Source organism: Trachemys scripta, chromosome 5 (genome assembly GCF_013100865.1).
Source record: "Trachemys scripta elegans isolate TJP31775 chromosome 5, CAS_Tse_1.0, whole genome shotgun sequence".
Classification (NCBI taxonomy): Eukaryota; Metazoa; Chordata; order Testudines; family Emydidae; genus Trachemys; species Trachemys scripta.
This window is the reverse complement of record NC_048302.1, coordinates 26,367,933-26,440,021: the sequence shown is the minus strand read 5'-3', so window position 1 is coordinate 26,440,021 and position 72,089 is coordinate 26,367,933. Positions and strand designations below refer to the sequence as shown.

The window sequence follows — 72,089 nt, the reverse complement described above, 5'->3', positions numbered from 1 at the left end:
TTTATAGTTCCTTGACCCACCTGGTGCCCCAGGTAAGTCACTCTGTTTTGGTCTATTTGACACTTTTTAGCCTTAACAGTTAGTACTGCCTGCCGGATGCTCTCGAAGACTTTTTCCAGGTGCTCCAGGTGTTCTGCCCATGAATCAGAAAAAATGGCCACATCATCGAGGTAGGCAACTGCAGATTCTCCCAATCCCACTAGGAGACCATCTACAAGTCTTTGGAAGGTGGCGAGTGCATTTCGCAGCCCGAAAGGGAGCACATTAAATTCATACACCCCTGCCTGGGTGACGAAGGCTGACCTTTCCTTGGCAGGTTCATCTAGTGGTACTTGCCAGTATCCCTTGGTTAAGTCTAAAGTAGAGATGAATTGGGCATGTCCCAATTTCTCCAATAGCTCATCTGTGCGTGGCATTGGATAGTTGTCGGGATGAGTTACAGCATTTAGCTTACGGTAGTCCACGCAAAAGCGTATGTCTCCATCTGGTTTAGGAACTAGAACCACTGGAGATGCCCATGCACTCTTAGAGGGGCGGATTATACCCATCTGTAGCATGTCCTGGATCTCCCGTTTTATAGCTGTTTGGGCATGAGGTGGGGTTCCAATTGGGTGAGCATTACCTGTGTCAATGGAGTGGTATGCCCGTTTGGTCCATCCTGGGGTGGCTGAGAACATTGGCACAAAGCTAGTGCACAGCTCCTTGATCTGCTGTCACTGCAGACGTCTGAGGGTCACGGAGAGGTTCACCTCTTCCATGCCACCATCACTTTTTCCTTCATAGTAGACACCTTCAGGCCACTCAGCGTCATCTGTTCCCTGGGCTGTAAACTGGGAAACCTTTAATTCTCTGGAATAAAAGGCTTAAGAGAATTAACATGGTATACCTTAGGCTTTATGTTGGAGGTGGGGGATGCTATGAGATAGTTAACAGCTCCTAGGCGCTCCTGGACCGTGAATGGTCCTTCCCACGATGCTTCCATTTTATGGGCCTGGAGCGCCTTTAAGACCATGACTTGGTCTCCTACTTTGAAGGACCGTTCTCTGGAATGTTTATCATACCATGCCTTTTGCTCTTCCTGAGCATCCTTTAGGTTTTCTTTAGCAAGGGCTAAAGAGTGTCGGAGGGTGCTTTGTAGGTTGCTTACAAAGTCTAGAGTGTTAGTTCCTGGAGAAGGCGTAAACCTCTCGCATTGCTGCTTCACCAACTGTAATGGCCCCTTAACCTTGCAGCCATACACAAGTTCAAATGGTGAAAACCCTAAACTGGGATGTGGTACAGCCCTGTAGGCAAAAAGCAACTGCTGCAACACTAGGTCCCAATCATTGGAGTGTTCGTTTATGAATTTACATATCATGGCCCCCAAAGTTCCATTAAACCTCTCCATTAGGCCATTGGTTTGATGGTGGTAAGGGGTGGCAACCAAGTGATTCACCCCATGAGCTTCCCACAGGCTTTTCATGGTCCCTGCCAGGAAATTAGTTCCCGAATCTGTAAGGATGTCGGAGGGCCAACTTACCCTGGCAAAAATGTCTGCTAATGCCTGGCACACACTTTTAGCCCTGGTGTTGCTTAGAGCTACTGCTTCTGGCCATCGGGTAGCAAAATCCATGGAAGTCCGTATGTACTGCTTTTCTCTGGGTGTTTTCTTTGGGAAAGGACCCAGAATATCCACAGCTACTTGCTGAAATGGGACCTCAATTATAGGGAGTGGCTGGAGAGGGGCTTTGACCTGGTCTTGGGGCTTTCCCACTCGTTGGCACACCTCACAAGACCGGACATAATTAGCAACATCCTTGCCCATTTCCTCCCAGTGGAAAGACTTCCCCAACCAGTTTTTGGTTCCGTTCACCCCGGAATGGCCACTGGGATGATCATGGGCTAAGCTCAAGAGCTTTACCCGGTACTTAGTTGGAACTACCAACTGTCTTTGAGGATGCCAGTCTTCCTGGTGTCCACCAGAAAGAGTCTCCTTGTATAAAAGTCCTTGTTCTACAACAAACCGGGATCGGTTAGAAGAGCTGAGAGGCGGTGGGGTGCTCCGTGCCGCTGCCCAAGCTTTCTGAAGGCTGTCATCTGCTCCTGCTCGGCCTGGAACTGTTCCCTTGATGCTGGAGACATCAGTTCCTCCTTAGACTGTGGACTGGGGCTTGGTCTCTCTGGAAGCAATGCAGGTGCTGGGGTTGTTTCCGTTGACTGTGAACCACTCTCCGCTGGTGCACTATGTTGTATTTCAGGCCCTGGCTGAGCTCTTGGGTAGGGTTATCTGCTGCTTCTGCCAGTTCAGGCTCGAGTTGTAGACGGGTTTGCAAGCGCTGGACTCAGTGCTGGCAATGGTTCTGGTGCTGGTTGCGTTGCCAGTTCCGGTTCTGAGACTGGCTTTGGCTGGGTCTCTGGGATTGGATCCACTACGGCTGTTGCAGTCATTGGCAGGGGATCCGGTTCCATCACCTTTGTCTGGGTCTCTGGTAACACAGACAGGGCCCTGGTGGATGGCTCAGGAACAGGGATGGGGGTGAAAGCTTGCTTAGCCTGGCTGCGGGTGACCGTTCCCACCCTCTTGGCTTCACATGGTTGGCCAAGTCTTCCCCCAGTAGCATGGGGATGGGATAATTGTCATAGACTGCAAAAGTCCACATTCCTGACCAGTCCTTGTATAGGACAGGCAACTTGACTGTAGGCAGGGCTAAAGAGTGTGACATGAAGGGTTGAATTGTCACCGGAGCCTCTGGGTTGATGAGTTTGGGGTCCACTAGGGATTGGTGGATGGTCGACACTTGTGCCCCAGTGTCCCTCCATGCGATAACCTTCTTTCTGCCCACTCTCAAGGTTTCCCTTCGCTCCGAGGGTATGAGAGAGGCATCTGGGCCCGGGGATCTTTGATGTGATTGTGGTGTAATCGATTGGGGTTCTTGGGGCAGTTGGCCTTTATATGTCCCAGTTCATTACATTTAAAACATCGCCCTGCTAAGGTATCACCGGGTCGAGGTTGGTTGGTGGAGACTGGTGTGGTGGGGTGAGAAGGCGTCTGGGGTTTCCTTTGGGATATAGCGGGGGCCTTGGGTTGTCCCCGGTGGTAGGGTTTTGTTTTGGGTTGCCCCTTCTGATATTCGCTCCAACTGCTATTAGTTTTTTTTTTTTTTTTGTCACCTCCACCCATTTGGCTCCAATCTCCCCCACCTCGGTTACAGTTTTGGGTTTCCCATCTAGGATGTACCTTTCTATTTCTTCAGGAACACCCTCTAAGATCTGCTCCATTTTCACTAGGAAAAACAGATCTTCCAGAGATTTAACATTTACTCCTGATACCCAGGCATCACAATTTTTGTCAATGTGGCAGGCATGTTGGGTAAATGACACGTCTGGTTTCCACCTTAGGGCTCTGAACCGCCAATGGGTATGCTCGGGTGTTAACCCCATTCTGATTCTGGCCTTGTTTTTAAAAAGTTCATAACTGTTCATGTGTTCCTTAGGCATTTCAGCCGCCACCTCTGCTAAGGGTCCACTGAGCTGCGGCCTCAGCTCTACCATGTACTGGTCTGTAGTGATGCTATACTCAAGGCAGGCCCTTTCAAAATTTTCTAAGAAGGTCTCAGTATCATTGCCTGCCTTGTAGGTGGGGAATTTTCTGGGATGGGAAGCGGTACTTGGAGAGGGGTTGTTAGGGTTGGCTGGTATATCCTGCCTAGCCCTTACCAATTCCAGTTTATGCTTCCTCTCTTTCTCTCTCCTCCATCTCTTTTTCTTTCTACTCCATCTCTTTTTGTTTTTCCTCCATAGCTCTTTTGTGGGCATTCTCTTTGGCTTTCTCTTCTCTTTCAGTAGCTGCTTTCTTGAGTTCTTTTATTTTGAGCAGTTTCTTATGATTTTTTTCACTTTCTTCTGCTGCCAGTCTGGCCAGCTCTAGTTTAGTAGCGGTGTCACTGGTACTCATTTTCCTGCTTTGTTGGGCTGGGTCACATCCCCTCTGCAGTTCACTGAAACTGGGATGCACTCAGCTCAGGGCTGCTTAGTTAACAGAGACTTTCTAACTAGCTATCCCTGAGAGTTAGAAAGAAAAAAAACAATTCAGCTTGTAAATTCCTTTTGCCAGCTGTTTGCTCACTGCTTGAACCCTTCTCTTAACAAAGACCCTTGTTAAAAAAAACTTAACACCTCTGCATTCAGGCAAGGAGAGATAAGATATGCATCTACCTTCAGCTCTGCTTTCTAAGCAGCTAGAAAGGAGAAAAAATATCTTACTGGCTTTTGGTTTAAAATGATCCCACTTCTGCCACCATGTCAAGGTTCCTTCCCCACTCTGAACTTTAGGGTACAGATGTAGGGACCTGCATGAAAACCTCTAAACTTCTCTACCAGCTTAGATCTGCATTTGCTGCCACCACTCCCAATGCACTAACTCCCTTCCCTGGGTAGCCTTGAGAGACTATTCCACCAATTCCCTGGTGAACACTGATCTAAAACCCCTTGGATCTTAAAACAAGGAGGAATTAATCATTTCCCCCCCCTTCCCCCCCCCCCCAATTCCTAGTGAGTCCAGATCAATCCCCTTGGATCTTAGAACAAGGAGAAATCAATCAGCTTCTTAAAAAGAAGGCTTTTAATTAAAGAAAGAATGGTAAAAATCATCTCTGTAAAATCACTTTACAGGGAAATAACTTTACAAGGTAATCAAACTTAAAGAGCCCAGAGGAACCCCCTCTAGCCTTAGGTTCAAAGTTACAGCAAACAGAGATAAACACTCTAGCAAAAGTTACATTTACAAGTTGAGAAAACAAAGATAAAACTAACACGCCTTGCCTGGCTGTTTACTTACAAGTTTGAAATATGAGAGACTTGTTCAGAAAGATTTGGAGAGCATGGATTGATGTCTGGTCCCTCTCAGTCCCAAGAGTGAACACTCACCAAAACAAAGAGCACAAACAAAAGCCTTCCCACACCCCCAAAATTTTAAAGTATCTTGTCCGCTTATTGGTCCTTTGGGTCAGGTGTCAGCCAAATTACCTGAGCTTCTTTCCTTTACCTTTACAGGTAAAAGGATTTTGGTGTCTCTGGCCAGGAGGGATTATAATATGGTACACAGGAGGGCTGTTACCCTTCCCTTTATAGTTATGACAACTGGCATTTATGTTACAGGGTTAATCATATAACAGGGGACAATCAATAAGCCATACGCCCGTTGTGGGTATTCTGCATGTCACATCATGTCTGTATTTCAGTATCTAGATGAGTACATATGGTGTGCTGGTGGTTGTAACTTTCCACCTCCTCAATTCTGATTTAAGAGAGAACTCTAGTTCAGAGGACTCTAATCATTAGTAAATCAAATTCAATCTCTTTCCAGGGAATGAAATCAAGGCATCATCAGAAAATCCTTGTTTGTAAACACTACATGCTGCCAGTTGTGGGTATAGCAGGGAGCCTAGAGCAAACCTGGCCTGTTCTGAGGCAGAGCCCCTTTAAGAATAGGCATTTGGGCTTGGTAGAGGGGGTTTTCAGACCCAGCTGGGGTAGGTTGTATGATTGCCTGATGAGCACCTGATTCCTACCAAGGCTGACAGAGCACAGTTGAAGAGGGGAGCTGGAGGAAGCAGGCTGACTGCTTATGGAGGATTGGATAAGAGCTGCCAGGGGCAGGGAGGGTTTAGCAAGGAAGCTCCTGGGTCAGAGTTGTTGTTCAGTTGTTGGCTGTATGTTGAATGGTTTTGTTTGTGGGGATGGGTGTTACTGGAGATTCTTGGTGCCACCAATAAGTGATGCCCTGAAGAAAGTGCCTGCAGATCCCAGGGGTGTCACTGGTTCTTTCCTAGGCTGTGGAGGCCAGGCAGCAGTTTACAGTGGGCTTTGCCAGTCAAACCTGTTCTCTGGTAAGTTGAACAAAAATACTTTCCTAATTAGAATTTGGCATGATCTGGCAGCCCTGCCAATTCGTCAGCAGCTGAGTAAGTAAAACAAAAAATACTGCTGCCATCTATGGATTATGAAGTGTTGGCTAGTGTATAGCTAATCCAGATTAGTACAGTAGAAAGGTGGTTTTTGATGGGTTCCCTGAAAGATACTTACAATAATTACATTTTAATTAAACTGCCTCAAGGAAGGATTAACATTTTTACTTAAACATACTAATGGATGGGTTATTTACCTTTTGGGTCTCCTCTGAGCACAGGAATCCCATTGCTTTCAACAATGTGGGAGAGGGATAGCTCAGTGGTTTGAGCATTGGCCTGCTAAACCCAGGGTTGTGAGTTCAATCCTTGAGGGGGCCACCTAAGAATCTGGGGAAAAACAGTACTTAGTCCTGCTAGTGAAGGCAGGGGGCTGGACTCAATGACCTTTCAAGATCCATTCCAGGAGATAGGATATCTCTATTTATTTATTTATTTATTTATTTATTTTATTAATTGTTTCTAGTAGCACCCACAGTGTGATAAGTATTTTCCAGATGTATGAGAAGGAACAGTCCCCACCGCAAAATGCTCACAAACTAAGCACAGGGAAGGGGAGGTAGGCAAAGGAAAAACAAATTGGCCAGGGATTTACCTACACCCCCCTCCTGAATTTCCCCATTACCCCCCGACCCCAATAGTCAACTAAACTAGTTTTTAAACATTGTTGCCAATTTAGTCAGTTGAAAATTTGAATTGAAATTGAAACATTAATACACACTGTAAAAGCATATACAATGTATGATCAAATACTTGTACCTGAAAAAGCATAATAGGTTTAAAAAATATGAGCAAAGACTAGCTTCCTCACACAGCTGTTATTTTTTTTATGACCATGTCTGCGCATTCATTTTCGTGATTTTGGCCAACCTAATAATTTCAAATTCCGTTTTGTAAGCAAGATCTGAATGAGCTCTCCCCCGACAGCTGGGAGGATTGGAGGGCAGGGGAAGGCTTTAGGACCAGATTGTATTTTCATAAACACACCTACTCTGCCTCGGTATCCAGCAAACAGAACTGTGTTGCTAGGGTTGCCAATTTTGATTGGCTGCATTCCTGGAGGTTTCCTCACATAATGTAGTCTTTAATTAAAGATTAATCTTTAATTCCTGGAGACACCAGGACACTCCTGGAGGGTTAGCAACCCTATGTGTTGCCCAAATGATCAATTTTGACTGGTGTTGGGTTACAAAGCACTTTAGTATGGGTCTATGCCGGTTATGTGATATGTATGTATCTCTTCACCCTTGCAACCGATACCTGTAATTCCTCATAACTCAAGCCTGACCCCAGATGTACAGTACCTTCCCTCTTAACTTGTCTATTTAATTTTAAACATTAACTGTAATAACATTTATTTTGGAGGTAATGAAATGTTGTTATCCTCATTGTATGAGTAAAGGGCATCAGAACTGTACTTAGCCTGTCCTGATTGAGGGGGTCACCCTCACTGCTTTTTTTGTGCCAGGGCTTGTCAGGGCTGAACCCCGGCACACCTAGGCTTAGCAGTTCATAGCCCCGGGACCTCTGGGCTTGCCACATCAGTTCTGAAAGTAAAAACTTGCTCGAACCCCAGCACCTCTTTCATTACAAATTAAGCACTGGTCACCCTCAGCCGAACCGCAGTCGCTAAGCAGGGGGTTTGGATGCCAGATCCCAGTGGAGAGAAACAGGGTGGGGGGAAAACATAGTGGGTGCTCAGCACCCAGCAGCAGCCCCGCCAATCAGCTCTTCCTCTTTCCCCCCCAGCACCTCCTGCCTGCCACGATCAGCTGTTCAGCGCACAGGAGGCAGGGATAGGAGTGAGGGTGGGTACACTTGGGGGAGGGAGAGGAAGAGGCAGGGGGGCCTTGTGGGAAGGGGTGGAGTAGGGGCAGAGCGGAGGTCGAGCACCCCCGGCAAATGACAAAGTCAGTGCCTATGTACCCCCACCATCCATTTTCTGGAGAAATCATTACAGAAGATGAAATTGAATAAATTTCTCCTCAGTTCACTTGCACAGTGACCTGATCGGTGTCCTATGGGTATAAATAGCACTTTCTGTGAACCAGGAGTCAGATTCCAGTTTCATACGCTTCCTGTACGATGTTGGCAATGCTGGCCTCTTGCATGCATTCACAAGAGCAAGGGTTTTTCAGTATTTAATTGATTAAAACTGTGCTTTAAATGTCTAAACTCTATGCCTCTTTCATCTAGCCAAAAGATTGCACAGGGCAGATGCATGCCTCACTTACATAATGGCCTAGGATGCATTGTCCGTCTTGACAATCCATTGATTAAAATGGAACTTCCATAGGGAGACAGTTGCATGGCAAATAGCAACATTAAATCTAAAAAGAACGAGGAGCACTTGTGGCACCTTAGAGACTAACAAAGCTTTAGCCCACGAAAGCTTATGCGCAAATAAATTTTAGTCTCTAAGGTGCCACAAGTGCTCCTCGTTCTTTTCATTAAATCTAAAAGAATGTAATGTGTTTAAAAAAAAAAAAAAAACTATACAGGGAATGCTATGGGCAGAAGGTTACTTATTGCTTAATACTTATGTCTTAATGGGTGCCTGAGCCAACTCTCATTGACTTAAATGGGAGTTAGAAGGGGCCCTAAGTTGCCTGTTAGCCAGTTTCATTTCAACAGGTCTCCCTGTTAAACTTCACCATAGTTAATTTGATTACTGTGATTTGATTGCAAGAAAAAGCCTCCAAACCCACGATGTGTTGTACTGCATCAAAGCAAAAGCTTCTATCTTTTTTGCGATCTACCTTAACCAAATATTCTGCAGGCACAGCTACAAGATGACTGACAACGTATTGTATATAACATTAAAATAGTGTTACAAATCCACTGTTAAGTAGTTACACAGTGCTAAGTTTAGATTTTATGAAGCTTCTGATTTGCTCTGTAGACTCTTGTTCTCCTTTGCTTGCCTGTACAAGGAAATGATCCGACTATAATTTATACCAGTATACCTCCCTGTGTGGATACACTCTTATTCTGGAATGAGTATGATGGGTCAAGAGCTACTGCCTGGATGGTGGATTGTTTGGGAACAGGGAGAGTATGGAACTAATGGGACATTTTTATGTGGGGAGGGGAAAATACATGTACTTGATTGATTTTTGGTGTGGGTGGGTGGAGAGAATACTTTCCCAGGAGATTTCACATGTATTATCAACTAAAGCAAAACACTTTTGAGGAAGACCCCAGTTGAAATGTTGCTCTCCTACTCTACCTATTCCCTTGGGGAAAGCATGAGTGAATAAATAGATTTTGCAACATGCCGAGAGGGTCAACAAACTCAGGGTTCTGTCTGATAACAACGGAAAGTGAATTGCAAAGTTGAAGGCCTTCTATGGTGATCATCCTATCCCCAGACAGACAAATCTAGGGATTGTTAGCTTGAGTGTCCCAGCTGATCTGAACTACCAGGTTGGTGCACTAGGGAAGATGCAATCTTTAAAATTATGCAGGGCAGAAACCATCTTGTGTAATGGTTCTTTAGCATTTTTCTTCAAGTAAAATGTCTAAAATTATCTAAAATACCTCACTAGAGACCACAGCTAATAAGTGAAGGAGAGAGATAACAGAAAAGCAGAAAGGGGAGGGGAAAGGGAAAGTGATAATGGAATAAAATCTAGTATTGTCTTTATCAGTGAATTAACATTCAATCGCATATCCAGATTATCACATATCCACAAGGCTAAAATCAACTTCATTATTGCATTACTAAAAATGTGCTCTTTTTGATTTGATTGTACAGGCATCTGATTCATGGTGATCTTCTCCAACAGTTGAGATTAACACTGAAATCTTTTAACGTAGCTTTTGTGGGCCTGATTTTCATCTCCCTTTACAGCAGTTTCACACAGGTGTAATTCCACCAATTTAATCCTGATCTAAATGAAGTAAGTAGACCCTATGATTTTTATTCTTGCAAAAATTATAAATTTGCACACTAGTTTTAAAGAAATGCTTTTCCTCAAATTTACTATTTAAAATATGAAGCTGCAGCCTTCTGTGTTGCACTGTGATGCATAGTGCAATCTCTGATGAATAGCTTACTATATTTGCCTAAGTGTATGACTTTATGCTAATATCAGTGTGAAGACTTAAAAAAAAAAACACACAATCCAGTTGCAGAAAAATTGTGTGATGGCACATCTAGCCCCAATTCAAAGCAGCCTAGTGGTTTACTAATTTATATATTCCAAGAAAGATTTTTCTTTTACTCTGAATCCTATAATGCACATACAAGATTACACATGTTCTTATTCTATGTATTTTTTCCAGAGCTAGAAATGGTTAGCAAGTCCAGTTTTCCCTTCTCCCATAATAGGATGAGGGCTTAGTGACTGAATTCTTTGCTCAAGTAAATCACGAAAAGAACAAAGAAATACAAACATGCATGCCCTATGGAGCATTTTTCTATCTTAAGTTCATACTAATCCACACAAGACATTTTCAACTGGAATGTAATCTGTCCAAGCCTATTGTTATCCAATAACTTTTGTCAAGAAGGGAACAAGGCTACTGTAAATACCAATAAGCTTTTTCACATGGCTACATCATAATGGCATGTCATCCTAGCTTTCAACTCCTTTGACTTTAAATGCAATCAAGTAACACAATAGGGCAGCAGAAAAGTCAATTGTTCTACATATTTAAAAATGAGACCATTAGATACCATGACCAGATTGGAAAGTAGTCATTAGAACTTCAGAAGTGCCTAGTTATACCAGTATAGCTAAAGAATGCTGTCCAGTGGCTCTGGTACAGGGTTTACAACAGTCATCCTCCTCTGCTCCTTGAGTGTAAAAGACTTTTCTCTCTTATTATAAAGTAATCTATTCAAAATCCTGAAGATTTGATTTGTAGAGTGGATTGATCATTTTGGATCATGAATTCTTAGTAGTCTAGGGGAAGAATAGCTTAAATCAGTGATTCTCAGGCAGGGGTCTGGAGTCCCACAAGGGGCCGCGAGCAGTTTTCGAGGGGACACCAAGCAGGGCCAACGTTACACTCGCTGGGGCCCAGGGTAGAAAGCCAAAGCCTCACCGCATGGGGCTGAAACCTGAGGTACTGAGCCCCGCCACCCGGAAGGTGCTGAAGCCTGATCAATGTAGTTTTGCGGGGACACCTGCAGCCTGGGGTCCCAGACAACTGCCCTGCTTGCTACCCCCTAATACTGGCCCTGTCATTTCTATGCAGAAAACTAGTTGTTGTGGCACATGTAGGCTGTGGAGTTTTTATAGCATGTTTGCGGGAGGACCTCAGAAAGAAGAAGGTTGAGAACCCTGGGTTTAAATCATGCAAATGTCTTATTTCTGTAACGCGTTGAGTACTTTTGTTTTAGTCAATGAATTGTTGTTTTATTAATTAGTAACTTCTGGTTAGACTTTTTTTTTTTTTTTTTTCTTTTTAACCCGAAAGCTTTATAAGATCATTGCTTTCCAAGGGGCATAATGTATGTCATTATACAATCTGTCATATCTTTAGCTTCAAATCCTTTTTACAAAACTTATCTATAAAATCATTGTATGAAACATACCCGCTTTTTCCAAGTCTATTTTAATAGTCTCTCTTGCATGGTTTTTTGGTAATGTTTTGTCTATTTCTTACCAGGGAAATAGATCAAACGATGTTGTCTAACTATATAATAAGGTAATGTCAAGGGCGGCCCGTCCATATAGGCGAACTAGGCGGTCACTTAGGGTGCCAAGTTAAATGGGGAGCCAAATTTGAGGAAAAAGATGGAAAAAAATACAAATAAAATAATGTCATTATTTCAATTTCCGTGCGTGTACGGAGGTAATAGGAATTATAATTCATTTCTCTACATTTCTGAGCATTTATTAATATGTCAAATCTTTTATTTACTGCAAAAATAAATATTTTAGTGAATTTTTTTCCAATTTGTGACATAGGGTCAAGATGACCCACTCCGCAATTTTGATCAGCAATAACTCAGCCACAATGAAACACATCCACGAGCAGCAAGCGCTGCAATGCTAGTGACACACAAGGTCGCATAGCTGGAAATTCATGCAGAGTGGAGATATCACGAGTTGATACATATCAAACGGTCATTTTAACACATGTCACAGGTACATGGTTAAGAATCAAGCGAATACTGTGGAAAATTGTGTTTCTTGTGCCAAAGAATAAAGAATAACATCTTTCAGCATTATAAATCCAAAATGTGAGTATCTTTAAGCATTATTAAACCTTAGCGTTATTATCAGGCTGTATAATTATGGACTTTTCTTTGTTATAACTGGTTTACATGTAGTAAATAAGGTCCATAAAAGAAAAGTAACAGTGTTAATGCTTAATAGACTTGAAAGTGATGATGTCACACTCCAAGCCGGTAACCATGAGGAAGGGGATTACTTTCCAAACAACCGGTGTTAGGTTATATCACTGAAAAAGGACATTTTGTTTCTGTGTAAACGCTGTAACTAACTGTTTTAATAGGTAAGTGAATGTAGGTTACTAATTATTGAACCTTTAAGCAATGAAAAGACATGTTGGGATGGCTGCAATGTGGTTTAAATCTCCAACCATGTGGTGTGTCAGCCATCCTTAACGCTATAATGCTTGCAGTCGGGAGCACAGTTAGTACATAACAATATTCAAATGCCGCATGGCAGAAAAAGGAAAAAGAAAACTCTTAGGAGCTGAGTATCATAAATGAAAGTCTGAGAAGGAAAAGGATAAAGCAAAACAGCAGGGATCCTTCCTGAAATATCTTCTCTTCAATCCAAATAAAGATGGAAGCAGTTCACAGCATCCAGATGAAGGAATTTTACTTGGAGAGGAGGTTAGCTCACATCTGCATGGAAGCAGTTTAGAACATCAAGATGAAGGTACATTACTTCAAGATGAGGGTAGCTCACATCTACAAAAAAGCAGTTTGGAAACTCAAGATGATGGAAACTTACTTCTAGATAAAGGCAGCTCACAGCATCAGACTGATATGGAAGCGGAGAAAATTTATTCACCTTCAGAGAGACATGCAGTAAATGAAGTAGAAGGAAGAAAGGATGAGGAAGTTACAAACCAGTTACCATATGGGGACTCAACTTCGTGGCCCAGATGTGATGACAGTGTGCAGCAAATTCTCATGGAACATGGACCCGACAAGTTCATGAATTTCCCTTCCCTAAGGATGGAAATAAAAGAAAATTCTCTGCTCAGCATTACAAGAGAAAACTCATTAATGGGGAAGAAATTCATCGAAACTGGTTACAATATTCAGTGTCGAAGGACTCTATTTTGCTTTTGCTGCAAGTTGTTTAGAAATCAAACAATTGATACATCACTTACTTAAAATGGTTCGAAGGACTGGAAAAACATATCTTCAATTCTCTCTTCACATGAAAGAAGTACAGAACATTTGGAATATTTTAAAAATTGAAAAGAACTTGAATTATGATTGGAAAAAAAGGAAAAATGATCGATGAAGGAAAATGTACGTGTGATCAAGGAAAAAGAAGAATATTGGCAACAAATATTAGAGTGTCTGATTGCTTTAGTGAGAGTTCTCGGTGGGCAAAATTTAGCATTCCGCGGCTGCAGTAGAAATGGAAAAACTATACTCTCCAGGTAATGGAAACTTTTTAAAAAATTTGTTGAATACCTAGCTTTTTGATCTAGTCATGAAAGAGTATCTACATAAAATAACTGATCATGAAACACAGGTTCATTACTTAGGGGAAAATATGCAGAATGAACTTATTCAAATCCTAGCAAATGCCATTTAAAAAGAAAATTGTAGAAGCTGCCCATTGTGCAAAATACTTTTCAATAATACTGGACTGTACACCAGATGTGAGTCATGTTGAACAAATGACTATCATTTGTTTTGTGGATATCGAAAAGTCTGCAGATGAAGATAATGTTGAAGTGCTCATAAAGGAATATTTTTTGGGTTTCGTACCACTGAAGGAGACGACTGGAGCATTTATGACTGAAACTATTCTACAAGAGCTTGAAACAATATCATTATCTGTTGAAAACTTACGTGGCCAAGGCTATGATAATGGGAGTAATATGAAGGGTAAAGACAATGGTGTGCAAAGGAGAATGATGGAAATCAATCCTAGGGCCTTTTTCGTTCCTTGCAGTGCACATTCTCTGAATTAGGTTGTCAATGATGTTGCTAGATGCTGTTTGGAGGCAAGCAGTTTCTTTGACCTGGTGCAACGTGTTTGTGTTTTTTCTCAGTCTCAACACATGGTTCAGAGATTCTGACTCGCCATGTGAATTCTCTAACTGTGAAACCACTTAGTCAGACAAGATGGGAGAGTCGCTTTGAAGCCTCTTTGCTATGAACTTGGAAACGTTTATGATGCCCTTATTGAAATTTCTGTTGATACTACCTTTACTTGATCATCTGGCAATACGGCGCATTCAGATGCAGAAGCTCTTGCAAATGGCCTTTCCAAGTTCAAATTTGTGACTTCACTAATTCTGTGGTATAATATCCTTTTTCGAGATTAACCTCACTAGTAAGCAGCTTCAGAAAAAGAACTTGAACATTCTGCTATTCAAAAACTGCAGCAAACTAAAAATATTTTGGAGGAATTCAGAAGGGATGAAGGGTTTGAAAGAACACTGGTAGAGTCTCTCGAGCTTGCTGAAGAAATAGACTTTCCGACAGAATTTGGCAAAGGAAAGAGCAGTTTTCATATGAAGGATGAGACACACCCATTCAGAACCCAAAACAAAGGTTCAAAGTGAATTTCTACTTTGCAGTCCTTGATACTGCTAGTCACTTGGTTGACGAAAGATTTCAACAGATGCAGCAGCTAGAGTCAGTATTTGGCTTTCTATAGGATATCAACAGCTTGCAAAAGAAAACAGCAAAACAGATAAGAGAATTTTGTATAAAGCTGGAGTTGGCATTGACTCATGAAAATTCAAAAGACATTGATGCTACAGATTTGTGTAGTGAGCTTCAGGCTTTTTCAAGACGACTTAAGAATCATAGAATATCAGGGTTGGAAGGGACCTCAGGAGGTCATCTAGTCCAAACCCCTATTAAATCATCCCAGCCAGGGCTTTGTCAAGCTTGACCTTAAAAACCTCTAAGGAAGTATATTCCACCACTTCCCTAGGTAACCCATTCCAGTGCTTCACCACCCTCCCTAGTGAAAAAGTTTTTCCTAATATCCAACCTAAACCTCCCCCACTGCAACTTGAGACCATTACTCCTTGTTCTGTCATCTGCTACTACTGAGAACAGTCTAAATCCATCCTCTTTGGAACTCCCTTTCAGGTACACCTCTACCTTGATATAACGCTACCCAATATAACACGAATTCGGATATAACGCGGTAAAGCAGTGGTCCGGGGGGCTGGGGCTGCGCACTCCAGTGGATCAAAACAAGTTCAATATAACGCAGTTTCACCTATAATGAGGTAAGATTTTTTTGGCTCCCGAGGACAGCGTTATATCGAGGTAGAGGTGTCAAGCAGCTATCATATCCCCCCTCATTCGTCTCTTCTGTAGACTAAATAATCCCAGTTCCCTCAGCCTCTCCTCACAAGTCATGTGCTCCAGCCCCCTAATCATTTGTGTTGCCCTCCGCTGGACTCTTGCCAATTTTTCCACATCCTTCTTGTAGTGTGGGGCCCAAAGCTGGACACAGTACTCCAGATGAGGCCTCACCAATGCTGAATAGAGGGAAATGATCACGTCCCTCGATCTGCTAGCAATGCTCCTACTTATACAGTCCAAAATACCATTAGCCTTCTTGGCAACAAGGGAACACTGTTGACTCATATCCAGCTTCTTGTCCACTGTAACTCCTAGGTCCTTTTCTGCAGAACTGCTGCCTAGCCATTCGGTCCCTAGTCTGTAGCAGTGCATGAGATTCTTCCGTCCTAAGTGCAGGACTCTGCACTTGTCCTTGTTGAACATCAGATTTCTTTTGGCCCAATCCTCTAATTTATCTAGGTCCCTCTAGGTATCCTGTCCCTACCCTCCAGAGTATCTACCACTACTCCCAGTTTAGTGTCATCTGAAAACTTGCTGAGGGTGCAATCCACACCATCCTCCAGATCATTAATGAAGATATTGAACAAAGTCGGCCCCAGGACCAACCCTGCAGCACTCCGCTTGATACAGGCTGCCAACTAGAAGTGGAGCCTGTTGAGCCCGATGATCTAGCCAGCTTTCTATCCACCTTATAGTCCATTCATCCAGTCTGTATTTCTTTAACTTGCTGGTAAGAATGACTGTGCGAGACCATATCAAAAGCTTTGCTAAAGTAAAGGAGTAACACGTCCACTGCTTTCCCCTCATCCACAGAGCCAGTTATCTCATCATAGAAGGCAATTAGGTTAGTCAGGCATGACTTGCCCTTGGTGAATCCATGCTGATAGTTCCTGATCACTTTCCTCTCCTCTAAATGCTTCAGAATTGATTCCTTGAGGACCTGTTCCATGATTTTTCCAGGGACTGAGGTGAGGCTGACTGGCCTGTAGTTCCCCGAGTGGTCCTCCTTCCTTTCTTAAAGATGGGCACTACATTAGCCTTTTTCCAGTCATCCGGGACCTTCCCCGATCGCCATGAGTTTTCAAAGATAATGGCCAATGGGTCTGCAATCACATCCGCCAACTCCTTTAGCACCCTCTGATGCAGTGCATCTGGCCCCATGGACTTGTGCTCGTCCAGCTTTTCTAAATAGTCCTGAACCACTTTTCTCCACAGAGGGCTGGTCACCTCCTCCCCATCCTGTGCTGCCCAGTGCAGTAGTCTGGGAGCTGACCTTGTTTGTGAAGGCAGAGGCAAAAAAGCATTGAGTACATGAGCTTTTTCCACATCCTCTGTAGATGCTTCTCCCCATCTGTAATTTAAGCAAGCATGTGACAGGTACAGTCCTACAGAGGAGTGCATGGGCATATTCTTGCCTTGCTTTGGCTGTTGCCATTATCCACTCCATTTAGTGGAGAAGCAACAAGACAGCAGCAGTTCTGTGCCAGAGCATAAGCTAGTGTGGTGAGCCACAATACCAAGTCGTTCTCTGACTGACTTCAGTAAGTGTTAAAGCAAGACTAGTTGTAATCTTGCAGGATGTCAGGAATATGACTAATTGCCAGGGATCAAGTAAGTATTATTTATTTGTGATTACATATTCTAGTTACATTCCCTGGCACTGAAGTAGACAAAGGGCCCTAAGATTTTGAAGCATACTTGGCCAGTCCTAGAGATTTAGAGCAGCAGACCAGTCATCTTGGGTCTGCATTTAGAGTGCTTAAGTAATGTTTGATGATGAGGGTTTGTACTATGCTATGCACATGGGACTCTTTCCAGCAATTGAGTATGTATAGTTGAGTTATCCTAATAAATATCCTTGTGACAGTTCTGCCAACATAAAGGATGTGCTCCTGGAAGATTTTACAAGCTTCTGTACAGAAATATTTCAGGAGATACCAGGCAGGTGCCCAATAGTTCTTTGCTCTCATAGCAAACTGCACCATTCTTAGATATGCTAAATATAAAAGAGAACCTATTCTATAGTAAGGATATTTAACTTGTTAGAAAAGTGGCTTGATGCCTCAGCTAGTGGACTTTTGGATCTTGCTTTTTGTTTACTGACATAGGGCTAGAGAGATTAAGAAACATTCCACTCCTGAAGAAATATTGAAGTTTGTTTTGTGAAAATAAACTCAGACAGTTTTCCAAACATTTTTATAGCTCTACGCATTCTTTTAACTTTGCCAGTTTCCGTAGCTAGTGGAGAACGTAGCGTCTCAAAGTTAAAATTGATAAAAACATATCTGCGTTCAACAATGGTGCAAGAGAGACTTGTTGGACTTGCCACAATGTCAGTAGAGCATGAAATAGCTGGAAAACTGGATCTAAAAGAACTAGTGACTGAATTTTCAAAACTTAAAACAAGAAAAATCATGTTTTAAGAGCACAGTGTTTTTTATTTGGAGTGTTTTGTAAATACAGGTTAAAGTTCATTGAAGAGTTTTCTTATTTCGTTCTATTGGATGTGGTGGTAATGGCAGTTAAAGCAGGATAGCGTAATGGATGATTTTGGATTTGTAATAATAAAAATTATAATTAACATTTTTAATGCATTTTTATTTGAAATCGGACTGAAATATCCTCTAGCTGTCATGTACAAATCTATCCTGAAATTTTTGTGTCTCTATTTTATCTGATCCCAGAAACTTTGGTTGGACGGATGGACTGACAAACCGAATAATTAAGCCTCTGTTTTAAAAAAAAAAAAAACACTTAAAAACATTAAAAGAAAAAAAGGGGCAGAATGTTTCCCAGTTTACCAAAAACCTCAGCCTAGATCTGCCCTTGGGGTTTGAGGTGTGGGGGCACCGATTACATGGTTCGCCTAGGGTGCCAGTTGCTGGCAGCTAGTCTAGGGCCGCCCCTGGGTAATGTAGAGGCTTTTTGATACCATTTAATATATATTTTCTTTTGATGAGGCAAACAAAATTCAAAATACCTGACAAGCAAAATCTTGCAAGAGGATTGCTTTTTCAGCAGAATGCCAGGTCAGTAGAGCCTTTCTTTATTCTACAGCAGGTGAAGCTTTCCTCTGTTGTATTACATATTTTTCCCTTTCTAGGTTAAATATTTTAATTGAATGGACAGTACAATCGTTTTTAAATAGTTCCGTCTATCTGAGTTGACTCTCTCAAACTTCACTTATTCCTTTTGCTCTTTTATCCTTCCTGGCTCCTTGGTGGTTATGGTACACTGAACATCTTAGTAACAGGCAGAAAAGTGTCCTGTGACTTGCTGAAAGTCTGAGTTCTAGAATCTTTTCTCTCTAGTGTTCTGTACATCTTTTATGACATCTTCTAGTTGCACACAGCTGTAATGTCCCCTAAGTAAGGAATACACCAGGTGGTTATTCTGTACCTTCCATTAGCAGAGATAAAGGCTACTGTGCCTCAGAAGTCCTTTTTCTATTATATAGCATTATGCTATATCTTTTCCATTGGGGGAAAAATGACATACCCTACTACTGAATCAGAAATAGCTGATTTCTTTAGAGACTGGAAACCTAGCGTGTTATGATGCATAGCAATATCTTTGGGCTAGATTTTCAAAGCCCTGTGATTTCATGATGTGCATGCAAAGTGAATTTTATGTGAAACAAAATCAAAGAGATGCCCTCGTGACAGTTGTGTCAGCACAAGTGACAGAGCTACACAGTTAATTTCAACAAGTTTATGTTTGTAGAATCTAAATTGCTAGACATAAAAATGTCACAGAAACACCAGGGGAAATTAATGGAGGTGGTTAGGAATAAAATGTTTCTGGGCATTGACCAGTTAGGCATTTAAATATAGTAATGGAATTGGCATCTGAAATATAGTAATTACAACCAAACAGAAGTGTCTAGAAAATGCATTGATATAATTAGGAGGGGTGATTGATTGATTGTTACCTGGGCTGTCTCCAGAGATACTTTGCTGATAAAAAATAAATAAGTCTTCTGTTTCCTTGACTACTATACCTAATGTATGACTCCAAATCTCCTTAAACTTCAGTGAGAAGGTGATGTCACAGAGGCCTTTGGTTCCAGAGGTTTTCATAGTCCTCTCAACCTCCAAGTTTGACTCCTTGTTGCTGCTAGACTCCTAGATAGCAATGGCTGCCAGAAATACCTTTATTAGTCTACGGTGAGCCAAGAGATGTCTCTTCTGTTGGATATAGAACTGACCACAATGACATACATTTGAGATCTCCAGGCTCAACTGTTGTGATGCATTGTACCTATGAATGATCAAAGCAGCCTTTAAAGGAGCTCCAACTGGTTGTTCATTGCACATCCTAGGGAACTCAGTTTGATAGGAACACACCAGCCCAATGCATTGGCCCCCCTAGCCAATACTAGATTGGATTCAGTGGTCTTATACTGATTTTCAAGGCCTTCAGCAGAAAGGATCCAGTCTCTCTCAAGGACCCTTTTCTCTCTCTGTATCTCCTTGTCTTTTCTTATGATCGTGACAATTATGCTCATCAGGAACATAGATTGGTGGAATTGCCTGCAAACAGAGTGAGGTTCCTGAGGGCAGATTGTCAGCAGTTGGCTTACAGCTGCAGAACTCCCTCCCAGGGGAGATTAAACAAGATGGGTTCTTTCATTCTTGAATGCAGTGACATTCATCTTTCTGCAATACCTTCTCCACAATAATAAGTACTCTCACCACCCTGGAAAATAGACTACTAGGGTGACCAGATATCCCTATTTTATAGGGACAGTCCTGATATTTGGGTCATTTTCTTCTATAGGTGCCTATTGCTTCCCCCCTCCCCCCATCCTCATTTTTCACACTTGCTGTCTGGTTACCCTACATACGACACACATAGTAAAGGATGCCAGAACCGAGAAGGAAATAAGGCAAGTAGAAGGAAAGAAGATGTAATGATTTTTTTTTTGTTTTAAAGACTTGCTCCTGGAGAAACCAAGAGCCATGCTGGTTTTTGACTGTGTGATTTTGTCAGTCAGTGAGATATGAGCTCTAAGAAAAGGGGCTGGGTAGAACTTACTAGAGCTGGTGCTATTGATGTCCAAGAGAGCTCAAGGGTATCCTGCTGCCACCCGAAAGTGCCTGTTGTTACTATTTCCCTATAAGGCCGTTATAAGCCACAGTACTTGTCTAGGTTGATTCTGGCAGTTTGAGTGCAGAAGGTGGGGGCCTGCAAGGATTCTAAAAACTAATACTGGCCACTCCAGGCTTGTATTAAACTCTCAAGGTTACAGCTTCTCTCTGACCTTGGACGGGTAAATGCTGCCACTACCCAAGTGGAAAAAAAACCCTTTGGGAACACAGGAAGGCACACTTGGGTATTCCTTCCCGTGAGGTACCCTCAAGCCCTTTCACCCCCTCTCTGAGCTGAGAAAGAAAACAAAGGAACTCAGCTGTTGCCACCAGCTAATTAAACATGTGCACAAACCTCTTCGGATACAAAAATCCAATCCTGTTCTTAAGGTAAATTTTATTAAAAACAAAAAAAGAAAATACATCTGAAAACTTAGGCTGTTGCTAGATTTTTTTTTTTTAAAGAAGAGCAAATACAATAATTAAGTATCAAGAATGGTTTTCTTGAGGTCCAGCTTAAAGGTTACAAGCAAAACAAAAGCATTTGGGGTTAGCACAGAGGAATCCACAAGCCATAAAGAAATAAACCTAATTGTGTCTTCCTAGACATTTCCTGGTCTACTTACATCTCTAGGGTTTTAAATGAGTAGTTTCTACGTCTGATCTGATGATTTTTCATACCTGGCCCAAAGCTTTTTACAGCATAGTTCCAACCCCGTCTCTGTTGTCTGGGAGAACAACACAGACAGACAAAGGGGAAGATTTTCCCCAATTTTAAAAAGTTCTAGCCTTCCCATTGGCTCTTTTAGTCAAGTGCCCACTCCCTTCCTTTTTCCGATTGGACTTTTTAACCCTTTACAGGTAAAGCAAGTAGAGAACAGTTACTAACAAGGATTTTATAGCAAACTGGCTGGCTGGGTGTCCACAAAAGGGAGCTCTCCTCTCCCCCTTCCCCCCGCTTCATTTATCACAGCACTTCTTTCAGGAAGAACCCATCATATATAGTTGCAGGTTGGCTAAAGGGAACAGGCTGTCTGGTGTGAAGCAACAGTGCTGAGTAACTCCCCTCAGAAATGTGAAGGAAGAGAGCTGAACTAATATGTGACCAGTGCCACAGAACAAGAGCTACGTGAAAGTGAACCATCATGAGTGAGAGCTGATGTGATTGTGATGGGTTGGATCACAGAAACCCCCTTGGGAGCTGCCACCTAATGTGCAAAGACTACCCCTGTTCCTGTTTTCCCTGCCAGCTCAGGACTCCAGCACCCTGTCTTGCTGAGCCAGACACTCCTGTCTCGCTCTAACACAGACCCAGGGTCTGAATCACTTGTCCCAAAGCTGCAAGTTTACCTGAAAACAGCTCACAGTAGTGTGCTTGTCTTTAGCACTCAGATGCCCAACTCCCAATGGGGTCTAAACCTAGATAAATCTGTTTTACCCTGCATAAACTCATAAATTGTTCGCCCTCTATAACACTGATAGAGAGATATGCACAGTTGTTTGCTCCCCCAGGTATTAATACATACTCTGAGTAAATTACTAAATAAAAAGTGATTTTATTAAATACAGACAGTAGGATTTAAGTGGTTCCAAGTAGTAACAGACAGAACAAAGTAAGTCACCAAGCAAAATAAAATAAAATGCGCAAATTTATGCCTAATCAAACTAAATACAGAGAATCTCACCCTCAGAGATGCTTCAGTAAGTTTTTTCTCAGACTGGACACCTTCCAGGCCTGGGCACAATTCTTTCCCCTGGTACAGCTCTTGTTGCAGCTCAGGTGAGAGCTAGGGGGTTCTTCATGATGGCTCCTCCCCCCCCTTGTTCTCTTCCACCCCTTTATATATCTTTTGCATAAGGCGGGAACCCTTTGTCCCTCTGGGTTTCCACCCCCCCCTCACTGGAAAAGCACCAGGTTAAAGACGGATTCCAGTTCAGGTGACATGATCACATGTCACTGCAAGACTTCATTACTCACTTGCCAGCACACACACGTACAGGAAGACTCAGATAAATACAGCCATCTGCAGACAATGGGAGTCATCAAGATTCCAAACCATCCTTAATGGCCCACTCTTTACATAATTACAATAGGCTCTCAGAGTTATGTTTAATATTTCTAGTTTTAGATACAAGAGTGGTACATTTCTACAAATAGGATGATCACACTCAGTAGATTATGAGCTTTGTAATGATACCTTACAAGAGACCTTTTGCATGAAGCATATCCCAGTTACATTATATTCACTTATATTTTTATAAAACCATATAGACTGCACAAAGTCACAGTGATCACAGAGAAATCAGTGGGAATTGGAAGCATCTCCACTGGGTTCCTCTACACAGAAAAAGCCATCTGAGGCAAGAGACTGCTGGGAGGAGGGAAGGAGGAATGTGAAGTATGGGCTGATGCTGAATTGTGGTTTAAGTTGATGCCAACTTATGTTGCTCAGGGGTGTGAAAAAGACATCCCCACCCCCCCAGATGATGCATGTTACATTAACTTAAGTGCTGTCCACACCAGCGCTATGTCAGCGGGAGACGCTCTCCCACTGACTTAGTAGTTTCTGCCTCTCGCAGAAGTGGAGTAATGATGCCAATGGGAGAGCGCTCTCTGTCCTGTAGCACAATGCAGCTGCGCCAATGTAGCGCTGTAGTGTAGACTTGCCCTTAGAGACTTAAGATCGTCACTACACCAGGAGATTCAAAGGCAGATCTTTTGTACTGCATGTTATGGATGTATACTTTATTGATCTTTTTTTGATAAAGGCTTCAGCATTGGCATGAGAATGTAGGTTTACACCTAAATAAAGTGTAAGTGTGTCTGTGTGTGTGTGTGTGTGTATGTGTGAGAGAGAGAACATAAATGAGCAGGCTCAAGGAATGTACATCTTCATTACAAGTAAAAGGTAACATGCAGCTGAAAATTCTAGGAATTAAAGTATAGTTCAATGGGCTGGGCAAATAGGTGGCATGATTCCTTATTACTATTCAGTTTAAATTTCTTCAACATACTATATAATCTTCAAGGAAACAATTGCAACAAAATACCTTACTGCAGTCTTGCTCCAGCTCTTGGCTATCTGAATCAGAATAATGCTCAAAGGCTTCAAACTGTTCTTGTTTGGTGGTGGGTTTTGGGGGGGGGGTTTACCATTAATGTGGTTGCGACAAAAATAGAGTTCATTTTTTTTCACTTGATAACCTATGATTTACTATAGCAGCTATACAGCAAACTAAGCATAGCCAAGTTGAATCTACAAAAGGGTTATAGTGGCCACCACTAAAAGCTTATATAGTATGCACAATATTTGAGTTTATTGCACAGTTTTGTTTCTGCTCTGAGTTCTGCAATAAAACAATTTGTATTATTGTGTCATATGTTGAATTTTTAATAGTTGCCAGGGTATGTAAACAGAGAAAGGAAGAATAGATGGAGATGGTTCAAGGATAGAAGTACTGACTTCCAAGGTTTTAATTTCTATGGGGCCACTTTTTGATAACTTAACTCATGCTGGGTAACATCTTACGCTGCATTTTAAAAACCCACGGCTTGCACACATCAGCTGACTCAGGCTCATGGGCTAAGGGAATGTTTAATTGCAGTGTAGACATTCCAGGTTCAGCCAGAGCCCAAGCATCTACACCACAATTAAATAGCCTCTTACCCCGAGCCCCAGGAGTCTGAGTTGGCTGCCCCAGGCTAGTCGTAGGTTTTTAATTGCAGTGTTGACATAATCTCTGAGTACCTGTCCTGGACCTGAAGAAGAGCTCAGTGTTAGCTTGAAAGCTTGTCTCTTTCATCACCAGAAATTGGTCCAATAAAATATATATTGCTTATCCACCTGTTGGGACCAAAGGTTTCTTGCCTGATATGATAGGTGGAGGCAAACTGTTTCAGTTCCAAGTTAGCATGGTAAAAAGGGACAAAAATGGAATTATCATAGGGCTAAATAGAACCCTCGCATGAATGCAGTGCAGGGGCTATTGGCCTTTGGATCTACAAATGGATGAGTCCATAAGATCCCCATAACCCCTGACCTATGTCGATAGATCTTGCCCAGGGGGGAGGGATAGCTCAGTGGTTTGAGCATTGGCCTGCTAAACCCAGGGTTGTGAGTTCAATCCTTGAGGGGGCCTCTTAGGGATCTGGGGCAAAATCAGTACTTGGTCCTGCTAGTGAAGGCAGGGGGTTGGACTTGATGACCTTTCAAGGTCCCTTCCAGTTCTAAGAGAGAGGATATCTCCATTAATTAATAATTAAAAAAATAGTGCTGTAGAGAGAGGCACAGTGAGCAGAGCTCCATGCCATGCCGACAGTACAGAGTGCCCTGCACAGCCTGCTCCCTACCCCTCAGGCAGAGAGAGAGGCTGTTCATGAACAAAGATGCACAAGGAGAGTTGGAGAGAACATCTGGCTCTAGTCCAAGGAGCAAAAGTCGTACTACTTTTACACATTCAAGCAAATATCTGGTTTTTGGATCATTGTCATGGTTTGCTGACTTAAAGCATGTTATGTGTACGTAAATGGTTATGTAAACTGAATTGACAAATATGTACACTGTACGCACAATGACAAATCAAATAGAGATGATGGATAAAAGCCATTTGAGGGAAAATCTATAACCCTTCCTTGTTTGAATGTGTTGAACTTTTTGGGACTTAGCTTAAAAGGTGGAGGGTTTAAGTAGGGTTGACCAGATGTCCCAATTTTACAGGGACAGTCCTCTTTTTCTTATATAGGATCCTATTACCTCCCACTCCCTGTCCTGATTTTTCACATTTGCTGTCTGGTCACCCTAGCTTTAAGCCACCTTTTAAGCCAACTTTGAGCCCTTCTGATCCTGGGCTGCTCCAGGAGCTGGAGAGATTCCTGGCATAATTTAGACATCTCGGAGGACTGGAAATATGTTTTTAGGGCTCCTGTACAACACTCCAGCCTTTTTACTCTGTGTAAAGAGCTGGAGTGGGGATGAAGATCTTGCCCACTTAGTTTTTAGCAAGGTTATATAAATCAGCTTGTACAATACTGTAACCTGTTCCAAAAGCTATCTAGGGCAAGTGCTATAAGTTTTCTCACTCTTCTGACATTTTTTACTGTATTATTTTTTTTTTGTGAGATATTACATATTTGGGTTTTGTCTGGTAGTCTCTGGATGCTCACAGTAATATTTACCAGGAATTTATGTTTATACTGATAGCAGAATAGAGCCTCAAATTCTCCCCTCCCATCCCACCCCCCTTGCAAGCATCAGGGTTGGTTTGGCCAAAACAGGAGAATCTCTCCTGAGTTACAAGTTTAAAAAGTTAATCAACACCATGAGCTGACCGCGGTTCTCAGCGCAGTTTCTAGAAGGTTCTTTAAATTTTATTTTTATATATTCAAGAAACTGCATAAAATATATAGCATAACAGGATAGACTCTTTATATATGGATGTATGTATTTGCTGAGTGCTGACAGTGTGCTCTGTGCTGTACAGGCAAAAGAAGACATATAAACTTTTCCCTGAAGTTTATAATCTGAGAAATAAGAAAAAACTTGAGCATGATCCTGAGAGGTGCTGAGTATCTGTCATTCCAATTGACTAGAAGACCAACAGATGTTTTGGGTGATTTAGTGGTGGAAGTATTGGCACAGGGAGGCTGAATCTATTTCTCTGCTATAAGTCTGTTTTTCAACCTCTTGCTTTTTAACTTCTCTAAACACTAACTAACCTCAAATTTCCCTAGCCATCTAGCATCTCTTTCCAGGGTAGGGTTTTTTCCTGGAAAATGTGTGTAGAATTTTACAAAAACTCAAACATTGGGTTTAGAAACGTCCCTGTTCACTTTTTCAAAGACTTTCCTAATACTTATTGGCATTGTCACCTCTTTGAAAGCGCTTTAGCCTATGACTGTCACCTCTCCTGTAGTGCTTAACAAATAGAAATGTCTTTCACTGGTTTTGAGGAAGATCAGGTAGCAATTACTTAAAGGTGTTATTAGACAAATATCATTAGATGGGTGATTATGCACGTATTGTAAAATTTATTAAGTATATCATACACATTATTAGTTGAGTGCATGACCGGATGCACAAAGAGTTCAGTTTCTGGTAGCTATCACATACATTTATCATGATTAAAAATGTAATATTCTCATTTTTTTCTAATCAAGAGAGAGAGAAACCTGAATGATGGTACATAAGGTTGTCTCCGAGGTTCTGGTGCTCAGGTTTGTGCTGCATAGGCGACTGAGTTACATGATATGGGTGACCTTAAAAGGTGCTTTTACATATTTGGGAATTTTTGTTACGTGCAACCTTACCTTGGAATTTCCAAATTTTTTAATATTTGTGGGGGTGTTCAGAAAATTATAACATCCTCTTAATTTTATTTTTTGGCTGAAGTGATAAGTTCTTGTTGAATTCCTGATGACTAAAGATTTTCGCTTGGGGATTTGCTGTAGCTCCAATCTGCAACTCATTAGGTAACCTTACTAAAATCATGTGATTCTATTGTTCAGTTTGCTGATGTTGGCTTGTACTACTAGAAACTCTCAGCTTATGTCCACAGGGGAATCTTTAGATAAATCTGAGTTAAGTACATGTGTTTTTGTGGAGGACTATACAGCAATTGGAATGTAGAGATAAGCTTTAAGCAAATCTATCCTCCCTCCTTCCCCCCGAAACAATCCTGCTAGGGTCAAGCCATAAACTTCATATCTCTGCTAAGAAGCTGGATAGTAGCAAAATGAAACTTCTGAAAGTACAGCACCTAGCATATTGTGGGCACTACTGGAAACAAATAATAAAAATACCAGCTCATACTTCTATCCCTTTCCATCATCATCTCATCTCAAAGAATGTAAGTTAGACTTTTCTTCTTCCTTGTGGATGTTGTGGCTGACACTGAAAGTTGCTAGGAGCCCTTAAAGTAAAATAAATATAATTGATGCTCCCAATGGTGATGCTGGAGCACAAGTACCAACCTCAAGGCACGCTGTTGTAGCTGTGGCTGGCCTGACATGAAAAATTAACGTGGCAGGAGGCCTCATTTCTTGGAAGATAGAATTAGGGAGGTAAACAGAAAGTTTGTGCTAAGGTCAATAGGCTAAAGGGACAGAATGTCAACAAACTAACATAATAGGGAGAAGACCTAAGGAACTATTTACTATGAACTAGACCAGTGGTTTTCAACCTCTTTTTCATTTGCAAATCCCTAAAAAATTTCAAATGGAGGTGCGGGACCTCTTGAAAATCTTAGACATAGTCTGCGGACAGCTAGTTGAAAACTACTGAACTAGCTACAAAATAAGTTAGGAATGTAGAGAGGAGGTAGAGAGGAAGTCAAACTATGGACAGTGCATGCTGCACAGGGATTGGTTCCTGCAAAGTCACCAAGCCAAGCCAAAAATGTGTGGTGCAATGCATAGTAAATGCAATGAGATGTATACAAAGGGAGAGGGATTTTGTGTAACTTTGGAGCTGTGATGTCCCCTGCATTCTTTCCCCGTTTGTTTAATTATTTTGTTGTAGCATGCCAAATAAAAATACCAAAGTCAGGGAAGGCTGGAGTCAAACTGAGTTCTTGGGAAGCCGAGTGGAAAGAGCTCTTGGAAGAAATCCCAGCAATCATTAAAAACAAGGGCACAAATCCCAAATGGGTTGTGAAGTTGAAACTTAGATTTTTATCAACAAAGGGCAAACTCTTCAGGTATTTTAACAACCTTAACACAGAGTCACAATACTCCAATCTCTCTTCTCCCCTAGGTGAGCATATCTCTGTGATAGATGGCCCCTGGCATCAAGAATCACAGCAATATTCAGGTTATTTCTAATTCCAAAGGATCAGTCATTTACCCCAGGTCAATTGTAATTTAGGTTTCACACTATAGTAAGCTCTATGAAGATTTATTAAATAGGAAAAGGAAATTAGAGCGTTGTTTAAGCAAGCAAACATAGACACGTGAATAAGTTATTCTTAGGTTTCAACAGGTAAAATAGGCTTCTACAATTAGCAAGCTCTATTGTCCTATAGGGCTAACCCAGGCTAAGCTGCTGGGGATCTCTTGCTTATGTCTTGAAACATCTTGCTGCTTTTCTCTCCCGAATCCAATCAGCAAAATGATCCTTAGTTCCTTTGGTTTGGGATTTTTATCCCCTCCTGCCATGTGCTGTGAGCTATAAACTCAGCTGATGGGAGGAGTCCACTTGCATGACTCATCTTCACAAAGAGGAGAGCAGACTAATGAGTCTTTAGTTCTTTTGTTGACAGTTTCTCAATGCAGATATAGGGAGTTTCCAGTTGTAAAATCCAACCATAGCCGTATGGAATAGATGGATCTTGTCACGGCTCCTTCCCCACTCTGAACTTTAGAGTACAGCTGTGGGGGCCTGCATGAAAACTTCTAAGCTTAATTACCAGCTTAGATCTGGTCCACTGCCACTATTCCCAATGTGCTAATTCCCTTCCCTAGGTAGCCTTGAGAGACTCTTCACCAATTCCCTGGTGAATACAGATCCAAACCCCTTGGATCTTAAAACAAGGAGAAATTAACCATCACCCCTCCTCTCTCCCCACCAACTCCTGCCGGATCAAGATCTAACCCCCTTGGATCTAAAAAACAGGGAAAATCAATCAGGTTCTTAAAAAGAAGGCTTTTAATTAAAGAAAAAGGTAAAAATCATCTCTGTAAAATCAGGATGAAAAATAACTTTACAGGGTAATCAAACTTAAAGAGACCAGAGGGCCCCCCCTCTAGCCTTAGGTTCAAAGTTACAGGAAACAGAGGTAAACACCCTAGTAAAAGGTACATTTACAAGTTGAGAAAACAAAGATAAAGCTACCACGCCTTGCTGGCTGTACTTACAAGTTTGAAATATGAGAGACTTGTTCAGAAAGATTTGGAGAGCATGGACTGATGTCTGGTCCCTCTTAGTCCCAAGAGAGAACCTTCCCAAAACAAAGAGCACAAACAAAAGCCTTCCCCCCACCAAGATTTGAAAGTATCTTGTCCCCTTATTGGTCCTTTGGGTCAGGTGTCAGCCAGGTTACCTGAGCTTCTTAACCCTTTACAGGGAAAAGGATTTTGGAGTCTCTGGCCAGGAGGGATTATAGTATGGTACACAGGAGGGCTGTTACCCTTCCCTTTATAGTTATGACAGATCTCTTCTTTTGGGAGGGAGGGGCATAACAATTTCTGCAGAAGAGCAGCTCTTCACACTAATGTCCCTCACCTGTACGGTGTGGGGAAAAAATTTGCTAGGGCCTAAACTTTAGTTGGCTCAGGCCTGAACTTTGGTTCAGACCTGAACATTAGTTAAGTTTATTGGAGAAGAGGGGTTCTTAGAGACAGGATGAAGGAAAAGTACAAAAGCAGAACTATCTATAATCACAAGGCCTATGATTCATAATGGCTCACTAACAGTTTTGGGGGAAGCTTGGGAACTGTAAAGGGGCAGACTGTGAAAAACAGGAAAGCTTGCTAAGCTATATTCCCTTTTTTGGGGAATGTATTCCAAATATGGCAATAATGTTGATAAGAAAGTATGCATTACCTAATTGTGGTTTTAAGCTATATAAGCTATTTGAAAATCTGTAGTCGGGGGGGATTGTCAGTTCACTGGTACCCCCCGTGCATGCATGAAAATAAAGAGGCCTCAGGCGATTCTGATCCAAACACAACGCGTGGTCGTTTTTCCACAACAACGGCAATTCATACCGTCTCAGAGGCTCATACTACAGCTATTCAAATATAACATTGCAATATGGAACACAGATATTACAAGTAAAATTAATGCATATAGCAACTCACCAGCCTTCACTAGACTCTAAACAATTTCTTAGAATTCTAATACCCATTTTATTAATATTAACCACCAAGTGACCCAAACAGAGTCCAGCTACGTATCTGTTAGTGTCCAGTTGAGACAAGGGACCTTGCATGAGCTGACACCTGGCCTGCCAGCATCACAACAATATTTTTTTTTTTAAACTATTTTACAATTAAAGGCTTTCATGCTTCATTCAACACTGCTTTCCCTCTTTAGAGTCTTTGTTTTCCTTTTGTGGTTTGTCTGTTCAATGCAGTCCAGATAATTTAAAAAATTTTATATATATATAAAAATGTGGATATTTCTGTACAATCTGCTTTGATCCTGCCTCTGATTAGCTGACCTCTTAATATAAAATGATTCACTTTGAAAATACACAATGGATTCTTTTGAGTTCACAAGCAGCAAAATGCTTCCCTCATAAACTTCCCACCTGCTAATAAAGTATATAGTACATAGAGGAACAGTTGGGCTTTTTTTAGACATTGTTACTATTTTGTTTACGTGTTCGCAAAATAAATGCTCACCATTCCGTGCTTATTCAATTCAGCTCTACTGTCTTGTCAAAACTTGCATAATCTGTCATACTCAGCCTGTCATATTTTAAACATCATCTTAACTTTGGCATGGCTTCAACTTAAGCCCTGAAGCCTACCTTCTGCTTAATTTCTTTCCTGAACTTCGTTCTAATAAGCAAGCATGTTGCCATGTGCACTTTGGTGCAATTAGAGATGATAGGTAGGAAGGAACCAGCGTATGTATCACCTCAAACTAAGCGTGGGTCAACCTCAGAGTTATTGGAGGTTTATCTATCCATCACCGTCTTTGGGAACCCAAACCTGAACTTTTTGGGCCTAAGTAGGTTTTAGGAGAAGATAATTGAAAGTTAGGACCCGATTTTAAGAACAGAGGCCACACTTTCAATTTATGGCTAATCACTTGTCTGAGGATTCCTGTTCTTGCTTTGTAGAGTATGGTCCTTTTTCCTCAGATTAAAAAAAAAAAAAAATCCCTAAAGCCATTACTGAAGAGCAACCCTTTATTGAGCCACAAGAATTTGTGTCTTGGAAGAAATATGCATAAACCCAGGAAGTGGGTAAACCAGTAAACAGTCTGAGATACAATAAAACCTACTCAAATTGGAGGATGAGTCCAGTGTATATTTTATTATTTGCATAGCTGAATAATCTGTCATTTAAAAAAAATGTGGTGCATAATTGTGCTTCTGAACATAACCCTCTCACTACCAAAGAATTAAGTCCTTTTAGCTCTGGTTACAATATTATGCTAAAGATAGCTCCGGCAGGCAGGGTGCAAAACAAATGTTGCAGGAAATGAATGCAGATAAGGGACTTCGATGGTAAACTTTCACCCCCCAAATTATACATTTAATATGTAGAAAAAGGCTGTGTCAGGAACCGTCACTCACCAGCTGAACTCCCAAGAGAAGGAACTCCACAATAACCAAGGGATCACAGGGCCCTACAGCATGCACTGATGAGATGCAGCTGGGGCAGGGAAGATGTGCTGCTGCCCCTCAGATGGGTGAGGGCAGAGAACATTCACCTTTGATTACCTGCACACACGGTCAGATGCCATTGTAAGTATCTTTAGCATGTGCACTCTTCCTTTTACAGACATTGCTAAATTTACCTTGGATTTGCTGAAATTAACATGCTGTCAAAGAAAATTAGAAGTTGTAAATCTGGTAGTGTGTGTTCCCTTGGACAAAAGTGGTGGGAGTGATAGGGTGGTTATGTGGAGGGCGTGTCTATATTTTGTGTCTTGTTTTTAATCACAAGCATCCAAACACAAAATATGCTCTTGTAACTAACTGCCCTAAAAGGAGTGTTTCGGGAGAGTGTAATATAATCAAACCAGTGAAATTCACACAAATGAGAGTAGCACAGTTGAGAGAAGAGGCCATAAGAGAAACATAGCGCAGGTTTCTTCTGCTCTTAGATGGTGCCTGACTGCAGTGGAGTATGGTATGTCTACACTGCAATTAAAAATCTGCGAGCTGATTTGGGCTCAGGCTAAGGGCTGTTTAACTGCAATGTAGATGTTCAGGCTCAGGCTGCAGCCTGGGGTCTAGGACTCTGCAAGGTGGGAGGGTCCCAGAGCTTGGGCTATAGCCCAGGCCCCAACATCTACCCTGCAGTTAAACAGCCCCGAGCCCAAGCCAGCTGGGACCAACAGCAGGTTTTTAATTGCAGTGCAGACATATACAAAGGAAGCTCCATATGGGGATCCCACCTCTTTTTACCAGTGTGTCCCTGTTAGGAAAAGCTAATGTCAACGAAAGGGATGAGGCTGTGGCGTGACACTCCATATTCTTCCTAGAAATAGTGTTATGATATGGATATGGTATAACTAAGATATATTTTATGCAAGATGGGTCTTGTAAGGTATCATCAGAAAGGTTATAACGTACTGAATGTGATTATCCAATTTGTATGCATGTATCATTTCTGTATCTAAAGTTAGGAATATTAACTATGTAACAATTACAACTGTGTGTATTTGGGAGACATCCAGACAACAGGCCATTAGCTTTGATGGGCCATTCGGAAGAAACAATAAGACTTTGAAGATACTAATCGCTCTCCTTCCTGAGCGGCGTCCTGGGACTCAGCTGTGACACTACTAAGTCAGGTGGTCCTGTCACCTGGTACTAAACATCGTCTTGCACTTCTAGTAATTTTCCACCAGAAGGAGGGGGAGGTCAAAACTGGGAAACAAAAGATTCCCGCCTTAGGTAAATTCTGCAGCTGGTGCGTCTCTACCTGTGAGTGTGCTGCCAGAGGCCAGAGAGCCTAATTCAGCAAAACATGGAGAGGGAGCCCAGGTTAGTGGAGCAGGTGGGCTCAGTGAAATCCCAATACATCAGGTGGCATCCTAGAAGGGGGGTTCAACACGTCACAGAGGCCACCTGCTGGCATCTACCTTCAGACTAGAGGACATGGGGAGACACTGCGCTTAGGGGGATCTGAGCTGGGTTGTGCATGACTGGCCCTCCCTGACCCAGGCCTAGCCCTGCTGCCTCCACATGGCATTATTTAGAGGAGCTGGGCAGAAGGCTCCCTGAGTAGCTGTTGTAATTTGTTTGCATTAGTCATTGATTTGCTTCATCGGTTGTGTAGACTAATTCTTTATGCTTCCCACCCTCTTACTAATTAATCTGCCTCTTGTTTAAGAACCAATCTGCTGGAGGCACCATCCCTAGCTAAATTAGTAACCAGGGATAAGTTACTGCAAGGAAACACTTTTCATCCCTGCAAAATCATACTATGAGCAGGGCCGGTGCAACCCATTAGGCGACCTAGGCAGTCGCCTAAGGCGCTAGCATTTTGGGGGCGGCATTTTGGGTCCTGTGGTGGCGACCGCGGTGGCTGGATCTTCGGCCACCCCAGTCGTCGTCAGCATTTAGGCGGAGGGAGCTGGGGCAGGGGGGCGCGGGGAGGGCCGCCTGCAGCAAGTAAGGGGGTGGGGCGGCACACAGGGGAACTCCCCGCCCCAGCTCACCTCTGCTCCACCTCCTCCCCTGAGTATGCCACTCCGCTCTGCTTCCCTCCCTCCCAGGCTTGCGGCGCCAAACAGCTGATTAGCGCCGCAAGCCTGGGAGGCGGGAGAAGTGGAGCAGTGATGGCATGCTCGGGGAGGAGGTGGAGCAGAGGTGAGCTGGTGCGGGGAGCTGTCACACAGTTCTCCAGGCCGGGGGAAGCTGCCGTGGGGGTGCGCCTCAGGGCGGAGGAGGGGTGGGGAGCTGCCGCAGGGGGCGGGGAGCTGCCACAGGCTTTGGGGGGGGGGGCGCAAGGTGGAAGTTTCACTTAGGGCACGAAACATCCTTGCACCCTCTCTGACTATGAGTGTAAGTGTCTTTGAACTAAGAAAGATATAGGGGCTTGGAGAAGAGTTGACTGGAAAAACAGAGAATCTGAGGAAGAGGGAATGGGGGGAAGAGATGTAAAGGCCAGGGGAAAGGAAATGATACAGTATCCTTAAAGAGGCTGTTGTAGAGCAAGAAGCTCTCCATCTCATTGCAGGGTTTGCCAGAAACCACAAGCCCCTAGATATGGTGCCTGGTCAGGTTTCTAAAGTTTTACAAGGACTCAAAGCAACTTCTCACAATCGTCAGTGAAGATTTTTTCCCAGGCTTTCAGAGGGATGTAAATTGTGTCATTGTTTGGATTGGAGATGATAGATAATTTGTGTGTGGGTGTTCTGGCAGAAAGGGGAGTTCTTAGTCATTAAGGCTTTTGTTTCATTTAAAGATGTGTGCAATAGCATCCTGTGATATGCTGCTAATATTTTAACAAGGAGCACCCTCTAAGTGTTCTCTCTCTCTCTCTCTCTCATTTGACCTTGCCTTCACTTCCTCAAAACACGCCAGTTCCCTTCCCTGCTCCCTTCCAAATCTGTCAATCCTTAAGAATATAAGAATGGCTGTATTGGGTCAGACCAAAGGTCTGTCTAGTCCAGTATCCTGTCTTCTGACAGTAGCCAATGCCAGGTGCTTCAGAGGGAATGAACAGAACAGGTGATCATCAAGTGATCCATCCCCGGTCACCCATTCCCAGCTTCTGGCAAACGGAGGCTAGGGACATCACCGCTGACCATCCTGGCCAATAGCCATTGATGGACCTGTTCTCCATTAATTTAACTCGTTCTTTTTTAAACCCTGTTATAGTCTTGGCATTCACAACATTCTCTGGCAAAGAGTTCCACAGGTTGACAGTGCGTTATGTGAAGAAATGCTTCTTTTTTTGTTTTAAACCTGCTGCCTATTAATTTCTTTTGAAGACCCCTAGTTCTTCCACTCCAGCCCTTTATCTCTGCATCCCTCATTCTACTGGCAGGCAGGATGTCCTTCGATTGCTGGCTGTAGGAAGGTTGGTCACATGAGGAGCAGTTTCCCATCTGGTGATGGGCTGGGTCATCTGTTGCAGAATGATGTTCTCCTTTGGTTCTTGAGGTAGACAACTCTTACCTGTGTAGCAAAAAATGTGTTAGGTTAAGAACTAAGGGTATGTCTACACTTATCGGGGATCGATGATACGGCAATTGAAGGACCTGGGGTCAATTTTAGCAGGTCTAGTGAAGACCTGCTAAATCGACCGCAGATCGCTTTCCTGTCGACTCTGGTATTCCACTGGAGTTGCATAACTTAGGTCGACTTACCCCCACACTATAGACCAGGCCTAAGTAGAAATTAGGTTGTTAGGCTAAGTGTAGGGAATTGTGTGTTAGCATGAGTAAAAGTTAGAGATGATGGAGACAATCCGATGGAAAAACACGTTAGCAAGGATGTTGCAGCTATGTTTTGGTTTTAGCATGGTTTTTAAAGAGTATTTTTGAGAATTTTGAATGTTTTATTAAAATGCTATTTATATTGATCGCATGGGAAGGCCATTGGTCCAGATGTTGATTAAAATAATGTGTAATGTAAAGAGCTAGTAGAAATGTGAATATAGTAATGGATAGAGTTAATGTTAATTAGTATTATAATAGTTCTTAAAAGGAGTAGCCTTGCTAAATTGCAGAGAGCTACAGTTAACACCAGAAGGATACTATTAGCCTGGTTACCGGGTTATTCTGTTGTCAGTGGACTAATTATCCGTTGATATGCCATTCCAGCTTTGAATGCTAATACTAATGTAGTACCTGTGTAAATAGTAATTGTCAGCCTGTTTGCTTAACTAATTATTTTTCTTCTGAATAAAGTTTGATTCTGTCATTCAAAGTGTCATCCAGGGACATCTACTAAAATAAATTGTCTGTCTGTAACTGATCTAGAGGCTTGAACTTGAAAACTAAGTTTGGTTTATTGCAGTCTTAGCTTTAACAATTTAGTATTAATTGGGAACATTTTAAAAACCAAGTTTACACCTGATTGACTGCTGGATTTCCCCCTCCCCTGGTGTGTGGAGGATATGGGATTGGGTCTACCCTGGTGGGGAATGGACTGTAACCCTTCCTCCCAGGACCTGTCTTCAGACTCCATGATGGGTCTGGGAGAAAAGGCAGCTGGAGGAGAGTTGGTTATAATGGATAGGGCTCAGCTGGAGACAGTAGCAGTTTCCTCCAGTCTTTCCCTGGTGTGAGGCTGGAGCAGCTGATGAGAGTCATAGGGACAATGTGAAGTGTCTGCCCTGGGCACCTAGCTGTGCTGGTGGGGACACCTCTTGCAGCACATGCCTGCAGAGACAGCTGAATATTTTAACAAGCAAAGCCAGCTTAGAATTTGGGGGCAGGTTACAAACCCTCTTTTTATTGCTCACACCCAAATGTAAACAACTTCTGTCTCTGAGTCTCACATGTCTCTGCCTGAGCCTGGCCTAAGGACTCTAGGAAGGGCTATTGACATAATGCATTGGGGTGCACCACAAACTAAGCTGACTTATTTTACATAAATATGTTCAGTAGCCCCAGCCTCCTGCTGTGGACATGGAGCGCAGCTGTATAGTCCTCCTTAGGAACCCGTTTGTGTCAGTTCACATTTTCAAGGTGCTGTGCAAGGAATTGTGTTAAATACATTAATTTAAATAACCTCCCTACGGTCAGATTCTTTTTCACATGGTCCAAATGCCAGCTGTTACCAAGGGGCTTGTGTGAGCCCCCTCCACCTCATCAGTGCCCCCAAAGGACCATATCGCTTTTTTAAAAAAAATGTAGAACTAAAAAATAAATAAATACAGGATCTGTTAAACACAATAACACCTCTGTTCTTCCTTTGCACTCAGCATGGGTAAATTTGCTGAGCCAGCATGAATCCAAACTGCACCATGATAAAAGGTACTTGATAATGTGCTAACACAGGGGTTCTCAAACTGGGGGTCGGGACCCCGTAGGGGGTCGTGAGGTTATTACAGGGGGGGGTCACGAGCTATCAGCCTCCACCCCAAACTCCACTTCGCCTGCAGCATTTAGAATGTGTTAAATATATATAAAAAAGTGTTTTTAATGTATAAGGGGTGGTCACACCCAGAGATTCGCTGTGTGAAAGGGGTCACCAGTACAAAAGTCTGAGAACCCCTGTACTAACAGCACTGCTGGGTTAACTGCTGCCCCTCACACCCTTCCTGGTCTCTTAAAATCTCGTCCCTTCAGGCCCAGGTTTTGGGCTGTCGCATCTCTTGGGATGGAATCGCATGATTCTCTCACTGAGACCAGGCCTGGGTTGCATTCCATCGCTTCTCGGCTCTATGAGCTAAGATGTGAAAACATTATCTAAGTTATATCCATGATTGGCTCCTCATGCCTGATTTATCTTTGCTGCCTGCAGTTCTGTTCTCCCCAGGAGCAATGACAATGGTCAATACAGTGACCAAGCAGCCTTCTTAAAGCAAAGTATTATTTATTTAGAACAAACATATTTAAAACAGAACTTATCTTAAAACAATAAAACAGACTATACGCATATCTAGATTTTTCTCTAATCCATTGCCTGGATCTGGGAAAGCCAAACTTCTTTACGCCTCTTCCACAGAGTCTCTCTGTCAGCCTGTTTCCCTAGGCAGTTTCTGATCAGTGACATTCCCCTTCTTCTCTTGAGGAGTGTTTTTTAACTGTTCTTTTGATCTCTCCATTCACAACACTGGCTAAGAAGTGGGCAGTAGCCCACGAAAGCTTATGCTCTAATAAATTTGTTAGTCTCTAAGGTGCCACAAGTACTCCTGTTCTTTTGGCGGATACAGACTAACACGGCTGCTGCTCTGAAACCTAAACAAGGCTTGCAACATGTTGGAGCAGGGATCTTTGGAGCTAACTTCTTGCCCCATTGTCTTTCAAGTCTGTGCCTGACGCTTCTTATCTAGGCCTATTATGTTGCTTTCTTGTTTGCTCTTTCCATAGCCCACTATTAAGTTAGGCTGATGTAGTCGTATAGGAAATGCTAATAAACCACCATAATTAGACAAAAACAATGAGGCTTCCTTGTGGACAAATTAATAAATGTGTTAGTCTCTGAGGTGCCACAAGGACACCTCATTGTTTTTGCTGATACAGACTAACACAGCTACCACTCTGAAACCTGTCATAATTAGACAGTTACTTTCCTTCATTGATCAGGTTGCATTGTTGATAAAATTGTTGCAGCTTGTTCTTCTTAGATATTACAAAGCAGCTCCACTTCTGTCACAAACTCATTGGGGTATGATTAGATTATTATTATTATTATTATTATTTTAAATTAGGGAACCAACTTTTCCACTTGTTCACTTGTATCACAAAGTTGTTCCTGAAATGTGATGATAGAAACTATGGGATTACTGAACAGAGTTACTGAGCCTTATTAATTACTTTTGGGTAGTTAGAAAGTCCTACCAGTTCAAGGCACCTTTGGATAAATCATTGATTTATGTTTATCATCATGATAATGAACTTTGCTGCTATTTACTCAGAGGCCATTCCATAAGTTAATGAATGTCAGAGAGACAGCAGAGGGCACGGTTTGATTTTAGTTGGCTGACAATAGGTATGCATTAAGTAACCCATAAACCAGTCTATCCTAACTTACGGTATGCGACCCCAAAGAGGCATCAGAAGAGCTGAATGAAGCAACGGGGCAGGAAAAAGGCACATTCAGGACAGGAAAAGTTGCATGAACCCAGGTCCACCCTGCTCCTATCCTGAGCATGCCTCTACTGTATGGTTACTATATCTAACAAATAAAAAAAAGAGGACCCTCCACGGGCCTGGGGCCCCGCCCATTCCCCCACCCCCAGCCCTGCCCCAACTCCGCCCCTTCTCCGCCCTAACTCCGCCCCCTCCTCCCTCCCACTCCCAGCCACGTGGAAAGGGCTGCCCGAGTGCTACCGGCTTCACAGTTTGACGGGCAGCCCCCAGACCCTGCGCCCCCGGCCGATGCTTCCCCAGCACAGCTGGAGCCCAGGAGGGGAAGCGCCCAGCCGGGGGCGCAGGGTCTGGGGGCTGCCCGGCAAACCGTGAAGCCGGTAGTGCTTGGGCTTCGGGCAGCCCCCTTGCCTCCGGACCCTGCGCCCCCAGCCGGGCACTTCCCCTCCCGGGCTCCGGCGGCGCAGGGTCCGGAGGTATGGGGGCTGCCCAAAGCCCGTAGCACTCGGCTCTTAAACAGAGCCGAAGAGTCGGGGAGGAGCAGAGCCGCCGCGGGAGGGGAAGTGCCCGGGCGGCATTTTCCTGGACATGTTCGGCTTTTTGACAATTCCCCCCGGACGGGGGTTTGATTGCCGAAAAGCCGGACATGTCCGGGAAAAAGAGGACATATGGTAACCCTAGTCTACTACTGTGGATTGAAGCAGCAGCTAGTCTCTTGAAACCTTCTTTCCTCCTGGCTTCTGTTGGGCCCCATAATGTAAGCCCCATGAGCAAGTTTACAAGGACATAGTTGCAGGGCTCAGATTATATATTCTCAAAGCCAAAGTTTTTTTTCTGTGAAGTTCAGATCCGCCATGAATGCGGGAGGAGAAGGAAGAAGAAGAAAAATATGGTGAGGAGGAATCAAAAGAGAAATAGACAGAAATTCACAGGAAGTAAACAACAAGACAAGAAAGAGACGATGGGAGCTGGGGACACGGGTTACTCATGACAAGGGGAACACCCACGAAAACAGGTGAGGAGGTACTGATTATTTAGCTACTGGTGTGTATGATACAGTAAATGCAAGGTTAAGGAGTAGTGCTGGGTGAAATTTTTTGGTGGATTTTTTTTTCCGGGAAAAATGCAGATTTAGTGACACTGAAACATTTCACAAATTAAGGCCAAATTGTTCACATGAAATAACCCAAACAAACATCCAAATACGTAAACATTTCAATATTTTGGCTTGAAATAACTTTTTGTTTTGAAATTTCCTTTTATTTTAAAAATGGTCAAAACTGAAACAAAACAGTTTGTTTTGATTCAAACAGAATTTGTTCCACCTGAAAAATTGTCAGTGAACCAAAAAAAATCTGTTATTCACACAGCTTTATTAAGGAACTCCAAACAACCTTAACTCTGCCCCCATATCCTTTATACACAGCACTCTCTTCATAGAAGGTAGACAGCAATCTATGACAAATATCACAACTAACTGACATCTTAGTGGGTTGGCCAGGAGCCTTTCGGGGTAGGTCCCCCTCCTGGCTGAGAAGGCCTGGTGATGATCCCTTTGGTACTTGTCAGTACCACCCTGGGAGTCAGACTGGGTTGCCTCAGAGCAATCCCTGCTTTCCTTTTCCCAGGTCACTGCATCTCTGTAAGGAGATGAGTGTGTTGCCTCGTTGGCACCCATCAAATCCTTTGCTAGACCAGGGGGTGAGAGGTGCTAGAGATCTGATTTCCCCTGTGGAGCTGTATGCCTTGTACTTCACTGGGCTTACATCTGTCTCCCACTCATAAGGAGAAGCACACTGTTCTTTATCTGGCATGCCCTATTTATTGTATAATGCCATGTATGTTTGTGGCAGTGTAATTAATACAGCAGACTATCAGGCCAGCCCAATTCTAATTGTTTAATGTTACAAAAGTTAAGCGGAGAGTAGGGTTTCATTAGAGGAGTGGTTTAGTTTTTCTGTTCAGTGCTTTAGATGTTTGAGGGGTGGGGTTAGGGAACAAATAGGCTTGGTTAAAAGGCCCCAAGTCACGTATTCATAGCAGCAAATTGCAGGAACAACTTCTAATCTATTCATCCAGCAGGACAGACTATCAGCAAGAGAAATCAGAGCAAGCAAGAAACCAGAGTTAGCAAGCTGTGAAAGAGACCGAGACAAAAAGACAGCATGAGCACTTCAGGCAAAGTAAGCAAGCAATTCATTTAAGAAAGTTCTCATCATTGCAGTTGATAAAGAAACCGGTACAGAATTGTTGATTTTAAATTTGTGATTCTTAATATTTTAATAATTCAGAGAACTCTTTAATAATGGTTGGCATAAACATGGTATGGAGTGTTTGCTTCACTGCCCAAGAAAATAAGCACTGTGCTGAGAATGAGTAACAAAGTTTAAATGCAGCACTTTGCTTTTCAAACACACCCTATCAAGACATAGCAGCAAAAGCAAAATGGAACCCTGTTGTTTGTGCATTTATTTTCATATCTGATTGTTTAGCTGAATACATTTCAGGTTCATTTTTTATTAAGCCCTTATTAAATGATACATTTATGCAGTTTAACACCTTTGTCCTGAAAGATCAGAACGCGCTTTAAGCTGTGGGCATAGGGATAGTGTTTTTCTATTTTATCTTCCTTTAAAAATAGTCTTGATTTTTTCTATTTAATTAAGTTTATATAGTCTTAAGTTTGCTAATGTAACTGTAGAAATGTCGATTTAGAACCAAAGTTCGCACAGCACTTGTAACTTAACCATGTTGAATACGTATCTTAAATCAACAATGAACAACAACTACTGCAATATATACCATATGCAAAATAGGGCTAAATTATGGTTGCTTTGGGAAACTTAATGTGTAAATATTATCTACTGATCAAAATAATTTATTGAATATTTTCCTGTTCAATATTAAATTTGTAAAACTTATAATTTCACCAAAGATAAATAAAAATGAGTATTTACACCTCTACTAGACTCTGTAGTTTCCATGCTGTTGTAGATGGCATTGATGGATTTGGTTTCCTACATTTAATAAAAGGTACTAAAAACCCTTGATATAAGAATAGTGGATTTTGATAGATGAACATGAGCCCTGCCAGATGGAACACCTAAAGGAAGAATATACATCACTGAAAGACTCATTAAGAAAGTTCTGTTGAGACTATATTTTGTTGTTACTTGTACGTCCGGCCAGATTGTGTATAGAGAAGGGTTACTACATTGCAATAGAAATTTAGCCCCAAGACTTGTAGAAAGTCAGAGATGTTCTGAAGCCTCTGACTGTGTGACCCCAATTTGGGCTGTGAGACACTAATGGTTGCTACAATAATCCAATGGATGAATGCATGCCCACGGCCAGGGGCGGCTCTATGTATTTTGCTGCCCCAAGCACAGCAGCCAGATGGCTTTCGGCGGCACGCCTGTGGGAGGTCTGGCTGGTAACATGGATTCAGCGGCATGCCTGTGGGAGGTCCGCTGGTCCCGCGGCTTCGGCGTACCCGCCGCTGAATTGCCGCCGAAGCCGCGGGACCAGTGGACTTCCCACAGGCTTGCTGCCGAAGGCTCCCTGACTGCCGCCCTCATGGCGACCAGAAGGCCGCCCCCTGCGGCTTGCCGCCCCAGGCACATGCTTGGTGCCTGGAGCCGCCCCTGCCTAGGACTCCCACTGACCTCAGTGGGACTTCTTCAGAGGGAGCCTTATGTACTTGTACAGAAAGAATTGGGTTCAAATATATTTGTTTGTGTTAGGAATTTGGAGGTTTTGGCTTCACTTCTATTCATAAACTGTGCAGAAACTTTGCCCTTTTCAGGTTGTGAAATCCATATCACCACATGATAAATGGAATACTATGTAAGACCAAAGTGTACAAGCTATTTTTTTTTATTTCCCCCCCCCACACACACACACACACACTTGTGCCCTGTATCTCTATTTAAAATGTGATCTTTGACCTCAGCTGTAAATTGATGTTGAACATCCTTATGTCTGACATGTGAACTTGCAGACTTCATGGAGCATTTTTATTAGGTCTGTCTCTAAAGAATTACAGTCATTCCCATCTTGAGTCAGTGTGCTGGGGCTGGACTATTTTGTTGCACTCGGCTATTATTTTGTAGAACTTAATTTTTTTTGTTAAGATAATAGGATTTATTACTAATTGGAAATGTTTCTTATTTTGTATTTTTAAGCAAAAATTGGTATTTTCTCACCGCTCTGATGATAAAATCCTTTTGCATTTGTCAAGCTGTCTGAAATAGCTGACGAGCATGAGTGACAACCTCAGGGCAGACTGTGAGGAAGCAGGGCTCAAACCCCAAATTGGTTGGGAGTTCTACACTTAGATTTCACCAACCAAGAAGCGTGAACTCCAAACGCTATAGCAACCTACCCATGGAGTTACAGATAGTCTCCTGGCGTAACCCAGTCTGTATTGCCACTTGGGCAAACTTGCCTTTCTGCTAGATGGTCCCATATACTAAAAAAACCACAAGCAATATTCAGGTTACAACCAGTCACTTACCTAAGGTCAATTGCACCTTAGACCTCACACCAAAAGACAATACTTGTAGCCAATCCTATAATAAGCTAACTAAAGGTTTATTAACTAAAAAAAGAAATGTTATTTACAAAGTTAAAGCAGGTGAACAAATGAATTACCATCTTCGGTTCCAAAGGGCAATAGACGCGGCTGTGATCTGCATTCTATGTTCTTGAGAGCTAATCCAAGCTAAGCAGCTTGAGGATCCCTTGCTTATGTGTAGAAATATTGCCCTCTCTGAATGCCAAGCACCAGAGTGATGCAGTTCCTTCTGGTCAGGGATTTTTATATCTTTCTCCCTGAGTTCAGACTCATGGGACAAGTGTTTGTGCCCATCTCTTCTTCATGGGTGGGCGTGTGAGAGGGGGACACAGTCAACAAAGTCTCTGGCCTTTTAATGTTTCACAGCGGCTTATTTGGTTTCAATGGCCCTTCTTGTGTGAAGGACCAGCACTTTACGTTAATTGATGCTGCTTTCCTGTTTGAGTTATGCAGTTAGAGATTTACATGCAAACATTCAATATAACTTTATACCATGGGAGATGGAGGTTATAAGTGAGATCAGTACATCCTACAAACATTTCATCAGGTCTAAAGACATTCTTATAAACTTAACGTCTCTTAACACTAACACACAGCTGAGCCGGCCTGGTTTTCAGTTGTGCATTTGTTTTTTTGTCTTTTTTTGTTTTTTTGTCAAGACTACTCTTTTTCTTTCAAATGAATTTTCATCATTTACAGAAATGTGATTCTGGAAATGTCAACAGAGAAGTAACTCAGTGACCCCTTTAAACGCAGTTAATTTAAAATATTTAAATATATTTTGGTGCAGCAAGAATCCTGGATTTAACTTCAAGATCTTATTTTAGGAAAATCAGTATCTTGGGAAACATTACACTTCAATCATTTTTTATAATGGTCCAACATACTGCACATACATTAAAATAACCACATCTACTGTAGTTACTAGAAGCTTAATTATTCGTGAATGCACAAGTGGAACAATAAAGATGGAAAAGGTTCAAATATAAAGTAGTGAGATAAAACAATTTAAAAAAAACAATAAAAATGTTAAAGGGCTGAGGTAAACGTCACACGTTTTAGCCATTCAATAGCTCCAGGGTCAGCAGAATGGAGCCTGGAAAGTCCTGCCGATAGACTAGCATGAGAAGAGCAGCCGTTCAGTAGCTATGCAGATGGCAGTTCCTGAGCCCCACCCGTCTTGTCTTATTAGCTCGATCAAAACTTGAAACTAAGCCTGTTAGAAAAATCAAAAAGTAGTGTGGCAAAAAAATTCAAAATGTTGAACTTGTTTTCCTTTCAAAATAGAACCATTTTTCCAATTTTTTTAATGTATTTCAATTTCTCCCCAAAATGTTATCAACATTTTATAAAAATAGATAATAAATTTTAAATTTAATATTTGCTTTCAATTTTTAAAATGTTCACATTTTTCATAAAAAGTGTAAAATATTAACAATATTGACATGTTTTGCACAAATTTTTTCCAAATAACTTTTTGTTTGGAAAACTTCCACCAGCTCTGCCTGAAACTTGTTTTTTTTTAGGTTTGTTTTCCTTTATTTTTGTTTCTCCATTTTAAAAAAATCCTAAAGAAATTGCTATTTAAAAAATGTGAAGCCTGCAGATTGGTAAGTGCTCAACTCTCCGACGTGGTGCCAAGGAAAATCTAACCTAGATTAGAGTAAGTCAAGTCCAGACTTTGTTTATTCAGTCCTTTTTCACATTAATAGTGCTTCATTCATAAAGTGTGATGTGGAATGCAGGTTAAATGGAACAGGTGCAACTTTATTAAACCCTGTGGACTGTTCTGTCCATGCGGCTGAGTTGCTTCCAGCCTAGCTCCCTGCATTCCCTCTTCCGTTGGTGTCCCTTCAGTAATTTCCCAGTGGAAACATTGGCTGTGTGAGGCCAGTTCCACTGATAATGATGCATCTTCCCTATTTTCCAAACATTTTTATATAAACATTAAAAACAAAGAATTGATGTTCAGACTCCCATCCCACGTCCTTTCAGCCTGAGACTGCTAACATATAGCCGAGCTGGAGTCTCGTTTTTTACCACAAACTCAGCTGGTTACATAGTCTGAAATAATTTTGGTCTCATCAAGGGATCACACAGGACTGACTGTCTCACTGCACATATGTCTGTGGCTACTGAAGTTTCCGTTGTATTCCCCATGTAAGCATCTGTTGGAAATATTATTTATGTGGGGTACTAATTCACAATACTAATGTAAGCATTAATTCCTTTATTAAATCCAAAGGATGAATGGTATTTATAAAATTGATCTAAATGAGGAACAATTTACTACATCCAAACAGCAACAAAACATTTATAAGCATTTGATCAAGATATTTACAAACAGGCTAAAGTCCTTGGTGCTTAGAACCATAGTGATTGGCTCCAGCTTGGTCAGGCAGGTATTAGCAATGAACCCTTTAAGAGCTGTTAATTTTTTTATATCTACCCTTTAACAAACAAGCCATATCATTGCCAATTGTTGGACCTTAGCTAAGGCCAAATGAAGGAGTTTATGTAGCTGATTATTGCACCTGGTACCCAATTAACCGTGTTTTATTTCTATTCCCTTATTTAAGGTTTGGGCTAAAATAACACTGGTATTTCCAAGGGCCACTACAAGTTTCATACTTTTCTTTCTCATGATCTCATCCTTTTTGATCACGTGCTTTGGGCCTATTCATGCTAATATCCTCATTCAATTTAAAACCATAATTCACACAAATCTAATGTGGACCTACATTACTATAGTGTCTGTCTAATGTGAGATTGCCTTCCCGGAGCAGCTGCTCTCACAGGCGGTGATCATAAGTGCCGCGGACTGGCCCATCCCAAATCAGGGAGTCTGTCAAGTTCCCCAAAATTGCATGTAGCAGCCATTGTGCATGAGGCAATTACATAGCGGGTCTATCCCCTGCCCCTCATTGGTCTCTGTGGAAAACCTCTGTCACGCCCCAGTTTTGTTGTGCTTTTGGAAGCAATAGTTTCCCAGGGCTCCTTGAACTGCTGTGAGGCCTGGGAAGTGATGAGCTTCAGAGTGGTACAAATCTCCTCTGCCTTGTTTCCCAATAAGATAACGTAACACTTTTGCTTTCCTGCTGTTGTCATCCTCTAGCACAGCCAGGTCTGTGTACAGCTCAAACTCCTCCTTCCATCACTGTAAAATCAAGGGCTCTGGGGGGCTGCAGACCATGTTCCATGGCACATGCTACCGGCTGCTACACTGCCGAGAACTCTCAGCTCTGACGCCATATTTCGTTAGCAAACAACGAAGCTGAGCACGTATTAAATTGAACAAGTGGAACTTCCATGTAAACTGTGGGATTACGCTGTCCATGTGGCTGAGCGGCTTCCAACCTAATTCCCCACATTCCTGGTTCTCCTGGTGTTCTGCCAATAACAGTCCCTCTGGGAAATGTTGTTTCACTGACCCTGCTACAAATAGCGTCAACAATCTTTATTTTTCTGTCTTCCCCTCATTTAGTAAGGTCGGAAGTTGATGGAAGAATTCCATATTTTCTCATGCCACTTTTCAGTTTAGAAATTCCCCCAAGAACAAACCCGCCCAAGCCCAAGGGGAGGAGCCAGATGCGGTCCTTGCTCAGTGTTCTTGCCCTGCAAGAGCAGCCAGGAGCAGCGTTAACCTGATTTACGTAAGGCTAGTTTTGTTCTAGTGTCTAGTCCCTGATCTACGTGCAGAGCAGCAGCAGAGGTGTGGTCTTTATGAGGGTAGGAGAGAAAAACAAACACAGAAAAAAAGTGGGAAGAAAGTGAGCAAACAAAAAACTAGGAGCACAGAAGTGAGGAAGAGCCCCACCCAATGAGTGAGAAGAAACCAACAAAACAAGGCACGAGGGAGATGCAACAATGGTTTTGCATCAATCGATCTACATTTGGGGATCGAATTTGGTTCCTGGTTTGCTGATCCACGTGTTGTAATTGTTCTAATGTGGGTGCAACTGTTCGCATTTGCAAAGGGCTAGCTCAAGTGCATGCATATTATATACCAATGAGCCCCAGTCAGGGATTGAAAATGAAACCTTTAACATCCTCCTATTATAAATAAGTGGGGCTGCAGGGAGAGCCTCCTCCCAAATGGGAGATAAAGTGCCTGATTTCTTAAATGATTAAAAGAAGTAGAAAGATAGGATCTAAAAATGGGTTATTTTGGCTGGGTTCGACAGTTAGAACCCTGAAGCTGTATCTGAACTTCTCCTCCTGAATAATTTTACCAACAAAATTTGTCCTAAGTTTTTGTTTTTAACTTACTTGTATAGTATTTTGCAAATACGTTTTGCAAGGTTCCTGCCAAAGAATTAAAATAAACAAAATATGGGGGAAAAGAGGGCAACATACAATTTAGTTGCTAGGGCCTGGTCTACACTAGGCGTTTATGTCGAAGTTAGCGCCGTTACATCGAATTAACCCTGCACCCGTCCACACCGCGAAGGTATTTAGTTCGACATAGAGGTCTCTTTAATTCGACTTCTGTACTCCTCCCCGACGAGGGGAGTAGCGCTAAATTCGACATGGCCATGTCGAATTAGGCTAGGTGTGGATGGAAATCGACGCTAATAGCTCCAGGAGCTATCCCACAGTGCACCACTCTGTTGACGCTCTGGACAGCAGTAAGAGCTCGGATGTTCTGAACTGCCACACAGGAAAAGCCCCGGGAAAATTTGAATTTGAATTCCTTTTCCTGTCTGGCCAGTTTGAATCTCATTTCCTGTCTGGACATCGTGGCGAGCTCAGCAGCACTGGCAACGATGCAGAGCTCTCCAGCACTGATGGCAGTGCAATCTCAGAATAGAAAGAGGGCCCCAGCATGGACTGATCGGGAAGTCTTGGATCTCATCGCTGTGTGGGGCGATGAGTCCGTGCTTTCCGAGCTGCGATCCAAAAGACGGAATGCAAAGATCTATGAGAAGATCTCTAAAGACATGGCAGAGAGAGGATACAGCCGGGATGTAACGCAGTGCCGCGTGAAAATCAAGGAGCTGAGGCAAGGCTACCAGAAGACCAAAGAGGCAAACGGACGCTCCGGATCCCATCCCCAGACATCCCGTTTCTACGAGGCACTGCATTCCATCCTCGGTGCGGCCGCCACCACTACCCCACCACTGACTGTGGACTCTGAGGATGGGATAGTGTCCACGGCCGGATCCTCGGACATGTTAGCGGACGGGGAAGATGAGGAAGGAGATGAGGAGGACGAGGCAGTCGACAGCGCTCACAACGCTGATTTCCCCGACAGCCAGGATCTCTTCATCACCCTTACAGAGATCCCCTACCAACCCTCCCCAGCCGTTACCCCAGACACAGAATCTGGTGAAGGATCATCCAGTAAGTGTTGTAAACATCTAAACATTTATTTGTAACAGAACATGATTATTAACAATTTAAAAAATGGGTTTCTCATGATTAGTTTGATTAACTTAACGGTTCAGTCATGGGCAGTGCAACTATTTGAAAAAAATCTAGCAATGTCCGGTTTTGCATGATTGTCCTGCCCAAGCCGCTCTACTGTTTAGTCCCTGCTACTGCAGCTACAGTAAGATGCGGTCTATATGTCCGGGGATGGAGCAGAAATCCTCCTGGGACATCTCAAGGAAGTTCTCCTGCAGGTAATTTGAAATCCGCTGCATTAGGTTCTTGGGGAGAGCGGCCTTATTGGGTCCTCCGTAGTAGGACACGTTGCCGCGCCACGAGACTAGCAAGTACTCTGGAATCATTGCTTGGCACAGCATGGCGGCATACGGCCCTGGTCTTTGAAGGCTTTCCCGGAGCATTCTCTGTCTGTCGCTCTCAGAGATCCTCATGAGGGTGATGTCGCTCATGATGACCTGCTTTGAATGAGGTAGGGGAATGTTAGTGTTGGGACTGCTTTACCGTTCCTTTACAGAACTGTAACCGCTGGTTTGCAGCCACGCGGTGGAGGCGGGAGAGGGTCAGCCGAAAGGGATCGTTCCCGGGGACAGCCGCGAGGGTGTGGGACAGGAGCAGACTTCCTGCTTGCCGGATTGCTGGCAGCAGGGACCGACATTGATTTCAATGTGAAATGAGGCCATTGCTAATATTAAAGTTTTAAGCTGCCACGAATCTACGGCTTACCATGTCTGCGTGCAAGAGCAATTCCGTTGTCCTGACAGGGTTCTCAAAAGTGCTCTGCAAAACCCCAGACACTGAATGCGAAGGCCGAGAATTCGACCTTGTGCTGAGTGCGCATGTGATAGGTGCTGTGCATGGTCCTGTTCACAGAGAAAGACTATGTTCTTTGTTCACAACTACATTTATCTTTCTGAGGAATTCACTCCCTTTTTCCCATTCCCACAGCCCCATCTGCGACTGTCTCACAACCTAGCCTGTCATCACACTCCCAGAGGCTAGGGAGGATTAGGCATAAGAAGAAGAGGACACGGGAGGACATGTTCTCAGAGCTTATAGCCTGCTCCCGAGCCCAGGCAGCACAGCAGACCCAGTGGCGGGAGAACTTGTCCCAAATGCACCAAGCCAACATGGATCGGGAGGAGAGGTGGCGTCAGGAAGACCAGCAGGCGACTCAAACCCTGCTTGGACTACTGAGGGAGCAAACGGACACGCTCCGGCGCCTTGTGGATGTTCTGCAGGAACGGAGGCAGGAGGACAGAGCCCCGCTGCAGTCCATCTCTAACCGCCCTCCCCCGCCACCAAGTCCCATACTCCCTTCACCCAAAGTGCACAGAAGGAGAGGCGGCAGAGTCCCTGCTAACTCTCACTCCACCCCTGCAGAGAGCTCGAGCAGCAGAAGGCTCTCATTCCCCAAAGTTTGACAAGTTCTTTCCTTCCCGCCTGACACAAGCCCCCGTCCAAGTTTCACTTCCCAGTCCCATGTGTAGTTGATAATAAAAAATATGTTTCTGTTAACTACTGTTTCCATCATGTTCTTTTGGAGGAGGGGGGGGAAAGGGGGTTGGTAATTGGACAGGACAGTCACCTTTGGCAGGGTACATAGTAGGGGGCAGGCACAGCAGCAGGGCACATACATAGTGCAGTGATGCAGTGACTACTTACCCTGGTTAGTCTGGGAGGTTCTTTTCATGTTATGTGGTGGGGGGTGGGTTGCTCTGTGACTTTGTGTCAGGGGAGGGCAGTTAGAGATCTTAAGCGGCGGTCCTTAGGCAGGATCACAGAGCCACACAGCAGGGGATCTGTAACCGTCCCACCCCTGCCACAAACTCACATAGACCCCCCATACACACAGTCCGTATCAGGAGGGGTGACAGGCTCCGTTGAAAGAACCATCCCACCGCAGCGGAGCCTGTCAGTCCTTGAGTTTAGAAGCTGCATTCGCGCGACTACACTACACCCGCTCCGCACCACAGTCTGCGTCCCAGTTTTAAAAAATTCCCGCGAAAACAGTATTAAAGAAAACGGTGTGCTTTAACAAAGTAGAACTATTTTTATTTTGAAACGTGTGTTGGAAGTGGGGTGAAGGCTTCTCTGTACACAAAATTAGAAAGTCACAGGTTACCCTGCTCACTCAGGAACTTTGCTTTCAAAGCCTCCCGGATGCACAGCGCTTCCCGCTGGTCTCTTCTAATCGCCCGGCTGTCTGGCTGTGAGTAATCAGCAGCCAGGCTATTTTCCTCAACCTCCCACCCCGCCATAAAGGTCTCCCCCTTGCTCTCACAGAGATTGTGGAGCACACAGCAAGCTGCTATAACAATGGGGATATTGGTTTCGCTGAGATCACAGCGAGTCAGCAAGCTTCTCCATCTCCCCTTGAGACGTCCAAAAGCACACTCCACCACCATTCTGCACTTGCTCAGCCGGTAGTTGAAGAGTTCTTTTTCAGTGTCCAGGGCACCTGTATAGGGCTTCATGAGCCAGGGCATTAGCGGGTAGGCTGGGTCCCCGAGGATGACTATAGGCATCTCCACATCCCCAACAGTTATTTTGTGGTCCGGGAAGTAAATACCTTGCTGCAGCCGTCTAAACAGACCAGAGTTCCTGAAAACACGAGCGTCATGAACCTTGCCCGGCCATCCGACATTGATGTTGGTAAAACGTCCCCTGTGGTCCACCAGTGCTTGCAGCACCATGGAAAAGTAGCCCTTTCTGTTAATGTACTGGCTGGCCTGGTGGTCCGGTGCCAGGATAGGGATGTGAGTTCCATCTATGGCCCCACCGCAGTTTGGGAATCCCATCGCTGCGAAGCCATCTATGATCGCCTCCAAGTTTCCCAGGGTCACTACCTTTGGCAGCAGTACATCAACGATTGCCTTGGCTACTTGCATCACAACAACCCCCACGGTAGATTTGCCCACCCCAAACTGGCTCGCGACTGACCGGTAGCTGTCAGGCGTTGCAAGCTTCCAGAGGGCTATGGCCACTCGCTTCTGGACAGTCAGGGCTGGTCGCATCCGGGTGTCATTGCGCTTCAGGGCAGGGGACAGCAACTCACAAAGTTCAAGGAAAGTTCCCTTCCGCATGCGGAAGTTTCGCAGCCACTGTGATTCATCCCAGACCTGCAGCACTATGCGGTCCCACCACTCAGTGCTTGTTTCCCGTGCCCAGAATCGCCGTTTCACAGCATCAACATGACCCATTGCCACCGTGATGTCCTCGGCGCTGGGTCCCCTGCTTTCTGAGAGGTCTGTGCTACTCTCAGACTTCAGGTCATCACCGCGTTGACGTAGCCTCCTCGCCTGACTTTTCTGCATCTGCCTCAGGGCAACCTGTATGATAAGCTGCGAGGCGTTGAGAGCGGCCACAACTGCAGCGATGGTTGCAGTGGGCTCCATGCTCACAGTGCTGTGGCGTCCGCGCTGTCAATGACTTGAAAAGTGCGCGAAATGATTTCCCGCCGGCGCTTTCAGGGAGGGAGGGAGGGCGGGAGTGATGGACGGATGACGACAGTTACCCAAAAGCACCCTGGCCCCTTTTTTTTTTACCCAGAAGGCATTTGCGGCTCCACCCAGAATTCCAATGGGCGGCGGGGACTCCGGGAACTGTGGGATAGCTGCCCTCAGTGCACCGCTTCCAATGTCGACGCTTTCCCCGTTAGTGTGGACTCACAAAGTCGAATTACTGTCCTTAGTGTGGACACACACGTTCGACTTTGCAATATCGATTCCAAATATTCGATTTAAGTAAAATCGAACTACTCTCGTAGTGTAGACAAGGCCTAAGTAGTTGGTTATATTGACCATGGGTTTTGTTAGCGCTGTGTGTGTGTATTTTTGGATGCAATTTTTTTAAGAGAAGAGTGGGGTTTATAGGCTGCATGAATATGGATATTGGAGGAATAGATCAACGATTCAAGTGTGAAATGTCTGTGCAGAAGACAAAGCTTTTTCGGCAACTGACTATGAATCTGGAATTCATTCTTTGGTGTTATCATGATGACCTCCGTATCTTTGTCACAAAATGCAAAAGCTACTGCATTTTGACCTAGCCTGACCACCATGACATCACAGTTTGGGGTGGTGGGGTTAACATTCATTAATGGAAAAGACCTGGATCAAGCACTGCTGAAATGCCATCTATTGCTAAGGTTAATGAGATTTAACCCAATAGCTAAGTGTTTTCTGGGAAAAATTTGGTAGTAGCAGACACTCAGTCATGGAGCCCAGCATCACATTCAACTGCCCATGAGCTCGAAGATGACGTAGAAGCATACGTGGATGCTGTGGACACATATAGACCAGTGTCAGAAGAGAGACTACTCAAGCTACAAAAAGCAATCTCGACAAACGCACAACTTAGGAAGTTCTAAGTTACATTAGGGGCAGCTGACTCAAGTATCTAAAGGACACTAAGAAAGTAACAGGAGACTACTTCGCAGTGCGTGTACGAGTAAGTGAGTCAAGTGGACTCAAAATTAAAGGGAATTGCAATTCCAAATGAAATAAAAGGAGAAATCCTAAACCTCATCCATGAAGGACATCAAGGAATAACTAAATGTTGTGAACGGGCCAACCAGTCAGTGTGATGGCTGGGCATCAGCAAGGACTTAAAGAATAAAGCATCTGTATGTGAACAGTGGAGAACTAACAGACCAACGTGACACAAAGAACCTTTAATAACACAACCTTTACCTGGCAGATGTTGGAAGAGACTAGCTGCACATTTATGCAAATTCAGAGGACATCATTACCTGGTCATCGTGGAATATTTTTCCATGTATATAGAAATAATGTACTTGAAAGGCATACCACGTCACCGTGTTATCGAGAAACTGAAGTTCGCTTTTGCTCACTTTGGTATTCCAGAGCAACTAGTGATGGACAACAAACCACAATTCACTGCAGCAGAATTTAAGTTGTTCCAAACAAAATATAATTTTGATCCTATTACTAGCAGCCTACATTATCCACAAGCAGATAGGCTGAGAGATCTGTGTAGACAGCCAAGACAATCCTGCAGCAGGAAGAGCCATTCCTTGCTCGAGAGTAGCCAAATTGGATGAAAAGGCCAAAAGAGCTTATGAACACTTTTAGAACAAATGTCACTCAGTTAGAGAATTGCTGGGTCTAGAAGTTGGTGACTATGTTTATATCAAATTGGATGGAGAAAAAGGATGGACAACTGCAGCTGTCATAAAGAAAAAGAATTCAGTACCAAGATCATATGTGATTGAGACTGACATTGGAGTGTTCAGCATAACCCATCAACCTCTGCAGTTTGTTCCCCAGAAAGAACAATCAACAGAGAAAACCTTACAGATGGTGGATGCAGAAGATGACTCAAAAATTCCAAACCAACCACAGCCACTCATTGCAACTAATGGACAGACAGATGACAAAGTAGTTACGCCTTTGAGTCACATAATTTAGAAAACCAGTATGATTCAGAGACACCTAACTGTACTTAAAAGACAGTGTGATAGTGTAGGACTCTGACCAGGAAGCCAGGAGAGGAGCCTGCCTGACCCAGCATGAAGACACAAGAGGACCCTTTTTGTTTAAGCCAGCCACTGTTCACAGTGCTGCTGCACATGTCCCCAGACTCATCTCTAGCATACCATCTTCTGGGGAAGGCGCCTGGAAGGGAGTTAGGGGTGGTGAAGATTTGAGTGTTGGTAGGTGGAGAATTGGTTGATTTGCTGATGTTTTAATACTTAGTTAACCCCAACTTTTTTCTTCCCCAGATCCTATTTTCCAGCTCCAAATAAAGTCCCCTTTTGTGTTGTTGTTATTTTTGGGTGTGTCATTCCTTTGCTGGAATGTATTGTTTATTGTGTACTGGGCGTAACTGTAATGCCCTCGTGGCCCAGACGGAGTCTGCTTTGTGGGATGGGCTCCTGCCAAGAACAGGCCCCTGCGGGAATGCAGCAGGGAAACTCCCTTCCACCCCAGAGACACTTGTTCTATCCCTCTCCTCTCCCCCCTCCCCCCCACAGTAAACACACGCACGTGCACACAGTGGAATAGTACAATGAATATAGGAAAGGGAAATATTTATTTACAGAAGGATGAATGGAGGAAAAACAAGGGAAAATATAGGGGGAGAAGTAAAATGATTACATCCAATACAAAGATCCAGCAGCCCAGTGCTATCACAATATAAAAGGACAGATGCTGAGCACTGCGTCCAGACTCAGAGTTCAGGAATACTTGGCAGAGTTCCAGTGCAGCAGTGAATCTTGAGTGTTCCTGGTCATCTTCAGCACCAGTAAACTTTCCCCAACAAGCCCTCTGATGCCCTCTTCTACCTCTCTCCACAGAACGACAACCGTCCCATTTAACTGGCTACAACCTTTCTCCATATTCTCAGTGTAGTCATAAGCCTCAGTACTCATGGCCCTATACAGTCTGTCTGAGTGACAGCGATACTAGGTGTAGCTCTGCTTTGTCTTTCTGAGGTGATTCCTTACTGGCACGGTGGTCCTCCTGGCTCCCATTCTGGGATGTCCCAAGTCAGCAGTTCTGTCTCTCACAGACGTCAGGCTGGTTCTCAGCTGCTTCGCTATGTGGGGGTCTGCTTGCTGTACAGACACTCACACATCCCTGTCCTCTCTTTCAACCCCCTCTCCCTTGGACAATCAGCACTTCCTCTTCTTGGAACAATAGCACTTCCTCTGCCTCAGGACAAGGTTTTAAAGCAGCCATACTGTCTAAATCTGAAGGGGTTACATAGGTTTTATACTGCTTACCAGCAGAGATAGCATTATTCATTTTCCCAAGGGACAAGGTGAAGAGTCACCTGGGGTGAAGGCATCAGGTGTCAGAAAAAGAACCCAAGACCCAACCCTGTTGAGTAGAGGGGAGAAGCAACTCTTAAGTACAAAGCACCAGGGAGGAGGCTTGAACCACACCTTGGGGAAGGTGCTACATACACAAATGCCATTTTGTTTTCCTTGCTGTTTTCATAGGTCATTAAATGCAAAGCCGCTGTTGCCTGGGAGCCTAAGAAACCATTTTCCATTGAGGAGGTGGAAGTTGCCCCCCCAAAGGCACATGAAGTTCGCATTAAGGTAGGAAAAAGATGAACTTTGTAAATTACATACTGTAGCGGTGCCAGTAATATTCGTGCTATAGAAATGTAGGGCTCAATCTTACAGATATTGCCACTAGAGTGTTTACTATCGGATGAACTCGTATTGAATTATGCAGGCTATTTAAAACTGCTGTGTTGGTTCCAGAATATTAGAGAGACAAGCTGAGTGAGGTAATATCTTCTATTGGACCAACTTCTGTTGGTGAAAGACACAAGCTTTCAACTACATGGACCCGAAAAAGAGTAAACATTTATGGAAGAGTGTGGCAGATGACAAAGGCCATAACATGCTGTGCAAAAACACCAGAAGTTATGATCTCTGTCATAAGTCATGGCTGTGATAAATAAGCAGTCTTAGGGATCATGTCTTAGGTTTATTATGGTTATACTCACTTCTCTGGATACAAAATACATCTTCACTTCTATATCATATCACACAGGTAAAAGCTGACAAATTAATTCCTTACGTATTGAAATATTCTTTGCTTTCCCTACAGATTTTGGCCACAGGGATCTGTCGCTCAGATGACCATGTTATGAGTGGTGCATTAACTGTACCTTTTCCAATAATTCTTGGCCACGAAGCAGCTGGTATTGTAGAGAGCGTTGGAGAAGGGGTGACTTGTGTGAAACCAGGTATAAGAAAGCATCAAGCACTAACCAATGATAAGTAGTTCTCACCTAGCATTCACATACCCTGCTCCAATATCAAAGACACTAACATGTATGAACTCCTTTATTGCAGAGGAAACAAGTAATCCAACATTCAACCTTCACAGGGCCTTGTCAAGGATATTTTGGAGGAGAAATATGTTGTTTAAGTCTTTCTTGCTATACTCCCAAGTGATCTTTCCTATTTCAAAAGTTTTTGCCTGTTCACTTCTATTTTTATGTGACTATGAAGTGCTCTCCCATTCCCCAGCATTCAAAAGAGGTGCTTATTTGTATTTCACTCAAAGGGAATCAAATTTGAGCTACCATTTTGAGTTCAGACCCTCGTTAGGGTTTCCGTTCAGCAAGGGATTTTAACATGTGCCTAGCTTTGTGCATATAAATAGTCCTATTTACTTCAATGTGACTACTTTTGTTAGTCAGGTGCTCAGATACCTTGCTAAATCAGGGCCCAGGTTATCAGACTTTGATAGTACTGAAATTCACACTTTATTTCACACTTGCTTTCTGTGCTAGTGTCACTTGAATACTATCTTAATTTATGTACTTATTTCATCTGCCAGACAAAAGATTTTGTTCCTGTGCCTATTCTCTCAGAGAACACCGTTTCATTGTTTATTGCGTCTTTCACCATATTCTCTGTGCCATAGAGCTGGTAAATATAAAGCCCTAGGAGGAGGTTCTCATCTTCCTCTGCACACTGCAAGATGGGACACCAATGCCTGTACTCTTTTCCCAGTAACTCTGAACTATGAGGAGAGCTGCGCAGAGTGTTTAAGATGAAATATTAAATGGACCAAATCGGTATCTGAATCTTGAACTGAATCCAAACCATTTTTTAAAGATTAAAATATTTACTCCCCCCCCCCCCATGTCTCTCTACCTCCTGGCTATTCTGGCAATGTAAGTGCTTCAGTAATGCAAAAGCATCTTTTTTATTCTTATTGGAATTAGAAAGGACTGGAAATCTTCTGAGCGAGCTTATTCCCATCAGATTTCCAGACCACATTGCATGGGATACGCTTCAGATAAGCATACAAACTGTTGGACAAGTTTTGGCTGCAAAGAAACACCTTTTCTTTTCTCCTTTTCTTTTCAACCTGGCATAGAGTGTGTGACAATTGTTTGGTCCAGAGAATTGATATAAACATAATACTTTTAATTCTAACTACCATGTAATTTCAATGGGGTCAGGCTGTACTTTTGGGCAAATCATCAGAACAACTTTTTACTTTGGAATTCTGTTGTTGCTTTGGGCGCACAGTCCTTTGGTGTGGCTTGTGAGACAAAGGAAGAAAGGGAAGTGTCTGTGCTAACTGCAGTTCAGAGGGCAGTTGGCAATGAGATCTATCAATCTCCTATTCCATCAGGTTGGAGCAACAAAAACTGGAAGGTTTCTTTCAGCATTCTGATTACTAAGTCCAGGTCACAGTTCTCTAAAATTGGTTGCTTTCTGCCTTCTCCATCTTCTATTTCCCTAGATCAGCGTTTCTCAAGTGTGGCCACAGCCTCCTGGGCAGTGATTTGGGGGGGCAAAGCAGCCACCCCTCCGTGTTGCTTCTGGATGTGCCACCTTGGTGTTGGTTGCTGGGGCTGCCAGCAGGGGTTGAGCCCTGCCCCCGTCTGGAGGCACCTGGGGCACAACCATGGAGAAACAAGCAACCTGTGAGTTCCCCACCTTCTCAGGGGTGGTGAGGCTCAGGCTTCAGCCCTGGTATGGTGGAGTGGTAGGCTCCGGCCATGGGGCTTCGGGCTCTGGCCCCGTCCCCTGGCCTCAAGGCCCCATCTCCTGGCTGCAGGGCTTCAGGCTACAGCCCCAGGGCTTCAGGCTCCTTCCTGGTGCCCCATCCCTCAGGCTTCAGGCTCTGGCTCCCCACTGCCACCCCTCATCGCCCCTGGCCCCTGCTGCCTATCCATCCATCTCCCCATCCAGGGCTTCATTTGTCCCTAGAATTGCCAGGGCTGCATAAGTCTGCTGTGAAAAGGGATATTAACACTTTTCACAGCAGAGACTTGTTAGCTAGCTGGGAGGCTGTGAAAAGTGATAGTAACAAACGTACAAAAATCACTTTTCACAGCAGCAGACTTACTAACTAGCAATACATAAATCACAAGGATTTTGATGTGCGTATTTATTTGTTTCTCCTAAAGTTAATTAAGTATTTCAGGAAAAATTGTCAGAGTGACCACCAGCAAGAGTTGGTGGCCGTACACTGAGACCACCAAACAATTTGTCGTGAGAACCCCTGCCCTAGATAATCTGGCACTAGAAAGCCCCGACAACTTCCATTTAAAGTTAGGCATTGCGTGGCATGTGTTTATCCAAATAATCCTCTGAAATCTTTTGACGTTTGCCCAGTGAGACTGGGCTAGGAAAGGTAGCCATGGTCTTCCGAAATCCATCATTCTGGGGCAAAATTTTTATTCTTTTGTCAGACATTGCAATAAAATAGTGTCTAATCCTAATGTTGTTTGCTGGGGTTCCGTTGTGTGTTTCTCCACCATTGAGCTAGATTTGTGTTATCTTATTAAAGAAAATTAGCAGATTTTTTTAAGAATTCCCATGCCACTCCTGGTCAGCAATTCAGATACTGGTTCTGACTTGACTTTGCCAGGATTATAGTACTGTGGTAGTTACAGCTGCATTAAGAATTTAAGGTTTTATTCTGCAGAGGTCTCACATTTCTTTAGTACGAAATATGATTATAACTAAGGTCCAAACTTGCACATATCATTGCTTCCATAACAAGGATTCCTAGTAAATGTATTGCACAAGTAAATGCATAGCACAGGGTTTTATTCATTGATAAAGGCAAATTTGTGCACCAGTTGGAAGCTGTTGAATTGTAATGACATGACCCAGAGATCCTTTCATCAAATATCTCTGTTTACTGAGTCGGGAAAGAGAAGACCAAGAATTCAGATCCTCATGTAATGAACTACCCTTATTGATGACTAAGACCATGGGCTCCTAACCTACCAGACAGTTCAGAAAGACCAGCCGAACATTTTCAAGTATTGAAGGCAAATTTGTGGGTCAGTCTGAAGCTGCTGAATTTTAATTTGATTGATCAGAAAGACAAATAGATGCCCTCATCAAATATCCCTGAAGCATAATAGAAGGTTCCCTGAGCTGGAAAAAGAAGAAACCAGGAGTTCTAATCCACATGTAATTAACTACCCTTATTATGGTGCTATGGTAGCATAGATAAGGTGATAATAAGAACTTTAATCTTGACAAGGATAGATTTGTGACTATCTTCTGTTCTTGAATACATTTCAGTAAAATAAAAAATGGAGTAGAAGCTTAGTTTTATCTTGGATTGTTTGTATTGGTTGTTGAATTTGAAGTTTTGAGACGTGTATAATATGTTAAAATGGGTGTTTGGGCATTTCTTTCTGGGAGTGTCTTCACTATCTACAGTAATTTGTTTGCTTTCTTTGTTTGTGCTGTGGGTGATTTTTTTTTTCTTTGTAACCATATTACATAACTACAAGAAAATTTAACAGGCCTGTAAAGTTTGTTTTGGCAAAACAGACTGTAATCAAATAGTCTGTTCCCTTTCCGTGGAATATAAAAACTGTGTACATATCACTCATCAACTGACAAAGGTAATATAAATGATTAATATCTTTATACAGAGATAGATCAACAACAATAAGTCAGAATTAAGGTTGGCAAAAGTAGAGCTGCTGGAAGCGATGTTAACATTTGATTATATTAAAAGTAGCCCATTGAAAAATGCCTTCATTACATATTTCCAAAATTTTAAGGCATTAGGTTTTTATATGTTAAAAATTCCAGAGACACACATGTAGATTTTGCCCTGTTCGTGTACTCTAGGGTGGGTCTGCAGACATCCCCGCAAAGTAACAGGCACTCCTGTTTTTGAATCTTCAAATTAAGCTCTTGTAACGGGTTCCATGGTATAGACTAGAAACGTGAAAAATATTTGAATTTCATACCTCCATAAGCACTAAAAATTAATTATTCTTTGGCAATTGAATGACAGCTGCTCACAAAGATTAGTTAACATTTGCATTGCACTTTTTAAGATGTAAAAGTACAATTAATGTTAATGATTAGATCAGGAAGTATGGCAGTAAAACTTGCCACACACCCACCGTGCATTTCATGGTCTTGGGTAGGCTAACTTCTCATATGGGCACATTTCTATCTCATGCATTTTAAAGGCCCCCTTCTGACAAAAGTGGCATGATAATAGAATATTTGCTGTCTCTAGCAGCAGCTTATCAATTAGCTCATCTAAAGATAGTGCCTTTCCTCCTGACTTACTGGAAAGGCAGCCAATATTGTCCAGAATGGTTTTTCTTCAATAATGGCACAGTAAGCTTTAAGATATTCTTTGCTGGTGTTTGCCCAAGAATTTTTGACTTAAACATAATATGAGAGTGAATTGTTTGGTTGCTAATTGAGATTGTCTGGTGAATATATATATTTAGTGGTGATAAACTGTAAATAAATGAATTGGCTTAAATACCCAAAAGCTGGTGCAGAAAGGATGAGTGATTAAATGATCTAAAGAAGTTTGCCTTACAGGAATTTGGTAAAGGAAGAGGTCAATGACCTTTAGAAATTTTGGAATATGCTGCCATGTGTCTGACCAAAGTAACGAGACAAACTAAAGATGGAACAGGAAATGGGTAGGGAATGTTATAGAAAGGCTATCAAAAGGAAGTATTAGTCTAGGGACTGATCTGTGTGGGTAGGTTCATCTTGGTTCCATCAACTCCCTGTACATTGGATAGTAGTGATGGGCAAATAGTCCATTAATCTGATATGTATAATAGTTGGATGTGGAGGGCCTAGTAAAGAGGAAATAGCTGTACTTCCAAAGTGGAATATCATAGAATCGTAGAACTGGAAGGGACCTCAGGAGGTTTTGTAGTCCAGTTCCCTGCACTCGAGGCAGGACTAAGTATTAGCTACACCGTTCCTGAAAGGTGTTTGTCTAACCTGCTCTTAAAAATCTCCAATGATGGAGAGTCCACAACCTGCTTAGGCAATTGATTCCAGTGCTTAGCCATCTTGACACGAAGTTTTTCCTAATGTCCAACCTGAATCGCCCTTGATGCAATTTAAGCCCATTGCTTCTTGTCCTATTCTCAGAGGTTAACGAAAACATTTTTTCTCCCTCCTCCTTGTAACAACCTTTTATGTACTTGAAAACTGTTATCATGTCCCCTCTCAGTCTTCTCTTCTCCAAACTAAACAAACCCAATTTTTTCAATCTTCCCTCATAGGTCATGTTTTCTAGACCTTTAATCATTTTTGTTGCTCTTCTCTGGACTTTATCCAATTTTTGTCCACATCTTTCCTGAAATGTGGCGCCCAAAACAGGACACAATACTCCAGTTGAGGCCTAATCAGCGTGGAGTAGAGTGGAAGAATTGCTTCTCGCATCTTGCTTACAACACTCCTGCTAATACATCCCAGAATGATGTTCACTTTTTTTGACACATATTTAGCTTGTGATCAACTATGACCCCCAGATCCCTTTCTGCAGTACTCCTTCCCAGGCAGTCATTTCCTATTTTATATGTGTGCAACTGATTGGTATGTGTATATATGTATCCAGGCCGTCCCGTGGGTATGGCGAATTGGGGTGACAGCCCCAGGCCCCGTGCTTTGCAGGGCCCAGCGCTTTGATAAAATCATGAGGAGGCGGGGAGGTGAGGCAGGCGGGTGAGCGGAGTGAGAAGGCAGGGCCGGCTCCAGGCACCAGTTTACCAAGCAGGTGCTTGGGGCGGCCACTTCGGAGAGGGGCGGCACGTCCAGCTGTTCGGCGGCAATTCAGCAGACGGTCCCTCACTTCTGCTCGGAGCGAAGGACCTCCCGCCGAATTGCCGCTGCAGATCGCGATCGTGGCTTTTGTTTGTTTTTGTTTTGTTTTGTTTGGCTGCTTGGGGTGGCCAAAACCCTGGAGCCGCCCCTGTGAGAAGGTGAGCGGCAGGCAGGGGGGAGAGGGGGTGAGGAGGCGGGCGGGCAGACAGCAAGGAGAGCGGCGGGCGGGTGGTGGGGTGAGAAGGTGAGCGGCGGCATCGGCAGCCCCCTACCAGCGGCTCCCTCTCAGCACCTCCCACCTGCCGCGGATCGGATGTTTCACGGCATCAGGAGGCGATGGGAGGTGGGGAGGGGAGAAAAGCGAGGATGCAGCGCGCTCGAGGGAGGGGGTGGAACTGGCCAGGGAAGAGGTGTGGCTCGGGTGGAATGGGGGGGAGAAGCATGGTGGGGTGGGGCCTTGGGGGAAGGGGTGGAGTGGGGGAAGAGCCGCAGGGGGCACCACCTGGCAGATTAGGAACTCGGCGCCTATGTCCCTGGCCCCACACCCCACCTAGGGACGGCCCTGTATGTATGTATGTATGGGGTATCATCCAACCCTGACTGTCCCAGAGCTTCAGAGAATGTCCAAAAGGCCTGTTGCCCCATCTCTTCTTGGGCTGCAATAATGGTGGAACAGTTGATATTATTATATTTATAAAATACCAACATTGCGCTAGGTTCTGTACATCTAGGTATGAAGACTAGGTTCTTGCCCTGAAGAATTTACAGACTATACACAAAGAAATAATGCAAGAAGGAGATGAGGATGGGACAGAAATCAATGTGTTTTGAGCACTGAAGTTCTGCACATGTCTTGTGAGCATTACTGTTTTTTAAAAAGAAGAGTTTACAGCATCTGGCTTGCTAACTTCTCGATGAGGAGAGACTAGAAGCTTATGTAGGAAGAGCTTGAAGCAGGGTCTGGAGGGAAGAAATCATATTGGATTAGGGAGAATGGGTTTCAAATGTAGTGGACTGCATGGGAGAAGGCAGAGAGAATCAAAGAGCTGGTAAACTCACTTACATGCAAATTCTCCTCCTGTGATCCTCTGGGGAGTTGCTTACCTGTCTGCATCCCCATGTTGCAGGAGCATGACTAGATATGGGACAGAGACTCAAGACACAAGAGTGACGGTCAATGAATGCTTCATTTCCTGTTAATGCAGGTCTTTTGTATGGAGTTACAAAAGAACCTATAGGCCTATTTAATTTAGCACCTCTAAGCCCCCTCACCAATAGTTCTCAACCTTTCTATACCATGACTCATGTTACAACAGAATGTAATGGTTGCATATAGAAATTAAACAGTTTTGGGAGGGAATTAATAAAGAGATTCATCTGATGACAAAATGCTGGCTTCCTGGATATCCCCTAACGTGTATTTAGTGCTCCAGTAAAGGGTTTTCATTTTAAACAAAACAACAAATTAATTTTTTTTATTGTTAGCAGCTAGACTTTATATTGCACATTATTGGATATGACACTCCTCCTCTGGAATTTTGGTATAGTAAAATATGGACTGTCTTTGTAATGGAAAAGCTTTCGCACTACGTATGTACACAAGAGAAGAGACAGATATTTAGAAATGTGGTCACTCTTGTTAGTGTACTCGGAGGAGGGCTCCCCAGCCAGCCAGCCAGAATCTTTAGCCGGATTCTTTACTTGTTTAGCATCAATATTCAATGTGTGATGTATGTTAATGTTCTATTGTAACTTTGCCTTAATAAAAAGGTTTTCAACAACAACAACAACAAAAAGTTTCATGATCGCCCTGCTGTCTATCGGTAAAGAAAGGAAGGATGGTCATGACCCACCGAAAACCTTTTTGTGACTCCCAGGTTTTAAATTCATGCTCCATGCTAACAGTACTTCAAGCCCCTACTCCCACCCCAGGTGAAAGGGGAAATGTGGAGATGAGACATATTAAATTTTTCATAAACAGCATCACAAATTACAAACAGGCAACAAAGCTTTGTCACATACCGTGTCTCCAGCACATCCACAGTAGCTGATAGATACCATCTGTTGGAATTTCCTCATGTGTTTTGTGTTGGAATTTCCAGTGTGAACTTGGTACCAATATAGTTTGCAGTGAATTTTGAGTCTTGGTGAGCAAAAACATTGAGGTACTTACTAGCTACTCTGTTTGAAATGGTTGTGGTGAGAACTCGTCTGAATTGTACTCTTCCTGAAAGTGTGTGTGTGTAATAACTGTACCCGCTACAATCTTTTACTTGTGTGGCTCTTCAGTGTTCTCTGTCTGCTTGACTGAAATTTTCATAACTGCTCTGCTCTATTTCTAGGAGATAAAGTCATCCCGCTCTTTGTTCCACAGTGTGGAGAGTGTAGCTCTTGCGTAAGCCCCAAGGGCAATCTCTGTACTACAAATGAGTGAGTTTCACTGATTATTATTATTCAAGCTATGATTTAGTCACAGGTATTTTTAGTACAAGTCATGGACAGGTCAGGGGCGTGACTTTTTGTTTATTGCCCGTGACCTGTCCATGACTTGTACTAAAAATACCCCTAACTAAATCTTAGGTGCTGGCTGGGGCACTCCCGCAGATGTTGCTGCTCCTGGGGGGGGGTGCTCCAGGGCCCCACTGTTGCTGGGGGGTAGGGGATGGAGGGGGAGCTCCAGGCCCATGCTGATGCTGAGGGTAAGGGGCGTCTGGGGCCCCACCACCGCTGCTGCTCCCGGCGGGGGGGGGGTGGCCCGGGGCCCTGCCGACACTGCTTGGGAGCAGCGGCCTGGTGCGCCACTGCTGCTCCCGGACCACTGCTCCAGGGCAGCCTGGGACCAGCTTCCTGGGGCTGCCCCGGGGCCGCCCGAGCACTGGCCGGTGCCCAGCTGCTCCATGCTTCCATGAAAGACTTGCAGCCTTAATTATTATCCTAAGTAATTTGATATCATTCATGCAAAACTGACCCACATTTAAAATATCGAATTTATCCTTATTTTTGGTTGTCTTTTGAATAGCCTTGGTGCAGTTCGCGGACTAATGAAGGATGGCACCACTAGGTTTACCTGCAAAGGAAAACAGATTCATCAATTTATTAGTACAAGCACCTTCACTGAATATACAGTGGTGCACGAGACAGCAGTTGTCAAAATTGATGCAGTTGCTCCTCCGGAGAAAGTGTGTCTGATCGGCTGTGGATTTTCCACCGGTTATGGGGCTGCCCTCAATACTGCCAAGGTGAGGATTAACATGTGCGTTTAACTTTCCCCATCTGTGAGGCACTTTGAGTTCTACAGATGAAAAGCTATATACAAAAGCTAAGTAGTAGTATCGCACGTTGGTTTTCTCTGTTAGTTTGTTAGTTTTTATTTATTTATCTTATGGCTCATTTTTAGGAGTAAATAATCTTGCATTTACTGAATTACGAAAAGGTTTCCTTTCATTTATCTTAAATAAATAAAGGCCTTCTATGAAATCATTGGTTCCCTGAAAGCATGGAGTTCTTCAGGGCTTGACAGTTTTCTGTGGCAACAGCTTTCATGCTGCAAAATTGGCCCAGTTCAGGTTTCTTTTTTGGCTATACTTCATGAAAAGTACAGAGAGGCTCCAACCAATGCCATGGATGTGAAGAGCCCCAAAGTTTATATGGAGGGTTACGAATCCAAATCCCCATGAGTATCTGATTTTACAGCTGGCTTCATCTCCAGAATGGGCTGAGCCCAAAACCCTAACCTGAACACCCCCAAACACAGGAGGGCATGAGAAATCTGGATCTAAAAGCACAGTTTGTGACTTGGGAACATCTCTAATACAAACCTACTCTCAAATGTATGCTGTGGTAGGTTTTATCCAGTTGTAATCCAATGATGGGACCCTTTACTTTGAATAGCAAAAATGCTTTCGTCCAATTTACAAGTGTAGTATCCAACACAAGCAGAGCCTAAAATGAAAAGATTTACAAGATCATTCATGCAGTGGAATCACTATACATCACTTGTATTCTAAGAGAGTCTGATGGTTTTTATGATTATGCAGGTGGGACGTGGTTCTACCTGTGCTGTCTTCGGTCTGGGAGGAGTTGGCCTCTCCGTTGTCATGGGCTGTAAAGCTGCTGGGGCTTCCCGGATCATTGGGGTTGACATCAACAAAGACAAATTTGCCAAGGCTAAAGAGTTAGGAGCCACCGAGTGCGTCAACCCTCAGGACTTCACAAAGCCCATTGAAGATGTGTTGAGGGAGCTGACTGGTGGTAATGGTGTGGACTATTCCTTTGAAGTCATTGGACGCACTGATACCATGGTATGTGACCAAAAGATGTAAGATGATGACGTTCATCAACTTCTGTCCAGAGGCTAGTGCAAAATTAATCAGCTGAGAGTCGCTTATCTAGTGTCTTGACACACTAAGGACCCAATCTGAGGTGCTGAGTGCCTCCTGCAAGGCGTTAAGTGGAAATTCGAAATGGTGGAATCCACATGCCTCACACTGATATTCTGGGATCGCGGGAGGAAGATGGGGAGGGGGAACTTTTTGTAGAAACTTTGAAAAAGAAAATATACTGCCCCCTATGCTGGCCATGTTCAGCTAGGAGGCAGAAAACTCTGAGGGCCTTATTACTCCAGTTTTATCATTGATCTCTACTGAAATTAATTGAGTTACACTAGTATAAAACTGCATGGAGGATTGCATTTACAGAGATTCCTTTGCTTTTCTCTGTTTGGTGTGAGTGCAGTGGTTTTGCCCCCTCGCCCAAGGCAGCAGCATTGGGGTTCACCCCCAATCCAGCAACTCTTTCCAATCTGTAGAAGCATGAAGGCATCTGCACAAAAACCCTGTACCGCCACAGCAGCACCTGGAAGCCGGGAGCCATGCTGCTAGAGAATGAGCAGGTAGATAAGACTCCTGCCTACCCGTGGATCCCAGTCCACCCAGATCCTTCATGGAGAGGCCTTTGCAGGTTGGGTAATAATGGTGAGGAATGATGCCAAGGAGGCAGCACTACCCTCTTTTGCTCCCCCACCTATCAATATTTGGTTCCACCAGGCTTTTTGTCCCTCCTCACCTCGCAATGGCAGATGGGCTTATACAGGCCACAATATTTATTTGATTTCTCATTGATATCAAAAGGACTTTACAATATTTTCAGTCACGCAACCAATTAACAGCTTGGAGTGGAAGATGATTTCATAACGTTGCTAGTAGATAACTGCCTTTGTCTGATTATAGAGTGTTTCTTTGTTTTAAATCAGACAGCTGCCCTGGCATCCTGCCACATGAATTACGGAATGAGCGTGATTGTAGGAGTACCTCCGTCAGCGTCACAGATCACCTACAATGCGATGCTGCTCTTCACTGGACGCACCTGGAAGGGGTCTATTTTTGGAGGTATGCACACGAGAAGTGACCAAACTCTGTTGTGTGCTTGTGAAATTCACAGATTCTTGGACCAATTATTTTCAAATTTGGGTGCCATAATTAGGTGTCTAAATCCATATTTAGACTCCTGACTAAAGGGTCTGGCTTTTCAGAGATATTGAGCCCTGTTCTGCTGATCAGGGAGTATGTTGGGCCCAAGATGGGATAAAGACATTAATGAAACCCTTGTTCATTGTTACAACATTAAGCAGTTATGCAAATAAAGCTTTTGAAAGGTAAAGTATTAAGCAAAGCTTTCGTTTGAACAATATCCCTTATTTCCTCTCCCTGTAGCTGTCTTTTATAGGTAGAAACCCTGCTTAGTAGTCTTTTTGATAGCATTAAAGGTAGTATCAACTGTCCTTTTTGGGGGGGAACGTTATATGGTCTGGAGATGTTGTTGAAGTCCAATCTTGTTTTCTTTAAGACAAAACAAGACACACACACACACACACAAAAGGGGGGAAGAAAAGGCTAGCAAAGCTTTTTTTTTTTTTTTTTATGCAGTTTTGATGGCTGGTGCTGTCTTGCTGCTGGAGAAAAAGTCCATAACACACATCGTTTATGAGCCACTTTAAGACCTGGCAAAGTTTTACCAGCATCAAGCTATTAAACGGTGTTGGTTTTACTTGCCTCTGGTCACAGGATCCCAGCAGCGCTAAGGTGGAGTTAAGGCGGTAGATAAGCCAGACTTACTAGATAGGAAGCAAAACCCGAGAGCTTAGGAAAGAGGAGAAATAAGGTGGGGACTTATTCTTGGCATGTTTTTTCCACCAGGCTCATAGTTTGTTCTCTCACAAACCCTGGAGTTAAAGTTTTATTGTCTGATTATAGTCAAACATCAGAGGGAGCCATCTGACTCTAATTCTCATTTTATAAATTTGTTTTTGATTTCAAAACATCTCTGACCATGAGATTTTTTTGGTACATCTGAAAATCATACCAATGGAAATAAGATTCAGGTTGCCTAAATACTGACTTGAGTCCAGATCCCCAGTGGGAAGTAGGCACTTAAATACCTTGAGGATCTGGGTGTTAGGTCCCTAATTTAGGCCCCCATGATTGAAATAACTCTTCTAAAGTAATTTAGAAAATTAAACATTAGTTCTAAGTTGTCACATACAAAAAAAACTATTTCAAGTGACCCAGGTTAAAATGAATTGAAGTGTAGACTAAATTGATAGAACTTTTATCACCAATTTCAATGCCAATACTGGCTTTTTTTCCCCCATCTTTCATTTCTTCCAGCATATTTAAAAGATATGTGAAAAAAGAATGTGTAACTAAATGGTACACTTTGAGGTTCTGAAATATGTTGGGTTCTGTAAGTCATTTGGTGCCTCTAGCTCTGATACATCCCACTTCAGTGATGCCTGTAGGAAATTATAAGTGACTTTGCGTAGCCAGTGTAAGTCTAAACGGAGTGATATTGAGTGGGAAAGGATTGTACTGCAGGAAAGCAACTGGCTGGATTCTATAAAGTTTCATTTGCAGACATTCGAACATTTGAATTTGTTTACATACTTTCAACTTAATATCTTAATAGGACTCTTTTTTTAACAATGCTTTTTGTTTGCACATAGCGTTCCCTGGGTAAATAAATGTACATTGTCAAGTCCCAACAAAGTCTCGATTGATGCATTGCTCTGCCAAAGAGCTTACCTCTTAATTTAAATCTTCAGGGCTATAATATTCAGTATGTTGCTAGATAATGTACAATCTTCTGTCTTTCAGGCTGGAAGAGCAAAGATTCTGTCCCTAAACTAGTTGCAGACTACATGGGGAAAAAATTCAACCTGGATGCATTAATAACCCACACTTTGCCTTTCGATAAAATCAACGAAGGATTTGAACTACTGCGGGCAGGGAAGAGGTGGGAGTCATTTATTTATTCATCTTGTAAATACCATATCAGTGAAAAATTCACTGTAACGTAATGCAATAAAAAGCCAGCCAGACTCTAAGAATTTAACCCTGCTCCATTACATTCCTCCACCCCCAAAAATCAAGGTTAGCACCACTGTACTTTAAAGTCAAAAGACAAATGCTAATCCCAGGTTCTTGATCCTGGAATTGCACCTCAAGTTATCTTCCGTACTGTGTATATCTCCATTCATTCCTCACCAAATTTGAGAATTAAGTCACATACTTGTGTAACGTTCAGAAGTGGGCAAACTACAGGCTGGATCCTGCCTGCAGGCTTGCTTGTGCTTGTTTTCAAATTAAAAGTAAAGTTAGTCTCACTGAAACAACAACCCTGTTGTTGTCATTGTTAAATGCCTGTATGTCTTCCATGCCCCGTCCTCAAACTTCAGGAGATATTGCTGCAGCTCTTCATAATATAATTCTTCTCCTCCTTAAGGCTGATGGCCAAAGCAGAGATGGGCTCATAGTTCAGCCAATAGCATGTTGGTAGGGGTATAATGGAGGATGAGGTTATCCTAAATCTTGTGACATGTTAGCATTAACCTGACTTTTTCTGTTTCAGTATCCGCACTGTCCTGGTGTTTTAGGATTGGCATAGGGGGTTATCAACACCATTATCATGAAATCATAAAACAAAGTGTGGAAAGTCTTGGATGATTCTTTGCTACTACTAGCTGAGTAAAATGGACTAAATGAAAGCTGGAGTCAATCTGGACAGATTTTTGGAGGTCTTTTACTACCTGATTTTATATGAAGAGATCCATCTTGAAATAATTTGATTTTTCCAGAGGTGTCCTCCCCCCCTAGGGTGGTGTAGTAATAAAACACTCTTACAATGTTTCTATCAAATGCTGTATAGTTATTTGCACTGAAATGATCACATTAAAAATGGATGTTAAAACTCTCAGTTAATGATTTTTTGTGGGTGAGTTAATATATACACCTTTTTAAACAGTAACAGTTTATTAAAATCAGCTTATTCCAAGGTTGAAGATTCAGGCTCACTGTGCACTTTGGTCTCCACAACATTTGGGCTAAAAATAATGATATATCTTTTATTATGTCTAAACTACCATATTTTTAGAACTCTAATCTAAAGCATGACCTGTAGCTGCATCCCCATAGCTTGCTCTGTAAAATAAAATAGTTACCTTCTAATGGCAAACATAATTAAAGACAATGATGAATAAAAATCCTATCATCAGGAAAGACTGACTGGGCTCTTCTTTGCAGCACACAAGCCTACATATGATAAATCAACAGTTCTCAGGGGGTCCCACAAGCAGGGCTAGCATAAAAGGAAACCACTTAATCTTTATCTCTGTGTGTGGAAGGGGGCCTTGGAATGGCAACCTTATTACCTTCTCTTAACATGGACAGCTACATCTTTTTCCTAATTAGTGCCCATCAATAGTGACTAGCTATGAGGGAACCTTTAAGCAGAGGTTCTGGAATATACTTTAGAAATGTTCCTTGCCTCCTCCCCTGGTCAAGCTAAGTACTTAATTTGAAATTAGTAGGCACCACTGCATGTAACTGGGGTGGAAATCTCTGTTACAGTGGATAAGAAACCTTTAGCACTACAAGGGGGGGGGGGAAACTCCTTCCAACCCTGATATTCTATGATGGTCACAAGCACATTAGCTGCAACCTGGGGGATAAATAATCTGTAAGAAAGAAGAACATTTAAAAAGGTTCCCAAAAAGCAGCAGGACTGAGGCTCTCTAGTAACTAGTCCCGGTGGCGAGTGGCTGCCGGCCCCGCCGCATTGCGGGGAGCAGGGCCCACGAGCTGCAGGCGGCCCCCGGCATCGCGGCGCTCTCGCGTTGGGGGAGCGGTACCTTCCCTGACGTACGTGCAGCAAACGCCGGAGTCACGGGGCCCGGGAGCTCTCGGCGGCCCGACCCGGCAGCGAGACACGCGCCGCTCCGGCTTCTTCCTTGCTCTGGATGCTGGAGCAGCCGCCGCTCTCTCGCGCGGGAGCCGCTTCCGGCTTTGTACCCCGCCCGCGCCTCCCCATTGGGTAGGCAGGCGACCAATGGGACGCTGTTCCCAAATGCGCATGCGCCGCTCAGACCGGCTGGTGGCGCCGGAGGCTGGTTGATGTGCGGGGCCTGTGACGTCACGTTCCGCGACCCTCCTGATGAGCTCCAGCCTCTGCCCCCCCCCCGCGGCCAGGCCATTGGTTTGTGCCAGCTGCTGTCCCCGGCTCGCTGAGCTGCATTACACGAGCAACCCGGAGCCAAGCACTGCAGGGACACAGACCTAGGGTGACCAGACGTCCCGATT

At 43.3% G+C, this 72,089-nt stretch overlaps 1 protein-coding gene across 2 annotated transcripts; it reads left to right on the top strand.

Annotated features, from left to right (window-relative positions):
* Window positions 1-40,948: 40,948 nt before the first annotated feature.
* Window positions 40,949-70,529, top strand: LOC117877929 (alcohol dehydrogenase 1A-like). 2 transcript variants are annotated; one of them, XM_034771596.1, is made up of 10 exons: window positions 40,949-41,106; window positions 55,855-55,956; window positions 56,477-56,615; window positions 64,800-64,887; window positions 65,477-65,696; window positions 66,495-66,758; window positions 67,709-67,844; window positions 69,609-69,747; window positions 70,363-70,387; window positions 70,436-70,529. In XM_034771596.1, exons 1-9 carry the CDS (start codon window positions 41,089-41,091, stop codon window positions 70,385-70,387), a joined length of 1,131 nt encoding a protein of 376 aa, XP_034627487.1. In that variant the 5' UTR covers window positions 40,949-41,088; the 3' UTR covers window positions 70,436-70,529. The 2 variants fall into 2 exon arrangements, with proteins under 2 accessions (XP_034627487.1, XP_034627488.1); XM_034771597.1 differs by having other exon boundaries at window positions 70,445-70,528.
* The last annotated feature ends 1,560 nt before the right edge of the window (window positions 70,530-72,089 follow it).

Coding starts and splice junctions, on each gene's coding strand:
- LOC117877929 (XM_034771596.1), top strand. Junction 56,616..64,799: donor GGTGACTTGTGTGAAACCAG/GTATAAGAAAGC, acceptor CTCTATTTCTAG/GAGATAAAGTCATCCCGCTC. Junction 67,845..69,608: donor GAAGGGGTCTATTTTTGGAG/GTATGCACACGA, acceptor TCTGTCTTTCAG/GCTGGAAGAGCAAAGATTCT.